Raw genomic sequence first — 72,089 nt, 5'->3', positions numbered from 1 at the left:
CTGTGTTTGTATGCTTTCATCCCGATCTTACTCCCGGTTTTGCTTTGCCCTCCCAGTACCCGTGTCCGTATCTCGCACCTTCGCTTTCAGCAGAGGGGAATCCTTGGCTGGCTCCCCAGGTAATGTGCATGGCTCTACTTCCATCATGAAAAATGGGTTGAATTCATATGGATATATGAATGTTCTGGAGCTGATCCCCATGTGCATGGAAACCCTCTTCAGAAATAAATTCATCAGGAAATCATTGTCTGTTACTTCCTTTTATTGTGTAATAATGATCATTTATGGAATACGGATTAATGGATTACCTGGCAAAAAGACTCGGTGTGAAACTGGCCCCTACACTAAAATTTGGTTAAAAATGTTTAATTTTAAGAACATTCATTCAAATATTAGTTGGAACATTCACTTGAAAATCTAGTAATGTATGGCAAGCTTATAGAAGATGTCCTTGTGCGTAGAGGGCTTCTGATATTCAGCCAAGTGACCCCTATTGCAACATCACTGCTCACCTTGTTCTAGTGATGGGGAGTTCTGGTGGGAATACCAGAGGATCAGACGGGAATGTACAAGCCAGTTATCTACCAGCTGTACATTCACATTAGTCCTTGTCACCAAAGAGCTTACAATCTAAAGTAGAAAACAAATGGCAACTGCCCAAACCTATCAATGGCCTTAACAGCAAGGAGTACATAGAAGGGCTACGTATGTCAAACAACAACAAAGAAAAATTCCCAACCCAACTTATCAACCAGCCTGCAACCAACTGAATTGTCCTGTCTAAGCCCTTGTACACACGGTCGGACATTCCGACGGAAAATGTCCGATCGGACTCAGAGCAGTAAGACAATGTCACACCTACTGTACTTGGCTTTGGGCTTCTAAAAATAATGTACGGCCTCACCGAACCAAAAGCAAAAACACAGGAAAGGTTTGCCAAAACCCTAGTCATAGTTTTAATATACAAATATCACAGGTTTTGTGGTGTAGTGGAAGAAAATAAGAGGTATAAAGTCCAGCTGCCACTATATTTCCATGGTTGTACAAACAGACTTCAGATATGCAAGTAAAGTTATTCAGGGAGACATAACCATCCTTCATTAGTAACCCCACCAATAAAAAACATGTAAAATATGTGAATATTCAAATATTTGTCTTATCCTGGTTGTGGCCAGTTCTCTGTAACCTGAAGATGTAGATTTTCATGGTTCACTCCTGGGAGGGATTGCCGTGAGCTTGTATTATTTCTACAATGTGATGATTAGTCTTCTCTGAAAAGAGCTCCTAGGTAGTTGTATTCATCTAACCCGGTACATTTCCTTTGCTTTCCTATTTATCCTACTTTCTGTCCAATTTTCTTCTTTCTTTTCCTCCCTCCCTGGCTGTCCATAGTAAACAGATCCCCTTCTCGCTGCAGTGGCTTGAATCGCTCTGAATCCCCTAACAGAGAACGCAACGACTATGGGGGGAGCACCAACCAGCTCAGCAACAACAACCTCTACGTCCCCGACTACTCTGTGCACATCCTCTCCTATGTCCAATACGTTAAGGTAAGCCACCATAAAAGATCCAAGATAAAGAGAGAGATTACTACCAATGACTCTTAAACCTATGAGTTTACTGACTATAGAACAGTTCATGATTGTCTACTCCTAAACATTACCGACTTAAGAACTGCTGAGTTCACTACCGTCTACACCTAAACCATACCAACTATAGAACCACAGAGTTCACTACCATCTACTCCTAAACCTTACCGACTTTAGAACTGCTGAGTTCACTACCATCTACGCTTAAACCATACCAACTATAGAACCGCCGAGTTCACTACCATCTACTCCTAAAACTTACCGACTATAGAACCTCAGGTGTAGATGGTAGTGAACTCAGCAGTCCAAATAGTCTGTAAGGTTTAGGAGTAGACGGTAGTGGACTCAGAGGTTCTAAAATCGATAGGGTTTAGGAGTAGACAGCAGTGAAGTTAGAGGTTCTATAATCTGTAAGACTTAGGTGTAGATGGTAGTGAACTCAAACTCTTAGCCCTTGTACACACGGTTGGACATTCCGACGGAAAATGTCCTATTGGAGCGTGTTGTCGGATAATCCGACCGTGTGTGGGCTCCATCGGACTGTTTCCGTCGGAATATCCGGCCAACAAAGTTTTAGAGCTGGGCTTTAAAATTTTCCGACAACATGATCCGATTGGACTTTGTCCGATCGTGTGTAGAGAATTCCGATCGGACAAAGTGCCACGCATGCTCAGATCAAATTCCTAGACCAAAGCTATTGGCTACTAGCCTGAACGTAGTCCCATCGTAACGAAATAACGTCACCACGTTCTGAACGATCGGATTGTCCGATAACTTTGTCCGACCGTGTGTATGCAAACCGTTTCGGACAAAATCCAATGGATTTGGTGGTCAGAATGTCCGACCGTGTGTACAAGAGCTATCTGATTCACCACCATCCACTCCTAAACCTTACAAACTCCATATAGACCTGCTGAGTTTACTGATATTTACTCCTAAACCTTACTGACTATAGAACGGCTAACTTGTGTAGCTCCATGTTTGGAGGAAACGTTAACCATTTCAAGAAGGTTCTCCAAAGAATAAAGTGGCCGTGGTCCAATGATGTCACTTCCAAGTAAAATGTTACTTGTCCAATCCAGCAGATATAGGGATCCCCACCCACTGACTAAGCTTTGGTGGGAGAAATGCATTCGAGGGGAACGGTGTGTGGGCGGCGATTACTATGTCTGTGGGATTGGACCAATGAAGTTTTGCTTGAAAGTGACTTCATCAGAGTGTGGCCACTTTGTTCTTTAGAGACAGTTGAAGGTAAAGGGAGTTTGGTGGCTTGGAGCAGTGGCAGTTGTTTTTATTTGAAAAACTTGTTCCAGATTATGGTCAGTATTACACGCAGTATTGAGGAAGATAGAATTGGGAACATTTTTGTAGCTACAACAGTGTTCAGCAGTATGTATTGATGCAATCATTTCCAGTACAAATGTAAAACACAAAAATTTACCAAACACCCAAATAATAACTAAGCCACTATTTTCCTGAACTGACCTATAAATATGAACTTAGCTGAAGCTAAACTCTGGACCTGACCCCACTGGAATCGCACCAAACATGTCGCATTTAGTGTGCATTAAACGCCAAAATACACAATGATAAAAAATAGTATGTACCCCCTAATTCTGCCCACTAACCTTTGCCCACTTTATAAGACATGAACATGTTCAGATGCTACGAGAAAATAGTATGTTGTGTCTTGTTTCAGAGATTTCTTTTCTCACTGTTTTAAAAATGAACTCCAGACACACAGATGAAATCCATACTTGGGGTATTCATATCTTTAGGGTTTGAACCTTCTTCCTGATTAGAAGTCTTGCTTTTCTCCTCCAGATTACAAGGCAGCAGTACCAGAATGCACTGACTGCCAGCCGGATGGACAGTTCTCCACAATCTCCTGATATTGAAGTGTTCTGTGATGGAGAATCTGCAAAAGTGACAAAGTACCAGAGAGTGTCCGAATCTCCGAAGGAGGACACGGTCACCACTTTGCTCAGTGACAGGAACTGCAACTTGGGTAAGATTTGTCATCTGCAGCTCATTCATCTATGACAAGGGTATTCTGGGAGTCATGCCTGTGATTGTTGGGGTCTTGCAATGTCTCATGGGACTTGTAGTTTCAAAACAGCTGGAGAGCCAACGTTCCCTACCCCTGATCTATGGTATGTCTCCGCTAATACAAATGTAAAGTTTTGCTCCTCTCAAAATGAAAAATGATTCATAAGAATGCTTACAAGAAGCACAGCTTACCTGTCTAATGCCGTGTACACCCGGCCGGACTTTTCGACAGCAAAAATTCGACCGTGTGTGGGCTCCATCAGACCTTTGCTGTCGAAAAATCAGATGGACTTCAGATTTAGAACATGTTTCAAATCTTTCCGATGGACTCGAAAAATCCGTTCATCTGTATGCTAGTCTGATGGATGAAAACCGATGCTAGGGACAGCTATTGGCTACTGGCTATGAACTTCCTTATTCTAGTCCGGTCATACGTAATCACGGTCAAATTCGTCGGACTTTGGTGTGATTGTGTGTGTCCAAGTCTGTTCGTTCGGGAAGGTTCGTCGGAACTCCGCCGAAAGTCCATCAGGAAGATGATTGGACCTAGTCTGCTGGAAAGTCTGGTCGTGTGTACACACGGCATTTGGCTAGAATTCGTCATCCAGGTCTACCCTGTACAGGTCTATTCTGTTGGGTAATCCATTGATATAGGAACCCCTTCTTCTTCTTCCTACCTGTTTGTTGGATGGTGGAGAGATTCCAAAATACCCACTGCAGGTTCCTTGCTGCTTCTCCCATACAGAAAGAAGTTCCTCAAAGCTGCCAATGTGATTCGGTCTTGGCAGTATGAAGCTTTTTAGTAATCAAGAAAGGTCCACAAAGAACTCCTCAGAGCTTCTTCCATCCGAACATGTGAGTTCTGAGTTTCCGGATTGTCAGATACCTGTTGTCTCCCTGTGCTCTCTGTGGTTCAACTGTCCAGCTTCATCATAGGGGTCAGCAGGAGAAAGCACAGAGCGGATTGGGAGACCAGGAATCTGACACTCCAGGAAGTGTCAAATGCTGAACATTCTTATGGTGGAGGTTTCTCTTCATCGCTGCAGATAGAGACCAGAGGAGCAGGCAATGGGGGAAGCTAAGGATGAAATAACTACTTCACACAGAGAACTATATTTTGCATGTTTATTATTATTATTATACAGGATTTATATATAGTGCCAACAGTTTGCGCAGCACTTTACAATGTTAGGGCAGACAGTACAATTACAATACAATTCAATACAAGAGGAATCAGAGGGCCCTGCTCGTTAGCGCATACAATCATAGAGACACAGCAAGAGAGGTTCATGAAGAGCATACTCTTTAGAGCAGGGGTCTCAAACTGGTGGCCCTCCAGCTGTCGCAGAACTGCAAGTCCCATCATACCTCTGCCTGTTGGGAGTCATGCTTGTAACTGTCAGCCTTGCAATGCCTCATGGGACTTGTAGTTTCACAACAGATGGAGGGCCGCCAGTTTGAGACCCCTGCTTTAGAGCTTCGTCCATCCGAAGATGCGACCTCTGAGTTTTCGGAGTGTCAGATTCCTGCGGCTAATGGGGGCAATGGGAGAGCTGAGGATGAACTATCGTCTTCACAGGGAGAATTTTATTTTGCATGTTTATCATAGTGACACATCAAGAAAGGTTCATGAAGAACCTACTCCTCAGAGCTTCATCCAACCGAACAAGTCTGAGTTTCCGGAATGTCAGATTCCTGGTCTCTCCCTGCGGTCTGTGGTTCAATCCTCCTGCTTCATCAAAGCGGTCGGGGGGGTGACAGAGCGGCGTGGGAGACGAGAAATCTGACACTCCTGGAAGTGTCAGATGATGAACATTCTTCTGGCGGAGGTTTCTCTGGATCACAGCAAACAGACCAGAGGAGCAGGCAATGGGAGAGCTGAGAATGAACTGTCTTCTTTGGAGAACCTTACAAGTTTATTACAGGGACGGAGTCGCTTTATTCATAGCAATGGAATCACATTCATAGAAGGTGTGTCTGCTCTGGTTACATTGTGCACTTCATGTATGATTTGATAATGGCTCTTATTGAAATCATTGATTAGATTTGGTTGATTTGGAGAAGATGGTCTGATCACTTATATCTGATGTATTTTGTCCCACCAGCCACCAGCAGGTCAGATGTCTTAAAAAGTCCGAATGACTCTGTGTTCCTACACATGGATGATATCCCTCAAATAAAGGAAGAATTTTCAGACACAGATAAGTGCATTACCAGTACGTGTACAGAAAATCTGACGTTTTCCTTTTCATCAAAGGTGAAGCTAGAAGTTTGATGTGTGATTTAGCCTTTATGGTATGCCCATGGACATTACATGATGATCTCAGCCAGATTGGGCATCCGATGTCACAGAGGCAGTGCTGGTAGCCCCAAACAAATGTTCATGGGAAAAAGTGATCCATATGGGCAGGGCTGGACTGGGACAGAAATTTGGCCCTGGACTTCATCCAGACCGGCCCGCTTACATTTTGAGTGTCCCATCTGCAGCCCCCTTACATCAGAGTGTCCCATCTGCAGCCCCCTTACATCAGAGTCCCATCTGCAGCCCCCTTACATCAGAGTCCCATCTGCAGCCCCCTTACATCAGAGTCCCATCTGCAGCCCCCTTACATCAGATTGTCCCCCTCCCACATGTACTTGCAGTTCTGAAGGCAGCTTCTCTTCTTCCTCTCTCCAGTCATGTGATAAGTGATAGGGGAGAGAGGAAGGAAAGTCTGCCGGGCGTCTATCTCCCCCTGCAGACTGGAGGGAGCGCAAAGCCTAATGCTCCCTACAGCATATGACGGAAGCTGCTCCTCCTGACAGGAGTGAAATAGCAATCATCCACTGTCAGAGAGGAGCGACTCCAGGACTGCACCTGACTGGCCCACTGAGTCATCAGCCCACCTGGAATCTTCCGCTAGTCCCGATGGCCAGTACATGCCTGTATATGGGTTAGAAAGCCTTGGCTTAGCATATAGATTTTGCTGTACATCACGTTTCCTGTTTTAAGCTCCTTTAGGTGATATGTTTTCTTCATATTTCTCAGTTTCTATAAAATATTCTTCTCTATCATCCAATGAGGGACACAGTTTGAAGATATTAAGTAGCATAGGGTTATACTGCTGCCTCCAGGAGAATAAGGCACACTAGGCACAAGGAACTGAAGGCCAGTCTCTTACAGGCTATAATAAGCCCTTCCACTTCATACCTGTTTAGTTTAGTGTCCCTAGTAGAATGGATGTCTCCTTCCTGTCAGCAATGTCAAATGGATCTCCTTTCAGTCATTCAGGGATTGTTCAACCAGGGTGTTTCCTCCAACCCAAAGTTTTCAGGGTTTTAACTGGTTTAAACTGGTTTTGAAACAAAAAAAGAAGCCTTCTCCCCATCCTGGTTTCTTCAATTTGTTCTGGGCAAAAACTAATATGGCCTTGCCTCGACCCTGAGAGTGTTCACAAAGGTGTTTACACTGGTTGTGGGCTTTCTTCCTCTCTGAGGTATTCTGGTCATTGGATAATTCAATGATCTGCTGCTCAGGGGTCAAGTCCTGGGAAAAGAAGTGTGGGAACTCACCCCAGATTCCCCACCCAACCTCAAAAATAAAAAAAAGTGTGTGTAATATAAGTACTCCTTTTTTTTAACAAATAAAGTGACAGTTTACGAGGACTCCTGCATAATTTACGTGCATCAAAAAAATATAGAACAAATCTAAGAACAAAATAATTTAACCTTTATACTATACCAACAAAAAAAATGTGATAATGGTTCAATTCGGCCTCACTGTGCCCATCATTGCAGCCTCACCTGTGCCCATCAATGCAGCCTCACCTGTGCCCATCAATGCAGCCTCACCTGTGCCCATCATTGCAGCCTCACCTGTGCCCATCATTGCAGCCTCACCTGTGAAAAAATAATTGAATATCAATTGCAAAAACTCTGCGCCATCCAAAACGTGTAAATAAAGTTATATAACGAAAAAGCTGCACCCTATAAAAGGGGAGTATATAACTCCTCAATAATGTATTGATAGTGATTTTTGGGGCCCTCTAATTACTTAGGATTTGCACTGATACATTTAATATTATACTATCTAGTGAATCATAGGAAAAAATACATATTACACAATATTAAAACATATAAAAAAAATTGTGAAAACAATATCTCTATCTAATACCACTCGTGATCATGTGACTATAAACAATTAATTATCTTCTAATCAAAGAGTCCCATCAATTTAGCACAACTTTTTTTGATAGGTGATTCCAAATCCACCAGCATGAGAAATCTTGCAAGATGTGATAGAAATGATTCCAAAAAGATTGCATACACCTCCACCAGAGAACTCAACACAGCGACACCCAATCGTGATTGAAAATGCAATCTGCTTACCAGATCCGTTTGACCACTTTAATTAAAAAGTAAGCCAAACAACGCCTATACAGGTTTGTGCCTGTTCACATGAATTCTGACATGGGTACATAGGACAAAATCTCCCTCTTCACAGTCTCAAGCGGTATATAGGAAAGAGCAAGAAACATCCATAGCATAATACTATTTTTATTAAAACAATTTAAAAACATAGCCAAATGGCTCCTTTACATTATCATGTGCCCCACCCACCACTGGGGTTGCTCACCTTCCAAATTAGAATTCGGTGGGTGAAGTGTTTCCACTCTGAACCGCCACTATGGCGTGCGTTCCAAGCCGTCAGGCGGACAACCAGGTAATGGTATGTGGCGTCAAGAAAAGCGTGACCAGGTACCGCCTCGACATACGTTTCGTCATTAACGTCTTCAGGAAGCCTCACCTGTGCCCATCAATGCATCCTCACTGTGCCCATCATTGCAGCCTTACTGTGCCCATCAATGCATCCTCACCGTGCCCATCATTGCAGCCTCCCCCAAGCCCAAGGTGGGAAGCCAATGGGAATTTGCAAAAATCTAAACACATGCTGTCCTCAGTGGCGGAGTGTAGCGTGTGTAGTACTGCAGCAATGGTTAATAGATCATCGTGCACTCGCCAAGCTCACGCTGTTCACTGCCAGATTGTCAGGCTCGGACTGACCGACACGGATTTATATCCCAGCAAGCAGCATTGAACACAGTGGGAGCGGCACCTGTAGTCCTGTCCACCGCTAGAGGGTAGAGGTAGTGTAGAACCAAGTCAGTCAGCCCAAGCCCAACAATCTAGCGGTGAACAGCATGAGCTCGGCAAGTGCCCAATGATCTATTAACCCTTGCTGCAGTACTACACACGCTACACTCCGCCACTGACAGGGGACATCGTGTTTTACACAAGAGGAGGAGGGAGGGCAGGGTCGCCCCCCTGCAGCCACAGTGCAAAGGGAACGTCGTTCCTGCTGTAGAAAGTACAGGAACGACATTCTCATGCGTTCCTGCAGGACTCGAGCCCTGCTGTTGCTAATAGAGCAGCACAAACACAGAAACGATTTCCCAGCACACTTACCAGCCAGCCTGCAAAACAACCAAATTGACAGTCTAACAATTTATCTTAAAAACAGAGGGTTTTGTTTGCTCACATTTGCAAATACGTGCATAAGCAGCTTTGCCCATGACAATGGACCTTTGAATGTACTGTGGTTCTAACTTTATAAGTAGGAGCACATATATACTAATTGATAGATTATGGGCAGATGTGTCTCCTTAAAGGCACGGGACATGTGACGCCCAGCTACTAGAGAAAACTTCTCTGACTTTGGACTTCTAATATGTCAATTACATTGCAGACCTTGGAGGAATTTAGATGAATCCTGAACACCACAAGGTCACCTCTGGTTCTGTTACATCACTTGGAGTACTTGGGCTGTTCTCTTTCTTTCTTTTTTTTCAGTTGGGAGGAGGACAGGGTTTGGCCCTTAGCCCCATCAAGGGTCAGGTGTCTTCCCTGTCTAAACATTTTCATCATTTTCATCAGCCTCTTCACAGATTAGTTTTTTTATTCAAAGGGTTACTCCAACTGTGGGATTTAAACCTAGTTTTTTGAATATTAGAAAACCCTGGTTGAACCTATTTGGGACAATTCCTTAATATTGCTATCCTGTAAGGTTGACTTTCTTGAGGCCAATACTTAGGCTAGAAGGTACTTAAAATCTCAACATGGTCCTGTAAGGGGACCCCTTTTGATTTTATACAAAGACCAGGTTGTTTGGAGACCAAGGACAGACCAGATTGTTTGGAGACCAAGGACATCCTTTTGGTCTGGTCGTTTCACCTTAAAGCGGATATTGTGTTACCTTTGTTGTGTCACCTTAAGGAATTTTCTCTCCATTGTTTGGGTGTGGTGGAGGCCATTAGGGTCACCTCTCGGTTGCAGCTTCTTTCAGGCAAAATAAATTCCAGTTTATCAGGATGTACTAAATGAGGTTCTTCGGCTTCCAAGCCCACAATTTCTAAATGGATAAGGACAGGTTATTGTTCAGACAAAACAATACTCACAAAAGAAAAAAAACTAGCAGTTGTGCTGATCAACAGTTTGGTATAGCCCTGCTCTTCATAGGGTGCTTCCTGATAAGCTTCAAGGGGTCTTTAGAAAGACCAACCATGTTAAGAGCATCATTGCCCCAAGTCATATCCACAGCAAGCAACATAGGGCCAAGGATATGCCCATGTTTTTTTAACTATGACAGGATCCTATAGGTGGGAACTCTGGTCCCCAACCAGAGACACCAAAAAAAAGGGAGCTAGGGGACTATTACTGTGCACATAACAAGGTACATATACAGTGAAACACTCATGTAAAATGTTAGATGAGTTAATTCATTTATAAAATCAAGGAACAGTATAAACAATCAATGTTTAGCTTAGGAACCAATGTATTTCAACTAGTTTCACTTTTCAGCTTCTTCAGGAAATACATACATCTAAAAAATATATAACATAATTAGATATGTATACAGTGTAAATGGATACAATCGGGAAAGAAAGAAGAAAAGGGGAACAAAAGATAACAAAACTTTGCATTTGAAATACATCAGGGTCTTACCCTAGCGCTCAAGCCAATACGGTAACTCAGGCACCTGAAGGAGTCTCCGCCGGCGACTGGGGGCGGTAAAAACCCATCGGCAGGCATGTATCTATGTAAGATTGGATTAATGTAGAGATGGAGGCACTCCTTCCGGTGCCTGAGTTACCGTATTGGCTTGAGCTCTAGGATAAGACCCTGATGTATTTCAAATGCAAAGTTTTGTTATCTTTTGTTCCCCTTTTCTTCTTTCTTTCCCGATTGTATCCATTTACACTGTATACATATCTAATTATGTTATATATTTTATATATTTTTTAGATGTATGTATTTCCTGAAGAAGCTGAAAAGCAAAACTAGTCGAAATACATTGGTTCCTTTGCTAGCCATTGATTGATTATACTGTTCCTTGATTTTATGAATTAAAGGGGTTGTAAAGGTAAATGTTTTTTCACCTTAATGCATTCTATGCATTAAGGGGAAAAAACATCTCACACTGTCGGTGCCCCCAGCCCCACCCCCCCCCCCCGTTTTACTTACCTCACCCCTCGAAAATCCCGTGCTCGTCCCCGACTTCCTCTTCACCACTCAGCTTGGCCGCTGATTGGCTGGAGTGGATGGATGGAAAGCAGCGCAGCCATTGGCTCGCGCTGCTGTCAATCACATCCACTGACGCGGAGCGCCGGGGGGCGGGGCCGTGTGATACAGCGAGCGGCTAATAACGTCCTCCATCGGATAGTGTCCGCTGTGTACTGCGCATGTGCAGTACACAGCAACACAGATTCCAAAAATTGCCGAGGATGAACGGCGCCTGCGCCGTGAGTCCAGGTTCTATCCCCACTATCCAAGTGGACATAGAGCAGGAATAAAAAAGAGCCGAGCCCGAAGCGTGGCGAGCGAAGCTCACCCGCGAGGGGCCCTTTAATACTCACAACCCTATGTCCACTTGGATGGTGGGGCTACCACCTCCACTCACGGCGCAGGCGCCGTTCAGCTTCAGCATGCGCAGTACGGGGCGGACGCTATATGATGGCCGGACACTATACGGCAGAACACCGGCTGTATCACGGGAGCGCGCCCGCAGGTGCTTCTCACCATGTGAGGGAGCTCGCATGAACGTGAGAAGTACCTGCGGGAGGAAGCAGAGACAGCCACCGAGGGACCCCAGAAGAGCAGGTTCAGGGGGCCACTCTGTGCAAAACGAGCTGCACAGTGGATGTAAGTATAACATGTTTGTTATTTAAAAAAAAAAAAATTATTTTAACTTTACAATCCCTTTAATAAACTCATCTAACATTTTATATGAGTGTTTCACTGTATATGTACCTTGTTATGTGCACCGTAATAGTCCGCTAGCTCCCTTTTTTTTTTTTTTTTTTTTTTGGTGTCTCTGGTTGGGGATCAGAGTTCTCACTGTCAACTCTATACGTTCTCGGATGATGGTGCATTTTTGTAAACGTACACACACCCTCTTTCTTTTCTGTGAGGCCATTTATTTCCAGGATCCTATAGGTGTAAGTCCAGTAGATATAAGGCCTTCACAGTTCATGATACATGGCAAAAAGAGGTTTACCACAAAAGATGGTTGGGAGTTTGAGATCAAACAGCTTATAAGATGCAATACCCAGTTTGTGGGCTCCTCTATGTGGGGAGAACTGTACGCCCCATGTGGGAGAGATTCGGAGAACAGCGATGGTTTGTCGAAAAAGAATGAGATAAACACCGTGTCCCATGACATTTCCCACAGGTACATGGAGGTGGCACACAGGGGCTGCAGTTGTTTGGTATCGAAGCTTTACCTATCACCATTATAGAAGGTGAAAGGTTTTCCAGATTATGCTTACGGGAAACCTTCTGTATTTTTACTTTAAACTCCATGTCACCCAATGGGTTAAATGAGGAACTGTTTTCTAAAATTTAGAAGGATGATACATCTAACTCTGCAGATGCTAGTTTTGGCTAAAAAGTTCTGCATGCAGTTGGTTTATGCCCATGATAATATACAATATACAGAGACAATTGAGAAGCACAGCTCCCTCCTCTATTGGCCGTTTTATCTCTTCGGACTGCTTGCTACAACTGGAGTGGTGTGAAGTGGCAGGGGTTGTCATGGGTCTCCTTGTAGCCACCCTCACTGGTCTCCTCTTTACGTTGTCATTTTCTTTTGGTGGACGGCCTTTTCTTGGCAGATCTGTGCCATAGACTTTCCATGTCACCTCAATTTAATGTTGAACCCACTGGTGAGTCCATGTTTTAGGACAGGATTCCGTATTTTTTCCATTTGCTCACCCCTTGGCAGCACATTTCCATAAATTGCACCCATCAAAGGGAGTTGGCCAGAAGGTGGACCAGGCGTGGGACTAACAGCACCGCACATCATGTTAAATGGTGGGTGAAGCCAAATTGCACTTAAAGTAGAAGTCCGAGCTAATACACATGCTGTCCTCCATTAAAGTGGTTGTAAACCTCAGACATGAAATATGAACAAAGCATATCCCTCTATCGTGTGCACTTGTCCCAATCCAGAGCACTAAGTGCCATTTCCCTCTGCTGCCTCCTTCCTCTGCTTGAGTCCCTTCTGACAAGATTTCCTAACAAGAGGAAAAAGGTGACAGGGTAGGGAGCTCCAGCATACCGCCTGTGATTTACAGCCTCAGCTCTGTGTGTTGTATGAAGGGAGGGGTGTCCCTTCCCTCCAATCAGCTCTCAGAGTAATTATTATTTGTTAAGAAAGTCTGCAGAATACAGTGGTGTGAAAAAGTGTTTGCCCCCTTCCTCATTTCCTGTTCCTTTGCATGTTTGTCACACTTAAGTGTTTCGGAACATCAAACCAATTTAAACAATAGTCAAGGACAACACAAGTAAACACAAAATGCAATTTGTAAATGAAGGTGTTTATTATTAAAGGTGAAAAAAAATCCAAACCATCATGGCCCTGTGTGAAAAAGTGATTGCCCCCTAAACCTAATAACTGGTTGGGCCACCCTTAGCAGCAACAACTGCAACCAAGCATTTGCGATAACGTGCAATGAGGCTTTTACAGCGTCCTGGAGGAATTTTGGCCCACTCATCTTTGCAGAATTGTCCTAATTCAGTTACATTAGAGGGTTTTTGAGCATGAACTGCCTTTTTAAGGTCATACCACAACATCTCAATAGGATTCAGGTCAGGACTTTGGCTAGGCCACTCCAAAGTCTTCATTTTGTTTTTCTTCAGCCATTCGGTGGTGGACTTGCTGGTGTGTTTAGGATCATTGTCCTGCTGCAGAACCCAAGTTCGTTTCAGCTTGAGTACACGAACAGATGGTCGGACATTCTCCTTCAGGATCTCTTGGTAGACAGCAGAATTCATAGTTCCTTTTATCACGGCAAGTCTTCCAGGTCCTGAAGTACCAAAACAGCCCCAGACCATCACACTACCACCACCATATTTTACTGTTGGTATAATGTTCTTTTTATGAAATGCAGTGTTCCTTCTACGCCAGATATACTTGGACACACACCTTCCAAAGAGTTCCACTTTTGTCTCATCGGTCCACAGAATGTTGTCCCAAAAGTCTTGGGGATCATCAAGATGTGTTGTGGAGAAATTGAGACGAGCTTTGATGTTCTTTTTGCTCAGCAGTGGTTTTCTCCTTGGAACTCTGCCATGCAGGCCATTTTTGCCCAGTCTTTTCCTGATGGTGGAGGCATGAACGCTGACCTTAACTGAGGCAAGTGAGGCCTGCAGTTCCTTGGACGTTGTTGTGGGGTCTTTTGTGACCTCTTGGATGAGTCGTCGCTGCGCTCTTGGGGTAATTTTGGGCGGCCGGCCACTCCTGGGAAGGTTCACCACTGTTCCATGTCTTCGCCATTTGTGGATAATGGCTCTCACTGTGGTTCACTGGATTCCCAAAGCTTTGGAAATGGCTTTATAACCCTTTCCAGACTGATAGATCTCAATTACTTTCTTTCTCAATTGTTCCTGAATTTCTTTGGGTCTCGGCATGATGTGTAGCTTTTAAGGATCTTCTGGTGGACCTTACTGTGTCAAGCAGCTCCTATTTAAGTGATGCCTTGATTGTGAACAGGTGTGGCAATAATGAGGCCTGGGTGTGGCTAGAGAAATTGAACTCAGGTGTGGACAACCACAGTTAAAGTATGTTTTAACAAGGGGGGCAATCACTTTTTCACACAGGGCCATGATGGTTTGGATTTTTTTTCACCTTTAATAATAAACACCTTCATTTACAAATTGCATTTTGTGTTTACTTGTGTTGTCCTTGACTATTGTTTAAATTGGTTTGATGTTCCGAAACACTTAAGTGTGACAAACATGCAAAGGAACAGGAAATGAGGAAGGGGGCAAACACTTTTTCACACCACTGTAGACTAAAGAGGCTCAAATCTTTTAACCACTTGCCAACCACGATACGTATATATATGTTGTGGTTTGCAAGTGGTTTACCCAAGGTAAAGCTCTCAACCATAACCCCAGTATCTTTTTATTCAGCCGGCAACTGGTTCTCTCATGAAAGTGGTCCGAGTGGCTCATTAGCTGCTGGATCGCTCCCCGACCAACACTCGCTGGTGTTTCTCAGGCTTACCGTTTTCACAGGCACAACCCGAGAAACAATCTGATGGCTCATTAGCTGCTGGATCACTCCCCGACCACCACTCACTGGTGTTTCTCGGGCTTACCGTTTTCACCGAAACTACCTGAAGAACGATCTGATGGTGCAGGCGGCTGGTCACAGAGGTAATGAGAGACTAGATCATCTCTCATTGCCTCTATGGCCTTGAAGGACCAGAGCAAAGTTATTACGTCACTTCCAGTCTACTGTAGGGTGGAAGTAAACTATCTTTTTATTTATTTTTTTCTATTTTTTTAAAGCTCTCTTGGGCGTGGAGTTCACCAGAGCTTCACAGGTTGGCACTGGAGTCCTCTTCCACTCCTCCGTGACGACATCACAGAGCTGGTGGATGTTGGAGACCTTGCGCTCCTCCACCTTTCGTTTGAGGATCCCCCACAGATGCTCAATAGGGTTTAAGTCTGGAGACATGCTTGGCCAGTCCATCACCTTTACCCTCAGCTTCTTTAGCAAGGCAGTGGTCATCTTGGAGATGTGTTTGGGGTGGTTATGTTGGAATACTGCCCTGCGGCCCAGTCTCTGAAGGGAGGGGATCATGCTCTGCTTCAGTATGTCACAGTACATGTTGGCATTCATGGTTCCCTCAATGATCTGTAGCTCCCCAGTGCCGGCAGCACTCATGCAGCCCCAGACCATGACACTCCCACCACCATGCCTGACTGTAGGCAAGACACACTTGTCTTTGTGCTCCTCACCTGCTTGCCCCCACACACGCTTGTTACCATCTGACACCAAATACGTTTATCTTGATCTCATCAGACCACAGGACATGGTTCCAGTAATCCATGTCCTTAGTCTACTTGTCTTCAGCAAACTGTTTGTGGGCTTTCTTGTACATCATCTTTAGAAGAGGCTTCCTTCTGGGACAACAGCCATGCAGACCAATTTGATTCAGTGTGTGGCGTATAGTCTGAGCACTTACAGGCTGACCCCCCCCCCCTTCAACCTCTGCAGCAATGCTGGCAGCACTCATACGTCTATTTTCCAAAGACAACCTCTGGATATGACGCTGAGCAGGTGACCTCAACTTCTTTGGTGGACCATGGTGAGGCCTGTTCTGAGTGGAACCTGTCCTGTTATACCTCTGTATGGTCTTGGCCACCGTGCTGCAGCTCAGTTTCAGGTCTTGGCAATCTTCTTATAGCCTAGCTCATCTTTATGTAGAGCAACAATTCTTTTTTTTCAGATCCCCAGAGAGTTCTTTGACATGAGGTGCCATGTTGAACTTCCAGTGACCAGTATGAGAGAGTGAGAGCGAAAACACCAAATTTAACACACCTGCTCCCCATTCGCAACTGAGACTTTGTAACACAAACAAGTCACATGGCATCGGGGAGGGAAAATATTGACACTTTGGGCCCAATTTGGACATTTTCACTTAGGGGTGTACTCACTTTTGTGGCCAGCGGTTTAGACATTAATGGCTGTGTGTTGAGTTATTTTGAGGGGACGGCAAATTTACACTGTTATACAAGCTGTACACTCACTACTTTACATTGTAGACAAGTGTCATTTCTTCAGTGTTGTCACATGAAAGGATAGAAGAAAATATCTACAGAAATGTGAGGGGTGTACTCACTTTGTGAGATACTGTGTGTGTGTGTATATATATATTTATGTATATGTGTGTGTGTGTGTGTGTGTGTGTGTATATGTATATATATATATATATATATACATATACATAGTGTGTATATATATATTTTATTTTTTTTTTTTTTTTTTTTTTGGGGTTATCTTCTAACAAAATAAGTAATATTCTAGCAAAAAATACTGATTAAACAGTGACATGGAATGTGTTTTTCTACAGATGCAGATAATTATGGAGTCAGCGAGGACACGGAGCACCACTGTAATGAGATCTTTGTCAGCTCTACGATGAGCAGCACCGAAGAGACGTTGGGGAAGAAATTACTTCGAACTTTGAGTATGAGAACTTTATTTATAACAATGGAAAATACAGTGAACATTCTTCAAATCCCTAAGCTGACATCGGCAAAAAAAAAAAAATCCCAGAAATTGGTTCCACGCAATAGAGGAGGTTTTATACTCCCCTCTCTGGGGACTTGTTTCTTCACCCAGTTGAAGTGCTATAACCTGCACCAGAACCCTCAGAATCAGACACTTCCAGGAGTGTCAGATGACTGCCCTTCTCATCACATACTGGTTTTATCCTGAGACCTCCTACATCACTACAGGGCACAAAAGTGATGCAGATGTTAGATAAAGGAACCACAGAGCATGAGGGGTACTCCTGACACTCCTTGAATGCTGAAGAGTCTGGTGCAAGCTGTAATCTGAATATAAGGAAAGGCAGGAGACACGGGCAGCTGGTGAGAGGTGAGTAGAATAGTTCTAGTGGGGAAGGTGCCATCAGTTTTTATTCTAGTCCAGCCTTTCTTAACTTATTCAACACAAAGGAACCCTAGAAATAATTTTCTGGTCTTTTTCCCTACTAGAATTCACTATATCTACAACTTTTAATAAATTACTGTGATGGCCAGTGGGAAGAATACTCCTTATATTGGTGATCAGTGGGAAGAATGTTCCTTACATTGGTGGTCAGTGGGAAGAATGTTCCTTACATTGGTGGTCAGTGGGAAGAATTTTCCTTACATTGGTGATCAGTGAGAAGAATGTTCCTTACATTGGTGATCAGTGAGAAGAATGTTCCTTACATTGGTGATCAGTGAGAAGAATGTTCCTTACATTGGTAGTCAGTGGGAAGAATGTTCCTTACATTGGTGATCAGTGAGAAGAATGTTCCTTACATTGGTGATCAGTGGGAAGAATGTTCCTTACATTGGTGATCAGTGAGAAGAATGTTCCTTACATTGGTGATCAGTGAGAAGAATGTTCCTTACATTGGTGATCAGTGAGAAGAATGTTCCTTACATTGGTGATCAGTGAGAAGAATGTTCCTTACATTGGTGATCAGTGGGAAGAATGTTCCTTACATTGGTGATCAGTGAGAAGAATGTTCCTTACATTGGTGATCAGTGAGAAGAATGTTCCTTACATTGGTGATAAGTGGGAAGAATGTCCCTTACATTGGTGATCAGTGAGAAGAATGTCCCTTACATTGGTGATCAGTGAGAAGAATGTCCCTTACATTGGTGATCAGTGAGAAGAATGTTCCTTACATTGGTGATCAGTGGGAAGAATGTTCCTTACATTGGTGATCAGTGGGAAGAATGTTCCTTACATTGGTGATCAGTGAGAAGAATGTTCCTTACATTGGTGATCAGTGAGAAGAATGTTCCTTACATTGGTGATCAGTGAGAAGAATGTTCCTTACATTGGTGATCAGTGAGAAGAATGTTCCTTACATTGGTGATCAGTGAGAAGAATGCTCCTTACATTGGTGATCAGTGGGAAGAATGTTCCTTACATTGGTGATCAGTGGGAAGAATGCTCCTTACATTGGTGATCAGTGAGAAGAATGTTCCTTACATTGGTGATCAGTGGGAAGAATGTCCCTTACATTGGTGATCAGTGAGAAGAATGTTCCTTACATTGGTGATCAGTGGGAAGAATGTTCCTTACATTGGTGATCAGTGAGAAGAATGTTCCTTACATTGGTGATCAGTGAGAAGAATGTTCCTTACATTGGTGATCAGTGGGAAGAATGTTCCTTACATTGGTGATCAGTGAGAAGAATGTTCCTTACATTGGTGATCAGTGAGAAGAATGTTCCTTACATTGGTGATCAGTGAGAAGAATGTCCCTTACATTGGTGATCAGTGAGAAGAATGTTCCTTACATTGGTGATCAGTGGGAAGAATGTTCCTTACATTGGTGATCAGTGGGAAGAATGTTCCTTACATTGGTGATCAGTGGGAAGAATGCTCCTTACATTGGTGATCAGTGGGAAGAATGCTCCTTACATTGGTGATCAGTGAGAAGAATGTTCCTTACATTTTTTTTTTAGAAATGTAATTTTTGCTGCAGCATGTTCTATGCATGTTACAGATGTACCACATAACATGCATACTAAGGGGACCCCCCAGGCACTATTTTAAACAAACTTTATTAAGAGAAAAAAAAAAAAAGGAGGACATATTAGGCATATGCATGGTACAATAAATGATATAGGCCAACACGGAGGCACTATATTTAAAGGAATTTTCCCAAGTTCGTCTTTCAGGACAGCCACCTTAGAGAGACCCTGGCTCCTCCCCTCTCAGGAAACACTGCCTTCAATTTCAAGATTTAAGCCTCGTCCTCCCTCTGTTCCGCAGTTATGGTGTTTCCTCCGGCGGGGAGACACCGCTAAGGAACCTTAGCTAAATCAGTTGGCGAAACTGAGTCTACATATCTGGAATGGAGCTCTGACTCCGCTCGGCAGTCCGATCATCTGTCGTACTGACCGTCTTGCATGTACTCTAAACTTCACTTGGGGAAAGCAGGAAGTTTGGGAGGTCCATCCGTTCGTTCACCCAGGCGGGTGTTACGACGGGTTCGGCAGTCTGGTCGGCCAGGGAGCTGGATTTTTGTACTGACCGTTTTTACATGTACCCTAAACTTCGCTTGGGGAAAGCAGGAAGTTTTAGAGGTTCACCTGTTCGTTCACCCAGGAGGGTGCTTCAACAGGGTAGGCAGTCCGGTCGGCTGGGGAGCTGGACCCTCGTACTGACCTTTTTTACACGCACTCTAAACTTCGCTTGGGGAAAGCAGGAAGTTTGGGGAGGTCCATCCCTTCGTTTCGCCCAGGGGGGCGCTGCAACGAGACGTCCAAGGTCCCCCTGTGTTAGCAGTCGGCTTGGAGCTGGAGGCCGGACCGGATGACGGGCGACGTCAGTTCCGGTGGGGGCGGACATCTTCGTTGTATCCGCGTCTTCCGGTTTCCGGATGCGGCACGTGAAAGGGGACCAAGCGTTCGGCTGGTGCAGCCTCTCTTTCTAAAGTTGTACAGGCAGCTGTAGGAGGCACGTTCGCACCACTCTTCCTCAACAGGAGAATGTCGGAAGCAGAGGCTCCAAGAGCTCCTGGAGATAACAGCACCAGCCACTCAAAGGTAAGGGGAACCCTGGGGAGGTGTTTCCTTACTTTATAACCAGTAGCTCCACTGGTGTTTTTTCTCCCTTGGTGGTCGGGGGAAGGGTAGTGCGTCTGGGATCCTGGTGGTGGTTGATCCTGGGGGGGGGGGGCACTCCCGGTGGTCCTCTAAGTAGCGCTGGTGTTTCTTTTTCTTTTTAATCTTATGCTGCTCTCTCTTTTATTTCTGTCTTTCAGAAAGCCACAAGCAAGTCCCCCCATGGTTCTAGGAAGAAGTGTCCTTCATGTAGAGCCTCTATGGGGGATTCCTTGTCCAAGGCACTTTGCAGGGAGTGTATTGAGGGGTTGGTTAGGGAGCAGGCAGCAGAACAGGGGGCAGATCTGGCGGCTTCTGTGAAGGAACTCTCTGATACTTTCCAGTCCTTCAAAACACTTTTCTCTAGTTTCCAGTGGCCTCAGCCCCAGAGCACTCCTACACCAGCGCAGCAGAGTGTACCATCTAGCCCTGTGGATGTTCCTCCTGCAGGTGGAGAGAATCCAGGGGGTCCCAGAGAGGAAGCTGAGGAAGAGGTTGACAGTGTCGGCTCAGACTCCCAAGGGGAATCTGACGATGAGGGGTTGGATGGGGAATCCAGTAGAACCTCACGGTATAAGCTTTCCCTGGAGGAAGTGGATGAGCTCTTAGGAGCTATTCATACCACTTTAGGCATACAAGAGGAAAAGAAGGCATTGTCACTCCATGATCAGATGTACAAGGGCATGGGGGAACAGAAAAAGTTCCCGGTGCATGACGTCTTGATCGATGCCATCAGGAAGGAATGGCAGGATCCTGAGAGGAAACCTTTCTTTTCTGGGGCATTAAAACGAAGGTTTCCTTTTTCGGAAGAGGAGGCTCTTGTCTGGAATAAATCTCCCAGATTAGATGCTGCTTTTTCCCAGGTGTCCAGACACACTGATCTGGCCTTCGAGGACATGGGGGTACTTTCAAACCCTATGGATCGAAGGATGGATTCACTCCTAAAGAAAGCCTGGGATTCATCACAGGGGAATCTTAAACCGGCCATGGCAGCCACAGTGGTGGCTCGTAATATGGAGTATTGGCTTACCCAAATTAACTCGCACATTGAAGCAGGGACGGCAAAGGAGACCATTCTATCCTCCTTTCCCATGCTGCTTAAGGGGATAGCATACATTGCGGATGCTTCAGCTGAATCCGTGCGAATGTCTGCAAGGTCCTCGGCTCTGACCAACTCAGCTAGGAGGGCCTTATGGCTGAAGACCTGGCAGGGGGACAATGTGTCCAAAGCAAAGCTCTGTGGGATCCCTTTTACAGGAGACTTGCTGTTTGGGCCAGGTCTTGAAGCAGTGCTTGATCGCACGGCTGATAAGAAAAAGGCCTTTCCCGGTAAGAGGAAATTTGGGGAGCAGTCAAAGAAAAAGACTCATCCTCAGAAAAAGTTTGAAGCCCCTAGAACTGATCGGCAGAAGAAAAGTTGGGGGCTCAATGGCAAGGGGCGCGGGGGAGCAATTTTTCACCCTCCTGAACAGCCCAAAAAGTCTCAGTGACAGGGTCACAGTGGGAGGAAGGTTGGGGGCCTTCCTCCCACAGTGGGAGATGATCACCTCCAATCAGTTTGTGTTGGGGATCATCAGAAGAGGTTACCGTTTGGAGTTTTCAGAACTCCCCCCTCTGAGACTCCTTGTCACCGAGCTGCCAAAATGTGCAGAAAAATCGTCTGCCCTTCTTTCCTCTCTTCAGTAGTTAGAGGAACAAGAAGTGGTAGTACGGGTCCCAGCAGGAGAGACAGGCAGGGGCTTCTATTCTCACGTGTTTGTGGTTTGCAAGCCTTCGGGAAAGTTCAGGCTTATCCTGAACCTGAAGCCTCTGAATGTCTCAGTCACCTACAGAAGGTTTCGGATGGATTCAGTTTACTCGGTGAAAGCACTTCTTCCACCAAACTGTTTCATGGCATCGATAGATTTAAAAGATGCATACCTGCATATTCCCATCGCAGAGACCCACCAGCGTTTCCTCAGAGTGGCAGTAAGAACCTTGGTAGGGGTGCTACACCTACAGTTCAAAGCACTTCCCTTCGGGCTATCCTCTTCCCCCCGGATCTTCACCAAAGTGATGGCAGAAGTTCTGTCATTTCTGCGTCTCAGGGGAATCTCGGTGATCGCGTATCTCGACGATCTTCTCCTGTTTGCCCTTTCCCCGGCGCAGTTGACTCGAGATTTACAGATAGCAAGAGACCTGTTAGTAAACTTGGGTTGGCTTCTGAACCTGGAGAAGTCCAACTTAGGTCCTTCCCAGAGGGTCACCTTCCTGGGGTACGTGTTGGACTCAACAGAACAGAAAATTTTCCTCCCTTCAGAAAAAATTCAAAAGGTAGACAAGGCACTGTTGTTTCTCCAGGGCAGCCACCAGATCTCAGTAAGGAAGGTCATGTCGGCATTGGGCTTGCTGACGTCCACGCTCCCAGCGGTTCAGTGGGCAGGATTTCATTACCGTCCCCTGCAATTATTTATACTGAAGGTTTGGGATCACAGCCAGGGGTCTCTGGATTCTTTGGTGTCGGTTCCGGATCAGGTAAAGAGGTCCCTCTGGTGGTGGAGAAAGGGAGCAAATTTGTCCCAGGGCCTAGAGTGGATTTTACCAATATCCAGGGTGGTCACAACCGATGCAAGCAGCTCAGGTTGGGGTGCACACCTAGGCTCCCGCCTGATACAGGGTACCTGGGAGAAGAGGGAGTCGAAGAGATCCTCGAATTGGAGGGAGCTGAGGGCAGTAGATCTGGCTCTCAGGACCTTTCAGAGAGAACTCCGGGGGCATCATGTAAAAGTCAGGTCGGACAATTCCTCAGTGGTAGCCTACATCAACAGACAGGGGGGCACCAGGAGCGAATCCTTATGGGCCCTAACAAAAGCCATCCTCAGGTAGGCCGAAGCAAATGTCCTGTCCCTGTCAGCAATCCACTTGAAGGGAGAGCAAAATCAGATGGCAGATTTCCTCAGCAGGAGAACATTGAGAGAAGGCAACTGGGTTCTCAAACAGGAGGTTTTCGAAATGATCACCCAGAGGTGGGGGATTCCTTCGATAGACCTCTTTGCCTCGAGGGAAAACGCGAAGGTAGCCATCTTCTTTTCTATAAACAGGGGGGACGGAGCGTTGGGGGTGGACGCACTAGCACAGAATTGGGGTTTCTCCAGGTGCTATGCTTTCCCCCCTCCCGTACTGATTCCGGCAGTGTTAAGGAAGTTTCAGGTGGAGAACACTACCCTTATTCTAATCGCACCTCACTGGCCCAGGAGGCCGTGGTTCTCCATTCTGAAGGGCCTGTCTGTAGAACCCCCCTGGATTCTCCCAGTTCAGGAAGATCTCCTTTCTCAGGGTCCAATCTGCTGTCCTCAGGTAGAGCGGTGGAAACTTGCAGCTTGGCTTCTGAGGAGGAATTGTTGAAGGGCAAGGGCTTCTCAGATCATTTAGTAGCCACTCTCCTAAACTGCAGGAAAAAGGAAACCCAGACCATTTACTTAAAGGTATGGAGGCGGTTCAATAGCTGGTGCTCAGAGAGCTCCTTCAATGTGCGCAGCTCTGTAGCCATTCTAGAGTTCCTGCAGGCCGGGGCAGATAAAGGTTTAGCCCTTGGAACTCTGAAGGGTCAGGTATCCGCCTTAAGCGTGTTTCTAGAAAGGCAGCTAGCATCAGACCCTTGGATAATGAGATTCTTCAAAGCCCTAAGTAGGCAGAGACCTGTTTCAAATTCCCCCTTCCCAGTTTGGGATCTTTCTTTAGTTTTACAATTTCTCACAGGAGAACCTTTTGAGCCATTGGAATGTTGCTCATTAAAACTGATTACTCTCAAAACGGTGTTTTTGGTGGCGATCACTACAGCAAGGAGAGTGAGTGAACTCGAAGCCCTTTCTATTAGGGCACCTTTTTTTCAGGTCTTTCCGGACCGTTTAGTTTTTAAGACGGATCCGGCCTTTTTACCTAAGGTAGCCTCTAGTTTTCATAGAGCCCAGGAGATTGTGCTACCTACTTTCTGTTCAAATCCAGTAAGAAAACAAGAACACATCTTTCATAGATTGGATGTTAGAAGATGTGTCCTTCATTATTTAGATTGTACAAGTCAGTTCAGGAAGTCTGATTCACTTTTTGTGTTGTTTTCAGGGGCTAGGAAGGGTTCCAGAGCCTCTAGACGTACGATAGCCAGATGGTTAAGGTTAGCCATTGGGCAGGCTTACGTGGCAGGGGGGTTAGAACTCCCAGTTGGGATTAGAGCACACTCAACCAGGGCAGTGGCAACTTCTCAGGCAGAGTGGGCTGGTGCATCTCCTGAACAGATCTGTAGAGCTGCAACGTGGTCCAGTTTTTCTACGTTCGTGAAACACTATAGACTGGATCTTCTGTCAGCCAAGGACCAAGCCTTTGGTCGTAAAGTGCTGCAAGCAGTGGTCCCACCCTAAGGTAATGTGCTCGCTTATCCTCTCTAAGGTGGCTGTCCTGAAAGACGAACTTGGGAAAAACGGAGTTACGTACCGGTAACATCCTTTTCCGGGAGTCTTTCAGGACAGCACCGGTTCCCACCCAGGTTTTTGGAGATCGTCGGGAACTCGTCACACGAGACCGTCAGGTAAGATTGAAAGTTTGTTTGTTTGACGTGTTCTTGTGTCTCCCCAGTTGGCCGGAGGTACTCTGGAAGAACTGAGGAACAGAAGGAGGACGAGGCTTAAATCTTGAAATTGAAGGCGGTGTTTCCTGAGAGGGGAGGAGCCAGGGTCTCTCTAAGGTGGCTGTCCTGAAAGACTCCCGGAAAAGGATGTTACCGGTACGTAACTCCGTTTTTTTTTTGTATCACTTAAGCCCCTTTCACATTGGGGCAGGAGGTGTGTCGGTGGTAAAGCGCCACTATTTTTAGCGGTGCTTTACCGTTGTATTTGCGGCGCTATTCGGTTGCTAGCGGGGCGGTTTTACCCCCCTAGCGGCCGAGAAAGGGTTAAAAACCACTGCAAAGCGCCTCTGCAGAGGCGCTTTGCCTGCGGTATAGCCGCACTGCCCCATTAATTTCAATGGGCAGAAGCAGAGAAGGGACAGTGTATACACCGCTCCAAAGATGCTTCTAGCAGGACTTTTTTTTTTACTGTCCTGCCAGTGCACTGCTCCAGTGTGAAAGTCCTCGGGGCTTTCACACTGGGGACACAGCAGCGGCTCTTTCAGGGCGCTTTGCAGGTGCTATTTATAGCACTGTAGTGCCTGCAAAGCGCCCCAGTGTGAAAGGGGCCTTAAAGTGGAAACCTGCTCGCTCACCTTTAGTATCTTAGGGGATACTATTTGTAGATTTATCACACATTTTTTTTGAGCAAGTGCCACATTATTTACTATTAGCACTTTGTGGGAACACCATTTATGATGGCAGCTACTTCGTTTTTTAATATTACATTTTTTGGTTTGCGCATTCATGTGTCACTTTATGTGTTAGTCCACCTCCTGGCATTAACATCAGCTTAAAGGGCTCCTGGGAGGTGTCAGCAAAAGGTCAAAGTCTATGTGTGAACACATACATCCTGTATGCTGTTGCCGGGACATCCAATGTGAACAATTCAGATATCTTGTTTTAATACATTTCTTGTAGGTGGTAAAACCAGAAAAAAATCAAAAGATGCAGAAAAAAGCCCAGAAGAAAGTTCAGCGCTCCACCTGATGACCTGAAGAAATGGCGAGGATGGAAGTCTGGGATTATGGTGGGAAGTCCCACACATTCATGACGGGAAGTAGAAGAGCCTCCTGTCTCTGTCTATGCACTGCTGTACTGTCTGTGATTCTACAGATACTGGAAAACCATTTCCAGAGCTACAACCTGTGACCACAGATGTCTGCAACTGTTCTACCTGCTGTGCATGCCAAAACCACCCAACCATGAGATGACCAACCATGCCAAAACCACCCAACCATGAGATGACCAACCATGCCAAAACCACCCAACCATGAGATGACCAACCATGCCAAAACCACCCAACCATGAGATGACCAACCATGCCAAAACCACCCAACCATGAGATGACCAACCATGCCAAAACCACCCAACCATGAGATGACCAACCATGCCAAACCCACCCAACCATGAGATGACCAACCATGCCAAGACCATCCAACCAAGAGATAACCATCTAACCATGCCAAGACCAAGAGATGACCATCCAACCATTCCAAGACCATCCAACCATTCCAAGACCATCCAACCTGAGATAACCATCTAACCATGCCAAGACTATGAGATAACTATCCAACCATGAGATGACCATCCAACCATGCCAAGAACATCCAACTATGGGACCTCCTAAGAGCCGACACTGGAGGATTCAAAAAACATAATCAGGCCGGATACTGGGCAATATGCATATTTATAGAACTTCGGGGATATTTTTTCTTTAGCTATTTGAAAAAGACAAACAATTGCTTGATAAGCAACACCTCCCCTCCGCCTCTTTTATAGACTATCTGTTAGAACTCCCTGAAATAGTATGATACGAGGATTCACTGCATCTTGTGTCCCCGGGACCACGCTTCCACACTGATTGCCATAGAGGAACGTGTAATATAACTGCATTGATGTCATTCAGAGTATGATTTCACTTTTCTTTCCAGCATTCATAGAGCACCAGCATACTGAATAGACATGCCCACCATCCACACCGGTCCCCGCACACTGAACGTTCCAAGCACAAACTCCGCAGGAAGTCGGATGTCTGAGCAGCACATAGACACGGAGGAACATACAATCTCCTTGGAGATCAGGTTGGGATTATATTTTGCATCCCAGGGCTCCAGTCATGCAGGTGATGGCGCCAACCTCTGGACACCTCTAGTGCTCATACCAATACTGATACAATTCGATGAGTAGCTGAGACGTCATCGTGTCAAGACAAGCTTGGTTATTCTTTGTAATAAAATGGCAGCAGGTATTACAGATTTGCGTCATCTGTGCGTAGCGACTGCGGCATTCTCACCACCCAACCACCAGCGGATGCATCAACACATTCATCGCAGTTATAGAAGTCAGCTGAATTCGATTCCCTGAAAAACCTCACACCACTTCCCCCAAACAGACAAAATAAAACGAGTCACCGGTGTGGGGATGGAAATATCGTCTGTGACTGGGTCAGGAAGATATGGAATACACAGCGACTACCTGTGTCAATGGAGGATGTCAATGCACATGGAATCAACTAGCTGAATGCTCTACAACTCCATTGCACGATGGGTGAAGCCAGCATATAAACTATCGGACGTGATATGGAGAATGGCATCCAGGTCATTACTGGAAAAGGAACCGTGAAATCAGAGTTATTATATAACAGAATTGCAGATGTGTTCATTAGGAATCTGCATTCCCCCCTCTTAGCGTTTCGTCTTTTCCAGACGTGACGACGATTCACTTGCATGTGATGTTTGGCCTCATTGGCTGGAACCTCCTGGAAGAACAAATTTATTTTCTGATACGTCTGACTGATGGTGGGAGATAAAGATATATTTATTTTGAATAAAAATTGAAATGGCGGCAAATGGATCTTCTGTATATATATAAATTATATATATATATATTTTACCGTTCTTTACCTCAGAAATAACGCATGTATGTCATTCAGAGAGATAATTTATTAAAGAGTCTTATGTTACTGAGCTGCCAGTACTGGAGACTTTACATGGCCTTCCAGTGCCGGGGTCACACTTCCATGTTGAAGTGCTGCATGCGTTACCACAAATCAATGGCCCCCCAACGCACAATGTCAGCACACACGCGTTGTAGTGACCACAATGCACCATAATGTGTTTCATTAGTAAAGAAGAGGCACGTGTGATATGAAGGATGTTAGGATGTGTTTGCGGACCATTCAAAACCCATAGGGGCCACCAGGGAGTAATGTTTATGTGAACCCTGAAGCACACACAGAGAAATCAACATTCCACTCCTGTACATAGTGCCCACTGCCATACCCTCTACACTCCTTTCCTGTACATATTGCCCATTGTCAAACCCTCCACACTCCTTTCTTGTACATACTGCCCACTGTCATATCCTCCACACTCCTCTCCTATACATACTGCCAACTGTCATACTCTGTACACTCCTCTCCTGTACATAATGCTCACTGTCATGCCCTCCACACTTCTCTCCTGTACATATTGCTCACTGTCATACCCTCCACACTCTTCTCTTGTACATAGTGCTTACTGTCATACCCTCCACATTCCTCTCCTGTATAGAATGCCCCCTTCATACCCTCCACTCTCCTCTCCTGTACATACTGCCCCTTTCACACTCATCTCCTTTATATACTGCTCACCGTCATACCCTCCGCACTCCTCTCCTGTATATACTGCTAACTGTCATACCCTCTGCACTCATCTTCTGTACATAGGGCTCACCGTCATACTCTCCGCACTCCTCTTCTGTGCATACTGCCCACTGTCATACCCTCCACACTCCTCTCCTGTACATAGTGCCCCCTTCACACTCCTCTCCTTTATATACTGCTCACCGTCATACCCTCCGCACTCCTCTCCTGTACATACTGCTAACTGTCATACCCTCTGCACTCCTCCCCTGTACATACCACCCACCCACATACCCACCACACTCCTCTCCTGTACATACTTTCCACCGTTATACCCTCCATACTCCTTTCTTGTACATACCGCCCACCGTCCTACCCTCCATACTCCTCTCCTGTACATACCGCCCACTCTCATACCGTCCACATTCCTCTCCTGTACATACCGCCCACTGTCATACCTTCCACGTTCCTCTCCTGTACATACCGCCCACTGTCATACCTTCCACGTTCCTCTCCTGTACATACCGCCCACTGTCATACCTTCCACGTTCCCCTCCTGTACATACCGCTCACTGTCATACCTTCCACGTTTCTCTCCTGTACATACCGCCCACTGTCATACCTTCCACGTTCCTCTCCTGTACATACCGCCCACTGTCATACCTTTCACATTCCCCTCCTGTACATACTGCCCACTGTCATACCTTCCACGTTCCCCTCCTGTACATACCGCCCACTGTCATACCTTTCACATTCCCCTCCTGTACATACTGCCCACTGTCATACCTTCCACGTTCCCCTCCTGTACATACCGCCCACTGTCATACCTTCCACGTTCCCCTCCTGTACATACTGTCCACTGTCATACCTTCCACGTTCCTCTCCTGTACATACCGCCCACTGTCATACCTTCCACGTTCCCCTCCTGTACATACTGCCCACTGTCATACCTTGCACTTATTAGTCAGTGTTAGTTTTAATCGCCACTCCTGGCATGCAACAAGTCTGCTCCCATATGCTTGGCCGTCAGTTGTCCCAGAAGTCTCAGCCCTCACAAACCGGTCCTCTTTGATGTAGGCACATATGGCAACAAGTTTTTACAGCTTGGGTTCCAAGTACCACAACGCATGTGTGCAGATCCATTAAATACGGCTGTCAACGCACATGATGACGCATGCATATGTGTGATTGGTCCCTTCATGTTAGCTAGCTAGAGCCGTTTGTGAAATGAATTTAATTAGTATGTAAATGGTTGATATTCTTTAAAGTGGAAGTCAAGGCACCAAAATAGACATTCTGTGAAAATTCAATAAAGCCCTCTGCTAAAATCAGGTCACGTGATCTATCTGCTAAAATCAGGTCACGTGATCTATCTGCTAAAATCAGGTCACGTGATCTATCTGCTAAAATCAGGTCACGTGATCTATCTGCTAAAATCAGGTCACGTGATCTATCTGCTAAAATCAGGTCACGTGATCTATCTGCTAAAATCAGGTCACCTGATCTATCTGCTAAAATCAGGTCACGTGATCTAGTTGCCAAACTTTGTATTTCAAACGACGAGGCCTTGGAAAGGCCCCAGGCTGTGATGCGGTCACTGGGAGGCCCTCTCCTCTGCAGACCATCCGGTAGTCATGACCAATGGAGGTCCCTTGTTGGATGTGGGCCTCTTTGGGCGCAGACACTGATGTCATGGAGAGTCCATCTCCGGTGTACAGTCTGAGCCACAGCAGCACTACAACCGTCTGCATCACTGCCATTTATCTCACCATCATCACCACAGTCCATAGGAACACACACTGAGGTCAGGACAAGGTTTACGGCCCAATAGATGATGAATGCTGACTGCAGAACAATCATGGAGGGGGAGAGGGGCATTGATTAGGTGTAAGGATTGCCACAACTAGAGAAACACCTCGACTTCCACTTTAACTGGACACACCATGCTAAGTATTTCTGAAGGTTCCTACAAAAAATATTTCATTGCACTGTTTGCTTTTGACATTTACCTGGGAGACCTCAACCAGGCGATCTGCTGCTTTAAACGATCTTCCGAAACGTAACACAGAGCGCTAAAAACGTCAGCCATGTATGAAATGTGGTGGAGGGGAGAGAAGAGATAGGAGAAGAATGGCAACAGGGGAATAAAGGGTGCCGAGAGAAAGGAGAGGGGGAGAAAGAGAGGAAAGAGGAGAGCAGAGTGGAGAAGGATGAAGAGAGGAATGAGGAGGAGTGTGGAGATAAAGAGAAGAGCAGGGTGGAGAAGGATGAAAAGAGAGGAAAGAAGGAGTGGGGACAGAGGAATGTGGGGTAGAGAGAGAAATGGGGAGAAGGAAGAGGAGTGAGGAGACAGAAGAATCTGGAGCAGGGTGAGAGGTGAAAGAAACAGGGAGTCAGTAGGAGGGCGGGGAGTGAGAGGAGAAGGAAGTGAGGAGAGGAGGGTGGAAAGGGAAGATATGAGAGGAATGAGGAGTAATGGGGACAGAGGATATGGGAGTGGAGAGAAAAATGGGGAGAAGGGAAATGCAAGAGAGGAGTGGAGTGGGATAATGAGGTTTGTGCAGTTAAGATAAGAGAGGAATGAAGAGGAGTGGCGAGACATGAGAGGGAAGTGAGGAGAGGAGTGGCGAGACATGAGAGGGAAGTGAGGAGAGGAGTGGCGAGACATGAGAGGGAAGTGAGGAGAGGAGTGGCGAGACATGAGAGGGAAGTGAGGAGAGGAGTGGCGAGACATGAGAGGGAAGTGAGGAGAGGAGTGGCGAGACATGAGAGGGAAGTGAGGAGAGGAGTGGCGAGACATGAGAGGGAAGTGAGGAGAGGAGTGGCGAGACATGAGAGGGAAGTGAGGAGAGGAGTGGCGAGACATGAGAGGGAAGTGAGGAGAGGAGTGGCGAGACATGAGAGGGAAGTGAGGAGAGGAGTGGCGAGACATGAGAGGGAAGTGAGGAGAGGAGTGGCGAGACATGAGAGGGAAGTGAGGAGAGGAGTGGCGAGACATGAGAGGGAAGTGAGGAGAGAAGTGGCGAGACATGAGAGGGAAGAGAGGAGAGGAGTGGAGAGACATGAGAGGGAAGAGAGGAGAGGAGTGGCGAGACATGAGAGGGAAGAGAGGAGAGGAGTGGAGAGACATGAGAGGGAAGAGAGGAGAGGAGTGGAGAGACACGAGAGGGAAGTGAGGAGAGGAGTGGAGAGACACGAGAGGGAAGTGAGGAGGAGAGGAGTATGGTGAGAGTGCCAGAGTGTTACCTTCCACCCGCGTTGCTTCCTGTGTGTACCCGCTGCTGCGTTTAGCGTCATGCGTATACCAAGAGATGCTGCATTCGATTTCTTTGTATTTTTCTGTATGCACAATAATGCTAAAGAAATGTTGATGTTTTAATTCCAGAAATATATTTGTTGAGGTATTTTTAATAAAAAACGGGAAAGAACCTGTCTGTGTGTGATCTCATTTATAGAGTGATTGTGTCTTCTGACTGACATGAGCGATACCTGCGATGCAACAACAACAACAACAACAACCACCAACAGATTCATCTTGTGTTTTTTTTTTTTTTTTTTTTTTTAATTTGCAACTTTAATTTGCAACTTTTAGGCAGTTAAACAAATCAATACATCAACATCGCTAATATTTTAAAATGTTACTATATTAAAGTTTTTGTACTTTTTAAAGGCTGTTCACTTTTTTCAAGTGCTAAACCTTTCATCCGATTTCTAAATTGCTGCATTTGTACATTTTAAAAGCCAATATAAAGGAATAGTAGTGGTAAAAAAAAAAAAAAAAGTCCCTGTGGATTTAAAGCGGGAGTCCACCGGGACTCCGCGTTTTTTTTTTTTTTTTTTAAAAGCCAGCAGCTACAAATACTGCAGCTGCTGACTTTTAAAATAGTGACACTTACCTGTCCAGCGCGCCCGCGATGTCGGCACCCGAAGCCGATCGCTAGGTCGTCTGTCGGGTCCTGCCGCCGCCATCTTGGGTATGGGAATCAGGAAATGGAGCCTTTCGGCTTCATTTCCCGGTTCCCTACTGCACATGCGCGAATTGCGCTGCGCAATAAGGACGCTCCCCGCTGCCTCTGGGAGCTGTGTGTTTCCCAGCAGGCAGCGGGGCACTTGCGGGAAGAGGCAACTTGTGGAAAGGGGCGTAAGTTACGCCCCTTTCCGCAGAGAGCTGTCCCGGAAGTGGGTGCAGTTACCTGGATTATCCAGGTAACTGCACCCCCCTCCCCCCTGAAAGGTGCCGATTGTGGCACCGGAGGGGGGGAGGGTTCCGATGAGCGGAAGGTCCACTTTAGGGTGGACCTCTGCTTTAATTAACCTTTTTTTTTGGTTAATTCTCCTTTAAGGGGGCGTGTCCTATTCCTACATACAATTGTTAGTAGGTGTTCCTCATTCCCATCTCAGAATGTTGGGCGGTGTGCATTTTCCTTTAGTAAATCAACCCCAAAGTGTGTTTAGTTGTAGGATTACTACCATAAGCATACCTCCCAACTGTCCTTGATTTCATGCAATGTCCCTCTGTCCCTTTTTCCTCCTCATTTTGCTCTGATCTATATATATATATATATATATATATATATATATATATATATATATATATATATATATATAGATGTATAAAAAATTCACTTTTTATCTATCAAAAAATGTTTTCCAGCGCTAAATCTTTCATCTGATTTCTATATTACTGCATTTGTAGATCCCAAAAGCCAATATAAAGGAATAGTCGTGGGTTTAACCGATCTTGTTTTGTTTTTTTGTACAATTCTCCTTTAAGGGGTTGTGGCAAGGGGTGTGTCCTGTGCCTGCATACTTTTGCTGATACAATGTTTCCCCGAAAATAAGACCTAGCGTGATTGTCGGTTATGGCTGCAATATAAGCCCTACCCTATTTCCCCAGAAAAAAAAGCCCTACCCTGAAAATAAGACCTACAAGGACTTTAACTAGGGCTTATTTGGGGGGGGGGGTAGGGCTTATATTGCAGCCATCACCGACAATCACGCTAGGTCTTATTTTCGGGGAAACAGGGTAGATGTCACTCATTCCCATCTCAGAAAGTTGGGAGGTATGCCTTAAGTAAAAATGAAGGATGTAGAAAAGAAAACGAATGCAGCCACCACATACAAGGACTGCTAATCTGCAATATATGTATATATCAACATAGGGTTCAGATATGCTTTAGGAAAAAACCACCAGCCATGCATTGTACGGTTACCAATAATAAACATGATTAAAGTGGTAGATGTAGCTTTGAAGATCTGTTGTATATAAAATTTTAGTTTTTTTTCCTTCCAACAAATGCATTGAACGCATCCCCTCATTAAACACGGCCTTGTGCTGTAAATCTGCAAATTCTCACATTTCAAATGGATTTCAAGGCTAAACCTAAGTAGTCGTAAAAAAAAAAAAGTCTCCCTTCCCCCCCTCCTAACACCTATGGTGATTAACCTGTATAAGAAAGATGGATATTTATATGTTTTTAGCTGGTCATGTTATCCGTCTCCCCTGTGTTGGTCAGTGGTGACTGCAGGGGAGAGGAGGGAGTGCCGACAATGGCTGGGACATGGGAGCCTATGGGTGATGTCTCCTATGGGGTATTGTCCTATTGGTGACGTCTCCTATGGGGTATTGTCCTATGGGTGACGTCTCCTATGGGGTATTGTCCTATGGGTGATGTCTCCTATGCGGTATTGTCCTATGGGGTATTGCCCTATGGGTGATGTCTCCTATGGGGTATTGTCCTACGGGTGACGTCTCCTATGCGATATTGTCCTACGGGTGACGTCTCCTATGCGGTATTGTCCTATGGGTGATGTCTCCTATGCGGTATTGTCCTATGGGTGATGTCTCCTATGCGGTATTGTCCTATGGGTGATGTCTCCTTTGCAGTATTGTCCTATGGGTGACGTCTCCTATGGGGTATTGTCCTATGGGTGATGTCTCCTATGCGGTATTGTCCTATGAGTGATGTCTCCTATGCGGTATTGTCCTATGGGTGATGTCTCCTATGGGGTATTGTCTCCTATGCGGTATTGTCCTATGGGTGATGTCTCCTATGGGGTATTGTCCTATGGGTGATGTCTCCTATATGGTATTGTCCTATGGGTGATGTCTCCTATGGGGTATTGTCCTATGGGTGATGTCTCCTATGCGGTATTGTCCTATGGGTGATGTCTCCTATGGGGTATTGTCCTATGGGTGATGTCTCCTATGCGGTATTGTCCTATGGGGTATTGTCCTATGGGTGATGTCTCCTATGGGGTATTGTCCTATGGGTGATGTCTCCTATGCGGTATTGTCCTATGGGTGATGTCTCCTATGCGATATTGTCCTACGGGTGATGTCTTCTATGCGGTATTGTCCTACGGGTGATGTCTCCTATGCGGTATTGTCCTATGGGTGATGTCTCCTATGCGGTATTGTCCTATGGGTGATGTCTCCTATGCGATATTGTCCTACGGGTGATGTCTTCTATGCGGTATTGTCCTACGGGTGATGTCTCCTATGCGGTATTGTCCTATGGGTGATGTCTACTATGCGATATTGTCCTATGGGTGATGTCTCCTATGGGGTATTGCCCTATGGGTGATGTCTCCTATGCGGTATTGTCCTATGGGGTATTGTCCTATGGGTGATGTCTCCTATGGGGTATTGTCCTATGGGTGATGTCTCCTATGCGGTATTGTCCTATGGGTGATGTCTCCTATGGGGTATTGTCCTATGGGTGATGTCTCCTATGCGGTATTGTCCTATGGGTGATGTCTCCTATGCGGTATTGTCCTATGGGTGATGTCTCCTATGGGGTATTGTCCTATGGGTGATGTCTCCTATGGGGTATTGTCCTATGGGTGATATCTCCTATGCGGTATTGTCCTATGGGGTATTGCCCTATGGGTGATGTCTCCTATGCGGTATTGTCCTATGGGGTATTGCCCTATGGGTGATGTCTCCTATGCGGTATTGTCCTATGGGTGATGTCTCCTATGGGGTATTGCCCTATGTGTGATGTCTCCTATGGGGTATTGCCCTATGGGTGATGTCTCCTATGGGGTATTGCCCTATGGGTGACGTCTCCTATGCGGTATTGTCCTATGGGTGACGTCTCCTATGCGGTATTGTCCTATGGGTGACGTCTCCTTTGCGGTATTGTCCTATGGGTGATGTCTCCTATGCGGTATTGTCCTATGGGTGATGTCTCCTATGCGGTATTGCCCTATGGGTGATGTCTGCTATGGGGTATTGTCCTACGGGTGACATCTCCTATGGGGTATTGTCCTATGGGTGATGTCTCCTATGCGGTATTGCCCTATGGGTGACATCTCCTATGGGGTATTGTCCTATGGGTGATGTCTCCTATGGGTAATGTCACCACTCCAGGCTATAACAACCATTGTCACTCACTCTCTCCTCTCCCCTGTAACTGCTTCTGGCTGACTGGAAATAGGTAAGTATATACATTTTTCATACACAGGTTAGTCAGCATTAATGTTAGGAGGGGAGGAAGGCTTTTTTTTTTTAAAGGTGTATGTACTTACCCTTTTTCCCCGAAAATAAGACCGTGATTGTCAGTGATGGCTGCAATATAAGCCCTACCCCCCAAATAAGCCCTAGTTAAAGTCCTTGGAGGTCTTATTTTCAGGGAAACAGGGTACTTATTTTCAGCCCGCTCCAGTCACATGATCCCTTATGTCAGCCAACAGCAGTTGCAGGAAAGAGGATACAGCACTCGACAATGGCTGGTATAGCCCAGAGTGGTGACATCACCCATAGGCTCCCATGTCCCAGCCATTGTTGGCGCTCTCTCCTCTCCCCTGCAATCACCACAGGGGAGCCAGATCACATGACCAGCGCAAAACAGGTAATTGCACGCACCGGCCACTTTATTTAGGTGCACCTGTTCAATTGCTTGGTAACACAAATTGCTAATCAGCCAATCAAATGGCAGCAACGCAAAGCATTTGGCATTTAGACGTGGTGAAGACAACTTGCTGAAGTTCTAACCGAGCATCAGAATGGGGAAGAAAGGGTAATTGAAGCGACTTTGAACGTGGCATGGTTGTTGGTGCCAGACGGGCTGGTCTGAGTATTTCTGGGATTTTCACACACAACCATCTCTCAGGTGAGAAAATGGTGGGAAAGAAAAAGAGAAAATATCCAGTGAGCGGCAGTTGTGTGGAGGAAAATACCTTGTTGAGGTCCAATGGTCAGACTGGTTGGAGGTGATAGAAAGGCAACAGTAACTTAAATAACCACGCCTTACACCCAAGGTATGCAGAATACCATATATGAATTAAAAAAAAAAAAAAAAACAATCAGCGCACACACATAAAAAAAATGAATGAATAAACGGTTGCAAGCTGAACACACCAAAGGAGCAAATCACAATACCTCAAGACTATGATACAAAGTAAATGGTGCAGTGCAAATAAGGGGCGCTCAACCTGTGGCTCTCCAGCTGTTGCAGAACTACAAGTCCCATGAGGCATAGCAAGACTCCGACAGCCACAAGCATGACACCCAGAGGCAGAGGCATGATGGGACTTGTAGTTTTGCAACAGCTGGAGAGCCACAGGTTGAGCACCCCTGCAAGAAGATCACGTAATAATATAAAAAGAAACAGTGAACAGGGCTACGCCTACAGGGTCAGGAACGCCACCGCTTCCTACACTCAGACACGCCATACCCTTCCCCTCCTCGGAGGGGATAGTCTTGGACGTAGACGGAACCCATGCTTAGGGGACCGTCCGCTCTATGCCCCACCTCATGGTGGAGTCATGGAGATGAGCCATCTGCCCGAGCTGGTATAGATGAACAACCGTCTGTTTAACTGCCATTGTAATATTATATGTTCTACTGTTGTCTTGATCCCTGTGGAGTGGTCTCCTCGTGTTAAATAAAAAAAAATTTAAATAAATAAAAATAAAAGAAACAGTGAGGCCACCGCGTGATGAAGATCATCTTCTCATCAAAGTGACATATCCTTCCACCAGTAAAATGTACTCTTACCGAATGAGATGGACCACTGAGTAAGCAAAATGGTCAAATAGGCAGGATTCATACACATGCACTTTATTGGCTGGATTGACATAGTTGGATAGACACAAGTTTATATGTGGGGTCAGTGCACTCGATCGTCAGTACAACTACGGATTGGATGTTATTGAAGATATTTATTTGATGCCACCCTGCCTGCATTCGTGGATTGTTGCCGTTCGGCCTGCCTATTCCTTATATAGGATCCTGCCTATTTGACCATTTTGCTTACTCAGTTGGTCCATCTCATTCGGTAAGAGTACATTTTTACAAAACAAACAGAGATTTCACCGCTCCAGGTCAAACCACTGACAGGCTGCACCTGGAACCCTTATCTACTTGGGAGAGTTAGCAGCCTGATTGCACAAGCCAAATGTATAGAAGCAGAACAAGACTCTGGATAGCCGCACTCCGAGTTGAGTAAAAAAAATAAGGTGCCTTTATTTCTTCAAATGCAAGTGCAAAACTCCATTGAACAACACATCACAGCAAAGGGAAGCAAAAAGCTATGAGTAAGCGCTGTTTGTAGCGTGAAACGCGTCAGAAACCTTGTTCAAAAATTATTTTTGCTTCCCTTTGCTGTGATGTGTTGTTCAATGGAGTTTTGCACTTGCATTTGAAGAAATAAAGGCACCTTTACTCAACCCGGAGTGCGGCTATCCAGAGTCTTGTTCTGCTTCTATACAAGAGTACATTTTACTGGTGGAAGGATATGTCACTTTGATGAGACGATGGTCTTCATCACGCGGTGGCCTCACCATTTCTTTTTATATTATTACATGATCTTCTATGGACTTTATTTGCACTGCACCATTTACTTCATATCATGCAGAATACCATCTCTGAACGCACAAAAAAAAATTTAACCTTGAAGCAGATGGACAACCACAGAAGACGACACTGGGTGTCTCTCCTCGTCAGCTAAGAACAGGAAACGGAGGCTACAATTGGCACAGGATCACCAAAATTGGACAATAGAAGATTGGAAAAACGTTGCCTGGTCTGATGAGTCTGGATTTCAGCTCCGACATTCAGATGGTGCGGTCAGAATTTGGCATAAACAACATGAACGCATTGGAGCCATCCTGCCTTGTATCACCAGTTCAGGCAGGTGGTGGTGTAATGGTGTGGGGGGGGGGGGATTTTTTTTTTTCCCTTATGTTATGCAATATTCCCAACGCACATATTCCTGTAGAGACGGGTGTATTTATAAGTGGGTACTGAAGCGACCACTGGCTGGAACCATATAGGCAAAGAAAGTTATGACACCAGCATCTCCATTTTTGGAGATCCTGGTGTGCTGGGGATATTTTCTTGGCACACTTTGGGTCCCTTAGTACCAATTGAGCATGGTTTAATCACCATGGTATACCCAAGTATTGTTGGTGACCATGTCCATCACTTTATGACTAGTGTCCCCATCTTCTGATGGCTCCTTCCAGCAGGATAATGCTCCAAATCCCAAAGCTCCAATCATCTCACCACTGGACAATGAGGTCCCTGTCCTCCAATGGCCTCCACACTCACCACATCTCATCCAATAGAGCAGTGGTTCTCAACCTTGGTCCTCAAGTGCACCCCCCAACAGGCCATGTTTTCCTTTACTTTGCACAGCTGCTTTGAATCAATATCAATGACACAGTATTGATAAGAGCTATTTTATCTAAGGGAAGTTCCCAAAACATGGCCCGTTGGGGGGTACTTGAGGACTGCGGTTGAGTATCACTGCAATAGAGCCCCTTTGGGATGTGGTGGAACGGGAGAGATTAGCATCATGGATGTGCAGCTGCCGAATCTGCTGTAACTGCGTGATGTTATTGTGACGTCCACTTTGGGTGGGTGGGGGGGGGGGGGGGGGGCACAGAACCCAGAATTACATGGGGTGGTTGGGAAAACCTTGTTTCAGCTTCCCATGCACCTTTTATGTCCAAGTTACCCTGTGTCTCCAATTGGGCCACAGGGTGACAGATATATCCAGTCTGATCTGTACTAAAGCAGACACACATCTCATTTTGTTGTGAACTGATTGGGCAGTCTACCCTACCCAAAATGCGAAGAGGAAGAGGTTTGTCCAGAGTATTACCTGTGTTTTCAATAAACAGTCCATGTTCAGCAACCCAACGAGTATTGTCTTGTTTTGTGGTTGTTAGCAGTTGGAATATCTGATATCTATATTGAGACTGGGAGGAAGCATTATATGACGAAAGCACTCAAGTGGCGTGTGGGACATTTGGTTAGTTATGTCACTATGGACCAAAATCTGAGGGATGTTTCCAACACCTTGTTGAATCTATGCCACGAAGAATGAAGGCAGTTCTGAAGGCAAAAGGGGTCCAACCCGGCACTAGCAAGGTCTACTTAATAAAGTGGCCGGTGAGTGTATATGGGGGAGAAGAGACATTTTAAGATTAGCTAGGTTTAGCCCAGAATTCAACTTTAAGTAGGACTCCTAATGAACACAATCACCCCAACAGAGCTGGGACTCGCCCGCATTCTCCACCAAACCTCCTCCAACTCTTTACATGGCTCTCAGCTGCAGCCATACCTCTTCCTGCTCCCCCCCCTGCACAGTTCATTGGAACCCAGAGCAATATACCAGAACCTGACATGTCAGCTGGTTGTGACCTGCATTGAGCAGCGCCAAGCATTAATGACAAGGATTAAATTAGAAAAGACAGACTAGCATTTGCAAAAGAAGATGTCTGAAACGGCTGCCTCTGTGCAGTTTTCAGGACTGGCTTCTTTCATGCATTTTTACCATTTGTTGTTATCTCCTGGATCTGTACAGGGACAGAAAATAAAATAAAAAAATGCAGCACTGATCCGACGTATAATTTATTTTATTACAGAGGTTACAACATCAGGATCCCCAACAGGTTTGATCATTAAGACATACATATACCCGGCTGGATTCAGGCTTTGTATTGCACAGTGTCACAGGTTTACATGCATGAAAGGGCTTCTAAAGCTGGATGTGGGAGGTAAAGGGGGTGACCCTGCTAATAGAACCTCATATAATGCACAATTCCCCACTAGAAATCACAAATTACTCCAAGGAAAAGCACAGCTCTACCTGGGAGGCAGCCAGAAACAGATACATGGGATTCCATACACAGCAAGAACAGATTGCGTTTTTTTTTCTGACTTCACTTGAAATGACTCCAAGAAAGCAAAGTGCAATCCATCAGTGAGTATGAAGCTCTTGGTGTGATAAAATGTTATCGTAATATGCAGACCGAGCATTCCACACCCCCCACCCAGAACCAATCACCATCCCAATAAAGGAGAACTAAAGGCCACCGTTTGCCTTCTGTCCCTTTTGGGAAGTATAACCTTCACTTCTTGTTCCCGAGGACACGGGATGGGCGATTTATTTTAGGACGCATTCACACGGCTGCACATGGATGGGCAGGAGCAGCTGAGGCAGGAATCAGATTCTTGTGGTTCTAAGCACCGCATGCACACAGCTTCATTTACTAATCTGAAGAGTAAAGCTGGATACACACTATACAACTTTTGTTGTTCGATTTGCATACAAATTGAAGCGTTTAGGTGGAAGGGGAAAAAAAAAAAAAAAAAAAAAAAAATTGTAGAGCGCATATCCAGCTTTAAAAAAAAAAAAAAAAAAATTTGGGGCAGCTCTGTATAGCAACCAATCAGCTTCCAACTTCAGCCTGTTCAATTAAAGTGGTTGTATAGTCTATTTTTTCACTTTTACCTACAGGTAAGCCTTATAGGCTTACCTGTAGGTAAAAAAAAAAAAAAAAAAAAAAAAATATATATATATATATATATATATAAGATTATCTCCTAAACCTGTACAGTTTAGAAGATATTCCCCTTGCAATGAGCCGCTGTCTGCAGCAGCTCATCTGCACAGGGGATTCTCGGCTGAAAGCCTGGCAGATGCCAGAAAGAAGTCTCCCATGCCCATGTGTGGGAGCGATGACATTGGGGCTCCAGCCACACAGTGCTGGAGCCACGAAACCCGGAAGACACGCCGAGGCAACACGTCATCTCCCTCGGCGTGGACCGGGTGAGTTACCGATGCCTCGTTCTAAGGTGAACATTTCATAATGGGCTAGTATGCGGTGCATACTAGCTCATTATGTGTTTTGCCTTACAGGGATAGAGAAATATATATATATATAAAAAAGGGTATTATAAAAAAATTAAAAAAAAAGAGTCAGTGGGTATACAACCCCTTTAAAAGTGTTACTAAACCCACAACAGTAAAATCAGTCTGTATATGCAGTAAGATATGCCTGTTATATGCACTGTGGAACCCAAGGGGTTAATCCTCCACATTGTGTAAAAGGCTGTTTGATCCCGTTTTCTTTGATCCCTCCCCTTCAACTGTCCCCAATCCATTTGCTAAACATACAGAGCCTTGGGGGGCACTCTGCACACATACTCATTTTGGTGTGTCTTGCTATTTTTTTTTTGAGGGGGTGGGTGTATGTGATCAGCACAGGACCAATCAACACTGACCAGACAGAGGGTCAGGGGGGGTCATGCAGCCTCATTAGGACAGAGGAAAATGAAACCTTATCCTACATGCTTTAACCAGACACTGATAGAAGTCACAAGACTGGTATATACTGCTGATGAGAAAGGTTATTTAGCAGTTTCTATTTACTAATAAAGCCCCTTTCACACTGGGGTGGGAGGAACGACGGCGGTAAAGCCACACTATTTTTAGAGGAGCTTTACAGTGGGATTTGCGGCGCGGTTTTACCCCGTTACCGGCCGAGAAAGGGTTAAAAACCACCGCAAAGCGCTTCTGCAGAGGCGGTATAGCCACGCTGCCCCATTAATTTCAATGGGCAGGAGCGGGCGTACACACCGTGCCAAAGATGCTGCTAGCAGGACTTATTTTACAGTCCTGCCAACGCACCGCTCCAGTGTGAAAGTCCTCGGTCGGTTTGCAGGCACTATTTTTAGCACCTTTAGCGCTGGCAAAACAACCCAGTGGGAAAGCGGTCTAACTGCATTTCCATGTTCTGTGGGAGACCAGATATAGTGAATGCAGGGACCTGGGGTTAGTAACACTTTAAAAAAAGGGGCAAAACCATTGAGCTTAGAACTATTTTAAGCATACTGGCCATGGCATCCCAATAGGATTGTAAAGGCTTTACATTTATTTTTTTTCTCTCAAAATGCACACATCATAATTGCCTGCTCCGCTTTGGTTTTGCACAAAGCAGCCCAGATTCTCCTTTTTGGGTCTGGTGCTCCTGGCTCCTCCCTCCTGTCAGGTGCCCCCCACAGCAAGCGGCTTGCTATGGGGCCAGAGTCGCTGTTCTGTGCGTCCATTCACACATGGAGCCGCGGCTTGGCCCTACCCCCTCCATTTCCTGCTTGGCGGCTGTTAATCACAGCTAATAAGTCAATGGCTCCCTGCAGGATCCCGCTGCTGTATCTGAGGCAGAGAGCCACTGCACGGAGAGGGGGCTCAAGTAAGTATTAAGGGGGACTGGGGGAGCGCTGCATACTGAAGATTTTTTTTACCTTCATGCATCAAGGAAAAAAAAAAAAAAAAAAAAAACCTTTAGACTTTACAACCACTTTAAAAGCCCCTTTTAGCTGGGGCAGATGTGCCTGTTCAGTATTGGGGGGGGATCTCTCCCCTGAGCAGGCGGATGACAGGTCTGTGTCTATGCAGAGCGAACATAGACGCAGCCCGCTGTTCTCCATGGGAGATGGGAACAGGTCACCTATCCGTTTCTATCCAACTATCATCTGATCCAGCAGTTGGATTGGGAGGGGGGGGGGGGGCTCTATTAAGAACTATGAATGGTCCGATCGGGTCCATCTGAAAAATTGACAGGTGGACCCGATCGGTCCGTCAGCCTTAAAAACACAAAACCAAAAATACTAAAAACAGAGCTTGTTACAAGCTCACTACCCAAGAGCTTCAATTGTTCGGAGTAAATTAATGACACAGATTAAAGATTTGAAGTCAAACATTTGCATATTCATCCCTGATCAGGTCATGTGTCCTCCAATTAGCTGCAAGGAGACCCCAGCATGTATGATGGGATGAGCATCACAATCCCATACATGTCTGATATCCCATAAAGTCTCAGACTACATTGGCCTGTGTTTGCAGAGAGGTACAGTATGTACCATGGAGATCATAATTTCCCATCGCCTTGAAGTACCGAAGCACCATACCATGGAGATCATATTAGTATTGCTGCATTACAGGGGATAAAACTGCTATCCATGAGACATCAGTCTATCCTTAGTTGCCATGTGGTCAATTAACACAGATTAGTTTGACAATTGTAAACCCGCTACAGAATAGGGCTCAGGGATTTGGGGAGGGGACCTAGAGACACACAGAATAGGACTCTGGGTTTGGAGAGCGGAGGGGACCCCAAACACAGATTAGGGCTCTGGATTTGGAGAGCGGAGGGGACCCCAAACACAGATTAGGGCTCTGGATTTGGAGAGCGGAGGGGACCCCAAACACAGATTAGGGCTCTGGATTTGGAGAGCGGAGGGGGCCCCAAACACAGATTAGGGCTCTGGATTTGGAGAGCGGAGGGGACCCCAAACACAGATTAGGGCTCTGGATTTGGAGAGCGGAGGGGACCCCAAACACAGATTAGGGCTCTGGATTTGGAGAGCGGAGGGGGCCCCAAACACAGATTAGGGCTCTGGATTTGGAGAGCGGAGGGGGCCCCAAACACAGATTAGGGCTCTGGATTTGGAGAGCGGAGGGGGACCCTGAACCTCCACACCCCAAACACAGAATCCAGCTCTGAATTTGGAGAGCGAAGGGGACCCCCAAACACAGAATAGGGCTCTAGCTTTGGCCTTTAGCTGAGGGGGACCCGGATCTCGATCCTTCAGACTTGTATGGGACTTGCAGCTCAGCACAGAGACACTTTTTCCAGATAGTTTGTTCCATTAAAGCCATGGTGAGAATTAAATACAAAACAAAAACCAGGATGACATTACAAAGTGACATTTCACATCACCGATCTAACACTGCCGGATGGTTTTAGTGAATCTTGGTGGCGGCTTCATATATAGACTGAGCTACGTAGTCCAGGTTCTTTGTCGTCAGACCGCACATGTTAATGCGACCGCTAGCCATCAGATAAATGTGCTTCTCTTTGATGAGGTATTCAACTTGCTTTGCTAAAAAAAAAAAAAAAAAATACATAAAATAAATTTTAATGTGAACAATGATACAGAAACCCTTTACATTATGTAACACTTTGTAAAATTAAAAGAAAAATGGAAAAATATAGGATAATACAAAGTATCATGCTGTGGATGCAAGAGTTAAAAGGGATCAAAGGATCGCTTAAAGCCAAATCCCCCCCCCCCCCCATCACGTCAACTTTCCACTACAGTCGTTCACTCCCTTACTTACCAATGCATTGTGTGCATGTAAGGTATATCTCATATTTCTGCTCTGAACATCTGATGGATGGTGTAAGATTTAGTTCTCACCAATATTTCACACACAGACCAGAGCCAGGCAGAGAGGGGCACACAAGGACCACTATCCCTTTCCCACCAGCCTCCCATACCCTCTTCATCCAAAAATATCCTCCCCATTAACTCCTCCAATATACATACAAGTGCTGCAACAGGGCTTAAAAAGGACAAGTTCACTTTTTTTTTCCCTAAATTCCAGCTCCCCTATGTACCAATATAGCATTCATGTACTTTTGCATAAATAATCAAAGCTTTACATTAAAACTACAGATACTTACTTCACTTGTCCTCATCCATGTTTCCAAACATATCCATTTGTTTTGCCTTACTTCCTGGCAAGACTAGAGGTCCTGACACAGGAAGGAGTTGTCCTCATTAGCACACGACCTGCATCATCCACCCTCCTACCTACCCACCCAATTCCAGCTACACTTTTTTATTTTTTTTAAATGAGGGAGTGGACAGAAACACTCAGCTGTTAAACACCGTTCACATCTCTGCAGGGGTTTTTTTTTTTTTTTATGAAATGCAAACACCCACATGCCGCTGGGATTGGGTGGGTAGGTAGGAGGGTGGATGATGCAGGGTGTGTGCTAATGAGGTTGGCTGGTCAACTCCTTCCTGTGTCATGACCTACAGTCTGACCAGGAAGTAAGGCAAAATGAATGGGTAAGTTTGGAAACCTGGATGAGGACGAGTTAAGCAAGTGTCTGTAGATTGAATGAAAAGCTTTAAATATTTTTTTTTGCAAAAGTACATTAATGCTATATTGGAACATAGGGTAGCTAGAATTTAGAAGATAAAAAAAATAGAATTTAACCTTTAAAATTTACAACTGCAAGGAGAGACCGTCCTCTAATATACCTACCCATCATTTATCCCTTCCAATACACAAAAGACCCTTCTCTCCTCCAAAGTACTAGAATATATTTTACACACAGGTTTACACATTTAAAACCTAGTAGAGCGATAGCAGAAAAAGATCCAAGTGCTCCATCCACTCTGCTTTTTATTATTTTGTTATTGATATATAGATATATTTGTATAAATCAGTGTTTGTCCCAGGCATGTCTGAGTCTACTTACTACCTCTGCTGCAGGGCTATTCCAACCATCAACTACTCTTTCAGTAAAAGGTTATATCTTTGTAAAGGTTAGTTCTGAATTAAACTCAGTTATAGCTGTTAAAATGTACAGGTACACACACAAACACACAAGGGATTACTTTTGGTTTTGAGCGATGAGACTTCAGAATTTATAGTAGAATTCCAGGCCATCACCAGGCAATCGTAAAAAATGCTCCCCCCATCCCTCCTTACGCCTATATACTAAGTAACTGCTGTAAGAGATGTGGATCTCTGCCTATTATCAGCCCACTCATATGATCTCCTCTGGGTCAGGCAGTGGTGTCCGCAGGGCAGAGGATTTTAAGACTAGTTAGGTGGTAGCCTGGGAGCAGCACCTTAATAACCAGCATGAATATGGACCGTGACATTTCACAAGATGAGAAAAGTATTAGGATTTGTACATCTATAGGTCAGAGTGGACAGATACTTACGATTGAGACCCGTGAAGCTGAACATTCCAATCTGCTCCACGATGTGCTTCCAAGTTCCCGGTGTGTTAAGAGCCTCCAGTCTGGACTTCAGCTCAGCTCTCATGAGTAGGACGCGGTCCGCCATAGTCTTCACATTGTCCCTCCTAAATAGAAGAGAAAAAATAAATAAAAAATTAAAAAAAAGTGTCAGATAATAAGGGCTGACCTGAAGGCTGAAAACGAATGCTATGTAGGCAGAGCTGCAGCTAGAAGTCATAGAATCACTGAAATTTTCCTCCTACGCATTGGTATTTATAGACCGCAGCATTTAGTAGAGTAGGACTGGCCATTGAGGGATTTTGATGCAGTTGTAAAAGGCTGAAGGTGCATTATAAGAATATATATATTTTTTATATATTCTATTCTTATTTTTTTTATATTTATATTACAGGTTTTATATAGCGCCAACAGTTTACTCAGCGCTTTACAAAAAAAAAAAAAAAATAAAAAAAAAAAAAGGGGGGGGGGGGGGGGGGAACAGTACAATTTACAATGCAGTTCAATACAGAAGGAATAGGCGGGCCCTGCTCATGGAGCTTACAATCTAAAGGGAGGGGGGGAGGTGGTGGGGGGATGATCTGATGGGAGGGGGGGGGGTTCCATTTCTTAGAAAATGCCGGTTATCGGCTTTCCCTTCCCCACACTGACAGCATGTGAGGAGAGCCGGTCAACGGCATTTCCCCACAGGGAAGACCATGTACAGATAATCTGGTCACTGATCATCAGTGCAGCCCCGACAGTGCCCAGCAGTGATGCATATTAGTGCCTTCTCAGTGTCACCTCATCGGCGCACATCAGTGGCGAAAAATTACTTACATTTTCTAAAACTAAGAAAAAATTTTTTCCCCTTCAAAAATATGAATTTTTTACATCATACTTGCCTGTAAAATCCTTTTGTGTCCCATGATGTACTCAGTCAGGCAAATATTCATTACCTGCTGGGTTATACTTCATCACCAGGTGAAGGGACACTGGTAGGCTAAAGGTCTTCAGACAGGAAGTGATCCCCTATATAACCCCTCCCTAACAGGAAGCACTTCAGTTTTGTAGCAAGCACTGAATCCTCAGAAAAGAGGGAAGGGATCTCTGTGTCCCATGATGTACGCAAAAAACAAAACAAAACTATTTTCTCTTTTTCATACAGCATGGCACACAGTCAGGCTAATATTCATTAGGGACAAGAGTGTGCACCAGCCTTGTGCATTATACTTAAACATCTTTAATAAAAAAAGAGAAAAAAAATTATTATACACGACTCAAACGTGTGGGATAAAGTTCACAGTACAAATGATCTCCAAATGGCCCCAGTTGACTGACAGACTCCAGATGCTAATACAGGAGATGTCAAGGGCCACGTCCGTCTGATGCGTTTCGAAGGGATACCTTCCTCACTGCTAGGCTCCAAGAAGGTATCCCTTCAAAATGCGTCAGCCGGCAGTGGCCCTTGAAATCTCCTGTATTACCATCTGGAGTCTGTCAGTCAACTAAATGGGGCCATTTGGAGATGATTTGTACTGCGAACTTTATCCCACATGTCTGAGTCGTTTACCTTATTTTTATTAAAGACTTTTAAGCATAAAATATGTACAAGGCTGGTGCGCACTCCCCCACCTCTTTTAACTACTAGGATACCCCTATCCTTGAGGCACCTTCTACCACGAACTTTTGTCCACCTGGTACTTACTTGTGCACAGGAGTATTTGTCTTTCTGGTAATATTCATTACCTACTGGGACATCCCAGAGCAATAGCCTTGAGGGGAGGGAGACACCCTGCCAAACAATCGCCATCAGAACTTATACGGCAGCCCACAGTACACGGCAGCCGAAAAAAAGCCAAATCCTTGGCTGCTCAAACATCCACTTGATAACATTTTGTGAACGTATGCATTGAAGACCAGGTAGCAACCTTACAAATCTGAGCCAGATATACCCGATGGCGAAATGGTTCCCACACTCCTGGTAGAATGAGCTCACTCCCTAAAAAGGGAGGCGATTTAGGATTCAGACTGTAGGCCTGAATGATCAATTGACGGACCCAATTGGCAATGGAAGCTGCCCGCAATTTTGGTAAAGCAAAACAAAGGAGGAAAAATAATGTCCCGATTTAAATGAAAGGCCGATACCACCTTTTTTCCCACCCCCCCTCTTCTCCAAAAGGGATGGAACAGGTCATAACACGACCCCGTCATGGTGAAGGATCAGGTACGGTTCCCTGCATGAAAGGTCTGCCAACTCCGACACCCTTCAGAAAGGCTAGCTTGCGTGACAGCAAGTCTAATGGAATTTCCTTGATAGGTTCAAATGGTTGTTTCTGTAACAAACACCAAATTGAAGTTCCAAGGACACATAGGTGACCTAATGGGGGGGGGAAGTTACCCCCGGCATAAAGGTTTGGATCAGTGAATGGGAGGCTAAAGGCCTTTGGAGGAATACCAATGGGGTCGAAACTTGATATCCACAGCTGACTGTAGAAAAGAGAATTCTCCCAATCACGTATTTCCAAGGATGCCATTTTCTGGTATCACACCAAGCAATACAAAAAAAAAAAAAAAAAGTCTTCCAGACCTTATGATACATTTTCCTAGTGACAGCTTTTCTAGCATTCACTAGGGTAGAAACTACTGATGTTTCTACCCTAGATGTCACGGTCATTTAACACCCTGGGTTTAATAGCCATGCCGTTAACTTTAGAGACTGTAAATTGGGGTGGAATATAGGAGCTTGAGACAGTAGATCGGGGCGTTGTGGTAGTGTCCATGGTTTGTCTATTGTCAGTCTCACAATCTCTGGGAACAAGGTCCTTCTGGGCCAGGCTGGGACCACCAGAATGACTGGAACACCCCCCCCCTTCCCAATCCTGCACAACAAATGTGGAAGGAGAGGGATCTGAGGGAAAGCATAAACCAGGGAGTACTGTCCATGGAACTATCAGAGCATCTACGCCAATGGCCAGGAGGATCCCTTGTTTGTGACAAATTGCTGTAGTTTGGTGAACCTGGATGGCAATAGGTCGACCTCTGGCCATCCCCTACGCTGGATAATTTCCTGGAACACCCCTGGGTGTAGGGAACATTCCCCTAGGCAGATCTGCTGGTGGCTGAGATACTCTGCCTTCCAGTTATCCACTCCCAGGATATGGACTGCAGATATACAATATCAGCACAGGTCCCTCTGCCCAGGCTAGTATTTAGTTCACCTCCTTCAGAGCTGAACGACTCCTGGTACCGCCTTGGTGGTTTATATAGGCCACTGCAGTGGCATTGTCTGACTGAACCCCGATAGCTCCACCGTCCAGGACCCTAGGGCAAGACGTACTGCCCATAATTCCAGGACGTTGATGGGCAGGATCTGTTCTATTCCTGACTATTTCCTCCCCCCTGGGCATAGGGCTCAGCCTCAAAGGACTTTTTGGTATTTGTGATCCAGCCTAAGCTTTTCAAATATCGCACTGTGCATAATATGCTCTGTCCTAGAGCCTGTAATGGGTGATCTGAGTAGGAGGTCATCCAGATACCCAAGCACTAGGATCCCTTGGGCCCTTAAAAGACCCAGTACTGGTGCTAGGACCTTTGTGAACACCCAGGTAGCTGTAGCCAGCCCAAAGGGTAGAGCCACAAACTGGAAATGACGTTTCTCTACTGCAAAACATAGGAACTGCCGATGAGGCTGAAAGATAGGCATGTGTAAATACAAGTCTTTTATTGGTGGAAGCTAGAAAGTCTCCCCTCTGGAGTGAGGCAACTACTGAGCAGATAAACGCCATCCGAAAGGAATGCATCAGTAGGTACTTGCTCAGGGATCTTCGGTCCAAAATGGGCCTTGCGTCCCAGTTTGGTTTCTGAATGGTAAACAGGTTTGAAAGAGGGTGCTGGGTTTAGAAGAATCTTGGACCCAGGGCTTCTTCTGGCCCTAGTGCCCTGTTGGCAGCAGGACCACCTTGATGCTGATACATTGGAGGAAGCAGTCCCTGAGTAATTAAGAGACAGCTGCATCTACTGCTGGCATGCTCCATTTAACAAATTTTTCATTCATGGGATAAAAAAAAAAAAAAAAAAAAAAAAAAAAAAAAAGGGGGGGGAAAAATAGAGGAACAAAAACCCTGTCAGGATGTTCCCAATCAGCGTACACTGCCTGTTCCAACAGGGGGTGTAGGGGGAAAAGCCTGTGCGGCCTGAAGAGGCCTTAGGGATCCCAAAGAGGACCAAGGGGACTCAGTCACCTCTGCAAGAGGCAAGTTAAAGGCAGAACAAACCATTTTGATCAGAGTCAGGATCAAAAACCTCTGCGACTGAGGCAGACCTCAACTGGATCTCTTCTTGTCCAGATTGCTCAGAAGCAGACTCATCTTCCGGGCACGCCACCGAATCCTGAGCTTTAAGCTCTTCCCCATCCTCAACCCATTCCTGCTCCAGACAAGGAGACTCCAGGGAGGGGGGGGGGGGGGGGGGGAATCTGTGACGCTTTCTGCCACCTGGCGGGATGGAGGCAATCATGCCAGCAATCCTGGGCTCTAGCCCAGCTAGGGCCAAGGGCAGTTCATCCTTCGTGATAAAGGGTGAAGCAGCATAGTTGACTGTAGGTACGATACCAGATTGGCGCAGTGGCTCAGATTGCCCGGAAGCCTCTAGTCTTTCAGGGGATACGACTAGGTTCATCAGGAACCGATGACATAGGTGTGCCCTTCCCCGTACTGTTAGTCCTGCTCCTCTTTTTTAAGAAATTTACTAGCCACAAAAATAGTACTTGGGTGTAGCATTAAAACACCTCAGCATGGAGACTCTTTAATAGGGCTCGCCAAGCCCCTATTTAACAATCCTGTTGAGCACCTTTAGCCTGCCAAGCAACACTTTGACTTATGTGACCCGGGTAAGGAAAACTGGAGTTAGTACTTACCGGTAACTCCTTTTCCGGTGGTCTTCCAGGACAGCCCTTGAGAGATGGAGCTCCTCCCATCGACCCAGGAAACACATTGCCACAGTTCAAAAGGCGGTCCCTCAGGTCCCTGGTCAGTCATTCACCAAGAACCGAAGGATGGAACTGAAAAACATATAAACCATAACAGGTAATAACATTAGTACATCATTATAATCAAATAAAGGGTGGGATCGTGCTGTCCTGGAAGACCACCGGAAAAGGAGTTACCGGTAAGTACTAACTCCAGTTTTCCCAAGTGTTCTTCCAGGACAGCCCTTGAGAGGATCCCCAAGTACTTACCAGATTAGGGGGGGACCACGGCCTGGAGGACTTTCCTCCCAAAGGCCTGATCCTGACTAGACATTAAGTCCAGTCGGTAATGCCTTGTAAAGGTGGAAAAGCTTGACCATGTGGCTGCTTTACATACCTGCTCCGGGGTGGCACCAGCTCTTTCTGCCCAGGATGCAGACAACGCTCTTGTGGAGTGAGCTTTAACACCCTCAGGAGGATCTCTATTCAAGGCCTTATACCCCTCTGCTATAGCTAGCCTAATCCATCTAGCTATGGTTACTTTTGAAGCTTTCTGTCCCCTACGCTGTCCGGAGAAAAGGACAAAAAGGGAGTCTGAAATTCTGAATGGATTTGTTACTTTAAGGTATTCTAGAATACACCTCCTCACATCCAATAAATGAAAACGTTCCTCTTTCTCATTTGCTGCATTTTGACAAAATGAGGGAAGGACAATATCTTGGGACCTATGGAAGCTAGATGCTACCTTTGGTAAGAACCCAGGGTCTGTCTTTAGAATGACTCTGTCTTCTAGGATCTGTAGAAAAGGTTCCCTGATGGAAAGGGCTTGGATTTCACTGACCCTACGGGCTGAAGTGATTGCCACCAGGAGTACTGTCTTAAATGTAACAAGCCTTAAGGAGGCCTCCGAGATAGGCTCAAAGGGTGACCCCAAGAAAGCTTTTCGTACAACTGCTAAATCCCAGGATGGGACTTTGGTGACTCTGACTGGCTTGCGTCTAGCGACTGCCTTACAGAATCTAGCGACAAAAGGATTTTCCTGTAAACGTTCATCTAGGTACACACTTAAGGCAGCTATCTGTACCTTAATGGTACTTAGGGTTAAACCCTTGTTTACACCTTCCTGTAAAAACTGTAGAATATTAGCCGTGTTTATGTCACGGCTATTCAACCAGCTATTAAATTTTTGCCAGACTTTTTTGTAAATAGCCCTCGTGACTGGTTTGCGACTCTGTAGTAAGGTCGCAATTACCTCATCTGTCAGGCCCTTACTCTTTAAGATTTCCTCCTCAGTAACCACGCCGAAAGCTTCAGTGTGGCGACCTGTGGATGGTAAAGAGGTCCCTGCGACAGGAGGTCCTGTCTGTAGGGAAGCCTTAGAGGTGGACAATCTGTCAATTGTAGCAACGTTGTGAACCATGGTCTCCTGGGCCAAAACGGTGCTACTAGAATCAAACAGGTTTTTTCCTTGAGGAATCTTGCTAGGACCCTCGGAATGAGATGAAGAGGGGGAAAAGCATACGCCAGACTGAAAGACCATGGAGCTTGCAAGGCATCTACAGCCAGGGGCCGATCTCCTGGGTTTAGCGAGAAAAAATTTGGAACCTTTGCATTGTTTTTGTTCGCAAAAAGGTCTACCTCTGGTTTTCCCCAGTGATTTGTTATGAGATTGAATGCCTCTGGGTGTAAGGACCATTCTTGGTTCGAAATCTTTTGTCGACTCAAGAAGTCCGCCGTGTTGTTCAGCTCCCCTTTCAGGTGGACTGCAGAAATGGATTCCAGATTGGCTTCTGCCCACTGGAAAATGCGTCTGGCTACTACCATCAAACGAGGACTTTTGGTACCTCCCTGTTTGTTTATGTATGCTACAGCCGTCATATTGTCTGAACGGACTTGTAGATGGTGACCCTGTATTGTGGGGTGAAAGGCTAAGACCGCTCTCAGGATTGCTGTTAGCTCTTTCCAGTTGGAAGAGAAACATTTCTCTTCCGGGGTCCACTTGTCCTGGACCCAGCTTGAGCCGAGGTGGGCTCCCCAGCCCCAACTGCTCGCATCTGTTGTCAGTGTTGAAGTGATAGGAAGGACCCAATGAACCCCTTTGTTCAGGTTCTCCCTGTCCTTCCACCACCAGAGGGAGCGTTTTATCCTTGAGGGGATCAAAACTTCCTCCTCCAGATCTCTGCCCCTTAATTGTTCTAGCAGAAACCCCTGAAGGTCTCTTTGGTGGAACCTGGCCCATTGTACGGCTGGAATGGCTGCTGTCATAAGACCTAAGACCGACATTACTTCCCTCACTGTACATTTGGGGCTGCATTGAAGAAAAGATATTCTCTGCCACAGATTCAAAATCTTTTCTTCCGGCAGTATAATTTTTTGATCTACTGACTTGATCCAGTAACCCAGATACAGGATCTCCTGTGTTGGGGTTGTCTTGGATTTCTCCTGGCTGACAATCCACCCTAACCGACTCAGGCTGAGTTGAGTCAACTCCAGATCCTGAGAAAGACGACTCTCCGAGCGTGCTGTTAGGAGTAGATCGTCTAGGTAGGGAATAATTGAGACTGACTGAAGCCTCAGTGGAACTAAAGCCTCTCCGAGAACTTTGGTAAAGATTCTTGGGGAGGATGACAGACCGAAGGGAAGCGCTCGGCACTGAAAGTGGTAAACCCTTGTGTCTATCTGTACTGCCATTCGAAGGAATTTCTGGCATTCCTCCTTTATTGGAATATGCAGATAAGCATCCCTTAAATCCAGGGTAGCCATAAACATCTCTTTCTGCAGGAGATTCTTTATGGAGTAAATGGACTCCATCCGAAATCTCTTGTAACGGATGGAGCGATTCAATGGTCGGAGATTCATAATTAATCTGAATCTTCCTGACGGCTTTTTTACTACAAAAATGTGAGAGTAAAAACCGTCTCCTTGTTCCTGTATAGGGACTGGTGTCAATACTTCTTGATCCACCATCTCCCCTATCAGTAAGGGTAAGGCCCTGGCCTTTTCTGAGTGACTTGGAAGTTTTGTCACTACAAACTTTGAAGGAGGGCGGCTGTGAAACTCCAGCGCATGACCCCTTTTTATTATGTTTAAGACAAATTCGTTTGAAGTTGTCTCTTCCCATTGTGGAAGGAATTGGCTTAATCTTCCTCCCACAGGGACCCTGGCATCACTGGGGTTTGGGATCCTGATTGGGGCGGCTAAACAGTATGCCCCCTTTTCCTTTCCCTTTATGCCCCGACCAATGTTTTTTGGGGATTGAACTCTTCTCTGGTTTAGAGGGTTCTTTAAAGGGACGAAAAATTTTTCTTTGAAAATTTTTCTTTTTTGCGGGAAAGGTTTTCTTTTTATCCGCCGTCCTTTCTAAGGCGGAGTCTAATTCAGGCCCGAAGACTAAGTCTCCTGTAAAAGGGACGCTGCACAGGCGGGTCTTAGACGCCGTGTCTCCCCCCCAGGTTTTCATCCATACTGACCTCCTTGCTGCCACTGAAAGTGCTGCTGACTTAGCCGCAAATTTTACGGAGTCCGTGGAGGCGTCAGAGATGAAACTGGTGGCCTTAAAAAGCATAGGGAAGGATTTCAGAAGCTCCCCCCTAGGAGTGCCTGCTTTTAAATGTTCTTGAAGTTGCGACAACCAGAACTCCAGGTTTCTAGCTACACAAGAAGTGGCTAGAGCTGGTTTTAAGCCTGCCATAGAGGCATCCCAGGCCCTCTTTAAGACAATGTCAGTTCTCCTGTCCATTGGATCTTTCAGGTGACCCATATCTTCAAAAGCCAGATCAGCTTGTTTTGAGATTTTGGACAAAGGGGCGTCTAGTTTAGGATTTTTATTCCAGACCGCCTCTGGGCTCTCATCAAAAGGGAACCTTCTCTTAAGGGATTTAGGAAAGAAAACCTTTTTATCTGGTTCAGACCACTCCTTAAGGACAAGGTCAGAAAGCACCTTATGTATAGGGAAAACCCTTGCTTTCTTTTTCCCCAGAGCCTCATACATTTGATCATGTCTAGATAACTGAGTTTCTTCCTCCTCAATTTCCAGCGTATCATAGATAGCCCCCATTAGCTCATCTACTTCCTCAAGAGACAATCTATACTTTGAGGCTTTGGATGTTACTTGATCCTCTTCCTGACCCGAGTCAGTGTCAGAGGAATCGGGGCTAATCAACGTGGGGCTAGGCTCCCTGATCATACGGGGCTCCCCTGAGCTGGGTGTTGTAAGGCATGGTGAGGAAGAGATTATAGTTGCTTTACTCGTGGAGGCAGCTGCAGCTGATCCCACGTCAGTGATTAACTCCCGGAGGGACTTAAAGGTCGACGCCATTTCCTCTTTAAAGGAGCCCAAAAACTTTGCTAAAGGGGAATCTGCCTCAGATTTAAGCAAGCTTGCAATGCATTGCTTGCATAGGGCTTTGTTAGAGCCAGAGGACAACCTATTCCCACAATTAGGACACTTTTTGCGGCCTGTCTTGTCTTCCCTTGGGATATCTTTAGCCTGAAATAAGAAGACAAAGGATTTCTTAGTGTCAGCCCCATGTCCCTCCTTCAATCACCAAGTGCAAACAATCTCACTGTGAGTAAACCGCCACCGTGGGGCACTACAGGACCCAGCCTACAAACACCACCACTCCATCAGAGTAATAGCATGCCCAGCAGCCTACCTGGGATTGGCTGGTGCCTGTCTCCGCCGGAGTATCCTGGGGAATAGCCCCATGGTCCCCCTCTGATGCTCCCGATCCCGCCGCTAGTCCGGTATTGCTGGACGCTGGTCGGGCTTCACAGGCACAGCGCTGGCTCTCCCTCTCCTCCTTGTACCTTTAGAGACCCGGAACCGGAAGTCTCGGCACGCAGTGATGACGCGGTTCCGCCGGAAGTGACGCTCGGCGTCTCCGACCCCACCGCAACAAGGAGCTGAGATGGAGGTTCCACTCACCGCTCCTGGGGGAAACCAGCGCCATTCTGCCCCTGGCCACCTCGGCACTGGAAGGAGGAGGGTAACGGGTCTGCTCCGAATCAGCTGGACGGTACCCGAGCCGTTTAAAAAAGGTATGGACCCAAAACTGCAGCCAAGGAATAGGACCCGGTCCCTCATGGCTACAGGTTCTCAGGCAGCCCCTGAGAGGGGCCTTCAGGTTCCTGGCAACATGTTCCTCCGACGGAGGAAACACAAATGACTGACCAGGGACCTGAGGGACCGCCTTTTGAACTGTGGCAATGTGTTTCCTGGGTCGATGGGAGGAGCTCCATCTCTCAAGGGCTGTCCTGGAAGAACACTTGGGAAAAATTATTAACTGCTGCAAGTGTGTTTAGAGCCTGCTGTGTCTCACAACTGCCTTCTGGAAGCACCCCATGCTTGGCCTGCACAGTTTAAATGCCGTGCTTGCGCACGTGCGTGGTCCCAGTGAACGGGTGTGGCTGTATTTCGCCCAGATAAAAGGCTGCTGCTCCATGGCAGCCAAACACACAACTGAGCATAGCGGCATTCTTGGGAACGCACATGCACCCCGGTGAACCAAGGTTAAAGGGCGCACCATAGTACGCCATCATACAGGTAATAAACAGCCAGACATACATATATACACACACACACACAGCTAGCCCAAAACTATGGTCACCACACAGGTGTGCAGCCTCTAGCTAGCTTGACTGCTTTGTAACAATCACTGGGACACCCCACGATAATAAGCAAGAGGGGCTTCACTTATCCGTCCAGGCGCAGGGCAGCTTAGAAACTAATAGCCCAGTCTTCACCCTTCACAGTAGATTCCTGTCACTTGAGGACCTTCAAGGACTGGGTACCCTTTTCATGTTCAGGGTCTACTCCCTTGGACCTGTACAGCACCCTGCAGGAATGCCTTATTGTAGTGTCCAGAAATCCACTTTGCAGGGTCCAGTGCCCAGAGGCCGCATTACAGGCAAAATTTCGCTTTTTGCAAGCTTTACATGCTTAGATAAATTACCATTTATCTAAGCATGTAAAGCTTGTGCCAAATGGATCCGATCGGTCAATCCATTGATTCATTTAAGAATCGTTTGTGGGACTAGAGACCTGGAGCTCAGAGAGCCCAAACAAACCGTGCCACCCAACTTGCAGACACTGGTAAAACAAACTGAAGTGCTTCCTGTGTGGGAGGGGTTATATAGGGGGATCACTTCCTGTCTGAAGACCTTTGGTCTACCAGTGTCCAATTACCTGGAGATAGAGTATAACCCAGTAGGTAATGAATATTAGCCTGACTGTCCCATGATGTATGAAAAAGAAATTGTGAATTTTTTTCAAAGTGCGACAGCGCTAAAAGCTGGCCTGGGCAGGAAAGGGGTGAAAGTGCTCTGTATTAAAAGGGGGTTAATACCGCTTTCAGTCCTACCATTCATCAAACAGCTCCGGGGTGGTCAGAGTGGTGGCGACAATGCGAGCTCCTTGTGATGGCGGATTGGACCAAGTTGTGCGCACAATCTTCTCCATTTGAGACAGGACCCGGCTGACATTATCACTGTCTTTGCCAACAACAGTCAAGTTTCCAACTCTTTCGTCTATAGAAGAAATAGGTTAGAAGTATAAAATAAAAAATAAATAAAAACGGTCAACAAGATAAATAGATTTAAATTGTGCAGATATGTTAACTTTGCTGGAGATGGAGAATTACAGACACAAAGGCCCCCCCCCCTCCCAAGTAGGGAGTAAGAGGTGATAAGGGTAGACCAGGATCTCTGATGGGGGCGCTCCCCAATCTTCCCCACTCACTGGAGGGGTGTTGCATATTGATCATTCAGGAGGTCTTTAACAGGACCCCCCAAAAAAAAAAAAAATTTTAAATAAAAACCAGACCAGCTCATTATTAAATGATTTCTCAGTTTAATTTAACATTGTATCTGGTCCATAAATCCCTCACCTCCGGGTTCCTGTTCTCTGCCTCAAATTTCTATTAGCGGATTCGCAGAGCTCAGCGATCGGGTAGTCATCGGTCACACAGCTTCCTGCCTGATAACTGATCCACCTCTATCCCAGACATCAAATTATATGGCAGAAAAAAAAAAAAAAATAATAAAAAAAAAAAAAAAAGGAAGACTGGCAACGTATCCGAAGCTGTGGCCAGTAATGGGCTATAAAAAATGCTGGAATTGTGGAAATCCATTGTGTGCTTCACAGACCTGAAGCCATCATACATGGCAAGCTGAGCCTCACTGGAAATAACTGCACTTGTTGGCTGGAAAAACCATGGACCTGAAAATGTGCCAATACATGCATGTTGTGAGGAGAGGGGAGGATGATGAAGATAATGGAGGATTGTCCACTTCAGGGTAAAGCAACATCTCCACTGAATGACCCCCCCCCCCCCTTCACCCAAGCGTACATAGGGGGAGATTTACTAAAACTGGAGTGTGTAAAATCTGGTGTAGCTCTGCAAAGTAACAAATCAGCTTCCAGGTTTTGTTGTCAAAACTTAAAATTGAACAAGCTGGCAGGTTCACCAGATGCAGAGTGCTCCAGTTTTAGTAAATATCCCCAATACTCCCCATTCCTTCCCTCCAGGCCATCCCCCGCTCCATTCAGCTGCTGAAAAGGAAGTAGTACTCTGTACTTTCAGGTATGGTAAGCATATGACTCATTCTCCCCCACCGCCCATTCAGAGTTTGGGGAGACCACGGAAGGATAATGTGGAGCCTACACAGGTCTTCCTTTCCTCACACCTAGCAAAATAGAAAGAAGAAAAACAAAGAAGGGCAATAAAAAGGTGTGCTGCTGGGGGAGCATGGCATTACAGTGAACTTATTGCTTTGCCCTCCATTGTCAGACCAATGGTTCACTTTAACGCACCTAAATCCCCCCCCCCCCCCCCCCCTCTTTCAGGCCGGTCCATGCTCCCTAAGATTTCCATGTCATCTACCCAGGTCAGTTTGATTGTCCTCTGAAATCTACCACCTTACTTCAGAACCAGTTGCCCCTTTAAAAGCCGGAGGTCACAGTGATCAGGACATTACACATGCAGCTCCGGTACTCACTGTAGAGTCCAAAGTTCTTAGAAAATGACTGAGCACAGAACAACTCAAATCCTTGAGATACGAAATAACGCACGGCCCAGGCATCCTTGTCGAGATTTCCAGAGGCAAATCCCTGATACGCTGAGTCAAAGAATGGGAAGAGGAATCGTCTCTGCAAACAAGGAAAGGAAAGGTCAGTAACAATGAATGAATGCTACTGAAGTCCTACTAAGTGCCAATTGTTCAAAAGTCTAGATATTATATTATATATTATATACACACATACATACACACACACACACACACACACACGCACGCACATTCTTCCCTACTCAAAGAGGATATCACCATAGGGGCCTCAAACATACCTCATTCTCCTGTCTGTGCACCATACACCCTTTCCTTTCTATAGGCACATGTAGAGTAAAGGAGTGTCCGATCACAACATTTCCAAGCTCCAATGATATGAGGAACATCAAACACAGGGGTTGATTTACTAAAGCTGGACTATGCAAACTCAGGCTCCCTTCTGCATAGAAGCCAATCAGCTTCCAGGCTTTATTGCTAAAGCTTAAAAATTGAACAAGCCGAGGTGAGAAACCGATTGGCTACCATGCACAGCTGCACCAGATTCTGAGTGCTCCAGTTTTAGTAAATCTCCCCCCACGTTGTCTGTCCCAGCCCAGGATTTGGGGAGATATACATTACCCTCTCCAAGAGACCCTGTCTACTCACCTTCATAACATCGGCTATCTGCTTCCACTCCTCCTGGGTGGGGTCTGTTCCTGTAGGATTGTGTGCACAAGCATGCAAGATAAAGATAGAGTGCTCCGGAGCTTTCTGCAGGGATAAGAAATGAACATTATTACCGTTTTCACAGATTGAGATATTTTAGATCTATACATCATTTATTAACCACGTCAAGACCAGGCTTATTTCCTGTCACTTGCTTACAAGTTAACGTCGTGTTTCCACAAAAAAAAAAAAAACAAAAAAAAAATAACATTTTTTTTTAAAAAAAAGTCAACAGCTACAAATACTGCAGGTAGACTTTTTTTTTTTTATTAAAAACTGACTCTTACCTGTCCCAGGGTCCAGCGATGCAGGGGGGGGTATTGGGAAGGAATCAAAGCCCTGATAGTCTCCCCCTCTGCTCGGTGGCGCCGGCATTGGCTTCACAGCTGGGCACCCACTGTACATGAGCGAGCTGCGTCTGGTCACGCAGTCAGGGACCAGTCACGTGTCCCAGATGATCGCCTAGAGTGAGGTGATCTCCCTTCCTGCGCCGAGGGAAGGAATGTCAAGAGCCCACACGCTGAAGGAGGCAGGATTATGAGGGACCCCTTAACAGGCAACTCCACAAGAGCTTTAAGCCACTCATCCCATCCAGCCTGTCAGTTTTTCCACAAGAACCACTGGCCTCAGCCTCCCCAGCCCAAATGGCCCTGGTCCCTAGCAGTGTCTCCCCGCCAGAGGAAACAAAACTGACGGGCTGGAGGGGGGAGAGTGGCTTAAAGCTCTTGGGGAGGCAGTGTTTCCTGAGAAAGGAGGAGCCGAGGTCTCAAAAAAGGTGGCTGTCCTGAAGGATGAAAAAATTACTTAGAACCCATACATACATTTGCACAGCGATCTTTCAAACGCAAATTTTTATGAAAATAGAGACATAATAAATGTAAAAAGGAGAAAAAAAAAAAAAAAAAAAAAAAAAAAAAGGGAAAAGAAAAAAACACTAGCCCAATCTTTTGTATAATGTAAAAGATGCTACATCAAGTAAATCAATAGCCAACATGTCACGCTTTAAAAATTGCGCACACTCATGCAATCGCAATAAACTACGGTACATAAAAATCTCCATATGGCGACGCAGTTACTTGTTTAGCGTTAGAGAAGGTCTTGCTCTAGAATTTTTGCTCTCGCCATCGGGGCGATAATGCACGTGTGATCTGAATACTGTTTACATATGCATTTTCTTTGGAGTGCGAGCGCGGAGGGATAGCGCTTAATATAATTTTTTCCCCTTTCAGTTAAATTTATGAAAAAAAAAAAAAAAAATTTTAACCGAAAGGGGGAAAAAAATTATATTAAGCGCTATCCCTCCGCGCTCGCACTCCAAAGAAAATGATCATGATCATTTGTTTCTGTCACAAGGAATGTAAGCATCTCTTGTGACAGTAATAGGCACTCTTCATGGAGAGATCTGGGGGTCTCAGAGACCCCAAATCCCTCCACTGAACTAATTTTTTTAAAAATGGGCACCATTGGCTGCCGAGTAAACTGGAAGGGACGTTGCGGCTGGGTTTACATCAGAAGCCGAATCCAGCTTTAAATCAGGACCTCTGCCAACCGGCTGATGTGCCTGCTGGTGGGACAGGAAACCTGGGCGGAACGGCGGAAGGCTGCGGTGTCTCCTCCCGCTCCATATACCAGCATCGGTAGTCATTACTGGAAAGCTGACTGGCCGGCACACAATTTGGCAGCAAATGGTTAAATCCCCAAACAAAAAAAAAAAAAAAAAAAAAAAAAAAAAAACAACAAACAAACAACACACACGTCCAAATTATCAAACGCTAGAAAATGTTGGATTTAGATGGATGCTTGAAAAAAGTGACCACTTTTTGTGCAGCCGACAAATTTGCAGCAAGGGAGATTTTTTTTCCACTTATGTCTGTATCCCTCAGAGGCGGGGAGAGAATCGGACACCCAGATGTGGAGCAAGAAGTCTGTAGATGGGGCTGATGAAGATACTCACCTCAAGCCAAAATTTTGTTTTAACAATCCATGGCCATATAAACTCACCAGGCACTTTATCAGGCCCCCCTTGCTAGTAGCGGGTTGAACCCCCTTTTGCCTTCATTCTTCATGGCATACATACAAGGTGTTGGAAATGTTCCTCACAGATTTTGCTCCATAGTGACATAACAGTTGCTGCAAATTTGTTGGCTGCACATCCATGATGCCAATCTCTCATTCCACCACATCCCAAAGGTCCTCTATTGGATGAGATGTGGTGAGTGTGGAGGCCATTGGAGGAGTACAGTGACCTCATTGTCCAGTGTTGAGATGATTGGAGCTTTGTGACATGGAGCATTATCCTGCTGGGAGTCATCAGAAGATGGGGACACTGTAGTCATAAAGGGATGGACATGGTCAGTAACAATACTCAGGTAGGCCGTGGTGTATAAACCATGATCAATTGGTACTAAGGGACCCAAAGCGGGCCAAGAAAATATCCCCCCCACCATTATACCCCCACCACCAGCCTGAACCGGTGATACCCCATCCCCCACACCATTACACCCCCACCACCAGCCTGAACCGGTGATACCCCATCCCCCACACCATTACACCCCCACCACCAGCCTGAACCGGTGATACCCCATCCCCCACACCATTACACCCCCACCACCAGCCTGAACCAGTGATACCCCATCCCCCACACCATTACACCCCCACCACCAGCCTGAAACGGTGATACCCCATCCCCCACACCATTACACCCCCACCACCAGCCTGAAACGGTGATACCCCATCCCCCACACCATTACACCCCCACCACCAGCCTGAACCGGTGATACAAGGCAGGATGGATCCATGCGCCAAATTCTGACCCCACCATCTGAATGTTGCAGCTGAAATCCAGACTCATCAGACCAGGCAACATTTTTCCAATCTTCTATTGTCCAATTTTGGTGATCCTGTGCCAATTGTAGCCTCAGTTTCCTGTTCTTAGCAGAGAGGAGTGGCATCCGGTGTGGTCTTCTGCTGCTGTATCCCATCTGCTTCAACGTTTGATGTGTTATGTGTTCAGAGATGGTATTCTGCATACCTTGGGTGTAACGATCATCTAGAACCAGTCTGCCCATTCTCCTCTGACATCACACAACTGCTGCTCCCTGGAAATGTTCTATTTTTCGGACCATTCTCTGTAAACCCGAGAGATGGTTGTGCGTGAAAACGCCAGTAGAACAGCAGTTTTTTTTTTTTTTTTTTTTTAACTACTCAGACCAGCCCGTCTGGCACCAACAACCATGCCACTGAAATCCCCCTTCTTCCCCATTCAGATGCTCAGTTTGAACTACAGCACGTTGTCTTCACCACGTCTAGATGTGTTGAGTTGCTGCCATGCGATTAGCCGATTAGAAATTTGTGTTACCGAGCAATTAAACAGGTGTACCTAATAAAGTGGCCGGTGGGTGTAAGTATTCCTTTAGAGAGGAAGAAATTGGGTGATCAGATCCAGCCAGAGCTGCAAGCTTAGCATTTCTCCAGTACATTTGTTTACCTGATATCTGCACTCTATTCAAACTCACCTCTAAATCTTCCAACAGTCCCTTCAGGTCCAGCCCCCGCTTAGCAGCATCCCAATACCTGTACGCCCTGACGTCTTTAAATCCAGCATCAAGAAACACCGCGTTATGATTCTCTGTATTGGGGCAAAGAGAATTTTTACTAATATAGATACACAGCAAGTACACCCCTCAGTCACATTTCTGTAAATCTTTTCTTCTATCTTTTCATGTGACAACACTGAAGAAATGACTCTTGTCTACAATGTAAAGTAGTGAGTGTACAGCTTGTATAACAGTGTAAATTTGCTGTCCCCTCAAAATAACTCAACACACAGCCATTAATGTCTAAACCGCTGGCAACAAAAGTGAGTACACCCCTAAGTGAAAATGACCAAATTGGGCCCAAAGTGTCAATATTGTGTGGCCACCATTATTTTCCAGCACTGCCTTAACCCTCTTGGGCATGGAGGTCACCAGAGCTTCACAGGTTGGCACTGGAGTCCTCTTCCCCTCCCCCATGATGACATCACAGAGCTGGTGGATGTTGGAGACCTTGCTCTCCTCCACCTTCTGTTTGAGGATGTCCCACAGATGCTCAATAGGGTTTAGATCTGGAGACATGCTTGGCCAGTCCATCACCTTTACCCTCAGCTTCTTTAGCAAGGCAGTGGTCATCTTGGAGGTGTGTTTGGGGTGGTTATCATGTTGGAATACTGCCCTGCGGCCCAGTCTCTGAAGGGAGGGGATCATGCTCTGCTTCAGTATGTCACAGTACATGTTGGCATTCATGGTCCCCTCAATGATCTGTAGCTTCCCAGTGCCGGCAGCACTCATGCAGCCCCAGACCATGACACTCCCACCACCATGCCTAACTGTAGACAAGACACACTTGTCTTTGTCCTCCTCACCTGGTTGCCGCCACACACGCTTGTCACCATCTGACACCAAATAAGTTTATCCTGGTCTCATCAGAGCACAGGACATGGTCCCAGTAATCCATGTCCTTAGTCTGCTTGTCTTCAGCAAACTGTTTGTGGGCTCTCTTGTACATCATCTTTAGAAGTGGCTTCCTTCTATGACGACACCCATGCAGACCAATTTGATGCAGTGTGCGGCGTATGGACTGAGCACTGACAGGCTGACCCCCCACCCCTTCTACCTCTGCAGCAATGCTGGCAGCACTCATACGTCTATTTCCCAAAGACAACCTCTGGATATGACGCTGAGCACGTGACCTCAACTTCTTTGGTGGACCATGGTGAGGCCTGTTCTGAGTGGAACCTGTCCTGTTATACCTCTGTATGGTCTTGGCCACTGTGCTGCAGCTCAGTTTCAGGGTCTTGGCAATCTTCTTATAGCCTAGACCAGTGATGGTGAACCTTGGCACCCCTGATGTTTTGGAACTACGTTTCCCATGATGCTCAAGGACTCTGCAGTGTGGTTGAGCATCATGGGAAATGTAGTTCCAAAACATCTGGAGTGCCAAGGTTCGCCATCACTGGCCTAGACCATCTTTATGTAGAGCAATCTTTTTTTTTTAAACACACACAAGAACACACACACACACACACACACACACTTTAATTGGAGATCAGAGTTCTACTTTAAGGGGTATGTGGCACCGAGTGAGGGGGTGACAAACATTCAGGGTCACTTTGCGGAACCCCATTACAAAGTTTGCTGTCTGACATAAAACATACACTGAGCCTTACTAGCAGCAGAAACCGAGAACACGTTCACAGGCATACATTACAGAGGATAAGAGGCGGCGTCTCACCCCAGGAGGGAGCGGAGATGTAGATGGGGGTCGCCGTGTTGTTGGTTCCATTGTACCAGCGCCTCAGGAACTCGGCTCCAATGCGCAGAGCTCCTGTACCACCCAGAGACTGCACGCCACCCACCTGCAAAGGAAAACAAAGACAGACAGAGGACCGACTTAAAGTGGTTGTAAACCTCAGACATTAAATCTGAACAAAGCATATCCCTCTATAGTGTGTACTTGTCTCAGTCCAGAGCACTAAGTGACATTTGTCTGCTGCCTCCTTCCTCTGTCAGCATGAATCACTTCCGACACGTTTTCCTGACACCAAGAGGTAAATGGGTGACAGGGGGGGGAGGGAGCTCCAGCACACAGCTTGTGATCAACAGTCTCCGCTCTGTGGGCCAGCTCACTCTATAGAAAAAACGCATCTGAAGCCGGATGTGTTCCAGATGCTTTTCTGCATGCGCGTTTTTGATGCGTTTTATGCAGTCCAATGCACCCCCCTTTTTTTTCTTAATCCTAAGGACATGTGCGTTTTACAGCGTTTCAGTACAGTCCAGGAAAAACGCAGCATGTACTATTTTTTTTTCTGGAACTGCAGGCACTGGTGTGAACTATGCCATTGAAGATCATATAACCTACTTTCCATGCGTTTTTAATGCAGAAAAAAATAAATAAAAATAAAACAAAAACGCACTGGACTGCATGTGGCGGAATTGTCCCCGTTTCTGTGTGCAGTAAAATGACGCAAAAACTAGCGGTGCTTTACCGCCGACACCCCCGCAGTGTGAAAAAACAAACAACCACCACCAACTTCTCATATACAATTTTAGACCTGAAGATTACATAAAACCCTCAAACATATTTTCTGAAAGCAGACACCCGAGCACAGGTGACAAACTGTCTGCCCTCCAACGGTTGTGGAACTAGAAGGCCCACGAGGCATTGCAAGGCTGACAGTTACCAGCATGACTCCCCACAAGCAGAGGCATGATGGGACTTGTAGTTCTGTAACAGCTGGAGGGCCATCAGTTTGACACCCCTGCCATAGAGAATAAAATAGTGCTAGCTCCAATTTCCCTTTTATGAGTCACTTTATTACCACAAACGTCTAGGAAAGGCAAAAATGTCAGTAAAAAAAAAAAAAAAACCCCAAAAAATAAAAAACACATTAAAGTGAATTTTAGGGCAAATATACGCTAAAAAAAAATAAAAAAACGACCCAAAGGTTGGGTAAAAATTTAAAAGGCGAGGTTCCCCCCCTCCCCTCCGAGTAAATAGACAGCCATCATGTCAAACCTTAAAATGTGCATGCGCCTGTGAAATGGCGACAAACTTCAGTCTCTATTTTCTATAGCGACGCTTCAAAAGCCCCCCCCCCCGCATAGGTCATCAGTTTAGTGTTACAGACGAGGTCTTGTGATAGAATTATTGCTTTCGCTCCGGCGTCAGCGGCGATATGTAACCCGTGTATCGCAATCTACAATTTCCTGTGTAGGCGTCCCGACTTTGTCCCCTATGCGATTTTTTTTTTTTTATTTAAATTTTTTAGGTGACAGGTTCGCTTTAATGGAGGCATGCAAAGTCTAAAAAGACCCACCAATGTCTCCTCCGGGCTCCACTAAATGCACATTGCATCACAATACATCCCCGGGACACAGAATCTGACCTGAAGCGACATCATACAGGTCACAGCAATGAAGGGGAGGAGAGCGGACCTGGCAGCAAGAAGACTTTGAACAGGTAATGTCCCCAAGCTTAAAGTGAAACTCCTAAGGGTTTATTCAACTCCCCCCCCCTTAAAAAAAAAAAAAAAAAAAAAAAAAAAAAACTATTTTCTCTCTACCCTGTAAAAGGAAAGATGTATATTCTTACAGCAATTTAGTCTGGACTGGTGATTGGCTCCCAGTGCTGGCTTCAGGGGAGAGGAGGGACAGTCGACAATGGAGGCCCCATAGTAAAGCCTATGGGTGACCTCACCACCAAGGCTCTGCAGCAGTTGTCAGCAATCTCTCCTCTTCACTAAGCCAGTGCTTGAGAGATCATGTGACCGGATCGCTTACAGAATAGAGAACCATGTCTTCCTTTCACAGGGTAGCGAGAATAGGCTTTTGATGCCCAGCAAGTAATACCTGATAATCGATACTGTGAAAAAAAAAATTATATATATATATATATATATATATATATATATATATCTCCTTTGCAAACAAAAGATATTCCATTTGTTGGAGTCAAGGTCATCTGTAAAACATCTCTTGAACATAAGTAAAGATAAGGAAAATAGGGATGTTGATGGTGCTTTGAATATGGTTCCAATGAGAAGGTATCAAGGTTTTTTTTTTTAGTTATTAAAGTCAAGGTTAAAAAAGTGAAATATACATAGAACATGCAGTGGTCTACAAATATGGTGGTCTTTGAGGTCAAAAGTAGATTGGAAAAGAACATTTGCTGCACACTATGCCGACATGTTTCGCTTCTTCAGGGGGGATGTGCAACCTATCACCAAAGACACTATGTGTCTTTTGTATTTATGGCTAGTTCCTTAAGATTTACCAAAACCATGTAGTAGAAGGGCCTGCCTCGATTGCATACACATTGAAACACCCAAGGTTTGACCTCATTATATGGTTTTGGTAAATCTGAAAGAAAAACTCAGCAGAAAGTCTGATAGTGTGTATGGGGATTAAAGAGGAAGTAAACCCTGATGGGTTTACTTCCTCTTTCATTTCCTGCAAAGACAAAGCATAATGGACTACTATGCATCGCATCGTAGCCCATTATGCGTCACTTACCTGACACAGGAGCCAGCGAAGTCACAGCTGTCCCCTGTAGTCCGGCGCATCCATCTTCTTGGTGGGGTCTCGCAGCTCCGCCTCTGTCATTCGGCGAAGCCGCGATGACGTCACTCCCGCGCATGCGCACGGGAGCCGACGCGCGCGGCAGCTCCATTGTTGGAAATGCCGCGCTCAGTGCGCCTGCGCGCCGCTGTCTACGGCGCATGCGCCGTAGATAGCGGTGCCTGTCTTCGGGCAAATATCTCCTAAACCGTATAGGTTTAGGAGATATTTCTTGGACCTACAGGTAAGCCTTAATCTAGGCTTACCTGTAGGTCAAAGTGGTTTGTAAGGATTTACAACCACTTTAAGAAGCTCGTGGTATCAGAGTGTACTTTCTGCAACTTTCTACCCCGTAGGGTTCTGCTCCTATGGTGGGGCTCATTTTGCACCGAGGTTGAAGAACACACTGCTCAGTCTATAGCAGGGATTTCAGCAGTTGGAACAAGTAGTATTAAAGCGGAGTTACACCTTAAAGTGGAACTTCCGCTCATCGGAAGCCTCCTACAGATACCTGCATAATACAAGTATCTGCACCCACTTCCGGGCATAGATAGCCGCAGAATATGCGGGTATTTACTCCACTTCCTGTGGGGCCCCCCGCTGTCTGCTGGGAAAAAAAACACGTATCCCAGAGACAGTAGGGACTGTCCTTATTGCACAGCTTGTTGCAAAGATGGCAGCGGCGACAACACCAGAGAGCCGATCGATAGATCGGCTTCAGGTGCCGACATCGCGGGCACGCTGGAGGGGCAAGTGTCCATATTTTAAAAGCCAGCAGCTGCAGTATTTGTAGCTGCTGACTTTTTTTTTTTTTTTTTTTTTTATTTAAACACCACACACACGTACGTCGGAACTCCCGCTTTAATTGGAGAATTACAACATTCATCATTTCATCACCCTGCAGGTCATACAGGTTTACTTGGTGAGTGGCCAACCTCTGGTGTCAAATGTTTTAGCGTGTAATGACCTGTAGGAGGATGAAAGATAGCAATAGAGAGAAAAAAAAAAAAAAAAAAAAAAAAAAAAAAAAAAAAAAAAGGTACCCTCTCGTCCTTGAAGGCCGGGCTGTCCTCTCCTAGAGCGATCCTGGAGGCGCTGGAGCGGAATTCTGGAAGTCCGAGGATAGGTAGGTACTCGTGGTTCAGCGAGTGGTCATTGGCGATTTTCTGCTCCACCTTCTTCACCACGGGCAGGACCCAGGGCTGGGAGTCATCCGTACGGTACGCTGGACAAACATCAGACAGAATAAAAGGTTAGAATGGAAAACATCTACTGGGTGCAGCTCTCCAGAGTGTCCTCACCACTGGCCGGACTGTGCCGATATCAGCCAGAGATAAAACGGATTACCGGCAGAACTCCAAACTACGTCAGATACAAAGTCCTATCACACAGCCTTGGAGGTCTATTACACAACATGTCCCGAGGAAACACTTCACCATAGAAGAGAGAGCTCACCTAATGAGGGGGTCAGACCAGCCAGAACCGGATCGTTCCATGTCAGGAGGTGGTCCAGCCGGTGGAATTACCCCCCACAGGCTGTAATCTGTCATATACCAAGACAATCCATTCCAAAAAAAAAAAAAAAAAAAAAAATTGTGTTTGGAGAACATCTCTCACAATCAAATCAGAGACGGGGTGGGAATAGAAAATGATTTGAGTACAATGACGTATGACCATGCAATTGTCATTTAAAGTAACGTAAAATTGTCCGTCAGGAAGAGGGGGGGGGGGGGGGGGTCAAGTGGTTAAGGTGGCTCCTATTAGTGGTGGTGCGTCCAAAAGGGCGCGCGGGCACCACCCACCTCTCTCCTGCCACCCCCTCTAGCACCAATGGATAGATTCATGCAATGCATGAATCAAAGACCGCCGCTGCCACCCCTTATTCAGGCGCCCGGACCCTTTTCAGGCGCTGGAATTACAGCGGCCAGGACTAAGAACTGATGCTGGTCTGATGCCACACCAAATATTGATTGGATTTAGTTTCTCTCTTCTGTTCGCTCATTATGCATTTTATAAAATTGATAAAATAAAAATATTTGTAAAATGATTCTTAACTTACTGCATTTCTCCTCACCTGCTGAAAACGTTTGCAGTGTCCTGTATAATAATGGAGTGGAGGATGGTGAGCGGTGAACAGACGGGCTGTAGGTTATACAATCACACGGGGGGGGGGGGGGGGGGAAATCACAGATGATTAGTACAGTGGAGGGGACGGTGTGAGGTCACAGACGGGTTGGATATTTGTAGTGGAGCAGATGCTACTCTTTGATCTCTTGTTAGGGGGGGGCAGATCACGGGATGTACAGAGGGAGGACGTCCTCTATACCGGATCTGCTCAGTCCGGCTTTGTTGCTCCTATTCTTGATAAAGTGCTTCCTCAGCTCACACATTCCTCTGTCTGAGGACATCCAATGTCAGGGGGTGAGCGCCGACCCCGGAGGACAGAAATCTGCACCGAACATTCCACCCCCAATTCTCATAGGTCATTTTGATTTTCTGTTACTCTAATCATCTCCAACCCCACGTCTGCAGCCTCTGAAGGCTGGGAGCTGTAGTCTTCCCCCCCTCCCAGGCTGGGAGCTGTAGTCCTTCCCCCCTCTCCCAGGCTGGGAGCTGTAGTCCTTCCCCCCTCTCCCAGGCTGGGAGCTGTAGTCCTTCCCCCCTCTCCCAGGCTGGGAGCTGTAGTCCTCCTCCCCCCCCCTCTCCCAGGCTGGGAGCTGTAGTCCTCCTCCCCCCCCCCTCTCCCAGGCTGGGAGCTGTAGTCCTCCTCCCCCCCCCCTCTCCCAGGCTGGGAGCTGTAGTCCTCCTCCCCCCCCCCTCTCCCAGGCTGGGAGCTGTAGTCCTCCTCCCCCCCCCCTCTCCCAGGCTGGGAGCTGTAGTCCTCCTCCCCCCCCCCTCTCCCAGGCTGGGAGCTGTAGTCCTCCTCCCCCCCCCCTCTCCCAGGCTGGGAGCTGTAGTCCTCCTCCCCCCCCCCTCTCCCAGGCTGGGAGCTGTAGTCCTCCTCCCCCCCCCCTCTCCCAGGCTGGGAGCTGTAGTCCTCCCCCCCCCCCCTCCCAGGCTGGGAGCTGTAGTCCTCCCCCCCCCTCCCAGGCTGGGGGCTGGGAGCTGTAGTCCTCCCCCCCCCCCCCCTCCCAGGCGGGGAGCTGTTGTAGTCCCCCCGGTAGGCCGCACTCACCTCCCACTCCCAGGTTGACCTTGCGGGAGTCGCTGTCCGCTCGGAAGTCGGCGGTGAGTTTGAAGACGGCGACCGGCGGTGCCTGAGGGACGGAGGAGAAGATGGAAGAAGCCGCCATAGTGATCACTGACCGGGGGACACTGACTGAGCTATAACCTTCACCTTCGGCGGCTTAGTACCGGGGGGCGGGGACACCGACAGCCAATCACTGCTCGGGAACAAGACAACGCCCACCAACGCAGAGCGTCACCTCGCCGAGAAGGAACCAGCTGTCACATTGGGCCAATCAGGATGAAGAATGCAAATGAAGGGACCAGAACGATGGCATTGGGTCACTAGAGAGGCGTGTCAGACGGGGGGAGGGGTTTCCGTGACGTCCTCACACGTGTGCGCCAGTATCTCTTGACTACCAGATGCGCGATGACGACACTCACCCAGCTGACACGCCCA

General features: G+C 46.1%; 2 protein-coding genes across 4 annotated transcripts in view; one reads left to right on the top strand and one right to left on the bottom strand.

The window, feature by feature from the left end:
- The window catches only part of CNNM1 (cyclin and CBS domain divalent metal cation transport mediator 1), an 84,710-nt gene extending 52,716 nt beyond the window's left edge, over nt 1-31,994 (top strand). The window contains exons 7-13 of one of the 3 annotated variants that reach the window (XR_013262859.1): nt 57-119; nt 1,393-1,550; nt 3,414-3,597; nt 5,744-5,854; nt 17,039-17,155; nt 25,863-29,979; nt 30,088-31,994. Coding sequence is in view for 2 of the 3 variants with exons in the window: in XM_077455658.1 (XP_077311784.1) it covers nt 57-119; nt 1,393-1,550; nt 3,414-3,597; nt 5,744-5,854; nt 17,039-17,155; nt 25,863-25,939 (710 nt within the window). In the remaining variant the exon portion in view is untranslated. Of the gene's footprint in view, nt 1-56; nt 120-1,392; nt 1,551-3,413; nt 3,598-5,743; nt 5,855-17,038; nt 17,156-25,862 lie in introns of all 3 variants that reach the window. The other 2 variants (XM_077455658.1, XM_077455659.1) reach the window with 2 other exon arrangements.
- Nucleotides 31,995-40,419: 8,425 nt separating this feature from the next.
- Nucleotides 40,420-71,835, bottom strand: GOT1 (glutamic-oxaloacetic transaminase 1). Its single transcript, XM_077455657.1, has 9 exons — nt 71,640-71,835; nt 69,508-69,689; nt 65,640-65,763; nt 63,884-63,996; nt 60,309-60,413; nt 59,595-59,745; nt 57,959-58,124; nt 46,613-46,755; nt 40,420-44,749 (listed from the first exon to the last, which is right to left on the bottom strand). The coding sequence occupies exons 1-9, from the start codon at nt 71,755-71,757 to the stop codon at nt 44,610-44,612; spliced, it is 1,242 nt and encodes a 413-aa protein (XP_077311783.1). The 5' UTR covers nt 71,758-71,835; the 3' UTR covers nt 40,420-44,609.
- Between the last annotated feature and the right edge of the window lie 254 nt (nt 71,836-72,089).

The sequence above is a fragment of the Lithobates pipiens genome, unplaced genomic scaffold (assembly GCF_037356315.1).
Source record: "Lithobates pipiens isolate NorthernLeopardFrog02 unplaced genomic scaffold, aLitPip1_a1.2 Scaffold_25, whole genome shotgun sequence".
Lineage (NCBI taxonomy): Eukaryota > Metazoa > Chordata > Amphibia > Anura > Ranidae > Lithobates > Lithobates pipiens.
This window is presented reverse-complemented; position numbering and strand designations above follow the sequence as displayed.

Coding starts and splice junctions, on each gene's coding strand:
- GOT1 (XM_077455657.1), bottom strand. CDS start 71,757: ATGGCGGCTTCTTCCATCTTCTCCTCCGTCCCTCAGGCACCGCCGGTC. Junction 69,690..71,639: donor GGTCAACCTGGGAGTGGGAG/GTGAGTGCGGCC, acceptor ATGTTTGTCCAG/CGTACCGTACGGATGACTCC. Junction 58,125..59,594: donor TAAGAACTTTGGACTCTACA/GTGAGTACCGGA, acceptor TTTCTTCTATAG/ACGAAAGAGTTGGAAACTTG.